This window comes from Budorcas taxicolor, chromosome 2 (assembly GCF_023091745.1).
Source record: "Budorcas taxicolor isolate Tak-1 chromosome 2, Takin1.1, whole genome shotgun sequence".
Classification (NCBI taxonomy): Eukaryota; Metazoa; Chordata; class Mammalia; order Artiodactyla; family Bovidae; genus Budorcas; species Budorcas taxicolor.
In genome coordinates, this window is record NC_068911.1 from 4,885,059 (window position 1) to 4,943,700 (window position 58,642).

At 46.1% G+C, this 58,642-nt stretch overlaps 4 protein-coding genes across 5 annotated transcripts; 2 read left to right on the top strand and 2 right to left on the bottom strand.

Moving 5' to 3' along the window:
• Nucleotides 1-779: 779 nt before the first annotated feature.
• On the top strand, nucleotides 780-26,319 carry EIF2AK1 (eukaryotic translation initiation factor 2 alpha kinase 1). 2 transcript variants are annotated; one of them, XM_052658924.1, is made up of 15 exons: nucleotides 780-975; nucleotides 7,571-7,729; nucleotides 8,403-8,536; nucleotides 9,223-9,260; nucleotides 9,930-10,029; nucleotides 10,599-10,679; nucleotides 11,313-11,412; nucleotides 11,944-12,004; nucleotides 12,303-12,633; nucleotides 13,838-13,949; nucleotides 16,098-16,198; nucleotides 21,883-21,997; nucleotides 22,235-22,317; nucleotides 22,771-23,004; nucleotides 25,389-26,319. In XM_052658924.1, exons 1-15 carry the CDS (start codon nucleotides 858-860, stop codon nucleotides 25,518-25,520), a joined length of 1,899 nt encoding a protein of 632 aa, XP_052514884.1. In that variant the 5' UTR covers nucleotides 780-857; the 3' UTR covers nucleotides 25,521-26,319. The 2 variants fall into 2 exon arrangements, with proteins under 2 accessions (XP_052514884.1, XP_052514892.1); XM_052658932.1 differs by having other exon boundaries at nucleotides 11,947-12,004.
• On the bottom strand, nucleotides 17,257-20,769 carry ANKRD61 (ankyrin repeat domain 61). Its single transcript, XM_052658935.1, has 3 exons — nucleotides 20,539-20,769; nucleotides 19,657-19,754; nucleotides 17,257-18,202 (listed from the first exon to the last, which is right to left on the bottom strand). The coding sequence occupies exons 1-3, from the start codon at nucleotides 20,767-20,769 to the stop codon at nucleotides 17,257-17,259; spliced, it is 1,275 nt and encodes a 424-aa protein (XP_052514895.1).
• Nucleotides 26,320-26,328: 9 nt separating the features above from the next.
• On the bottom strand, nucleotides 26,329-34,200 carry AIMP2 (aminoacyl tRNA synthetase complex interacting multifunctional protein 2). The gene is made up of 4 exons (XM_052658937.1): nucleotides 33,948-34,200; nucleotides 29,550-29,756; nucleotides 27,518-27,749; nucleotides 26,329-26,858 (listed from the first exon to the last, which is right to left on the bottom strand). Exons 1-4 carry the CDS (start codon nucleotides 34,080-34,082, stop codon nucleotides 26,470-26,472), a joined length of 963 nt encoding a protein of 320 aa, XP_052514897.1. The 5' UTR covers nucleotides 34,083-34,200; the 3' UTR covers nucleotides 26,329-26,469.
• Nucleotides 34,201-34,319: 119 nt separating this feature from the next.
• Nucleotides 34,320-58,046, top strand: PMS2 (PMS1 homolog 2, mismatch repair system component). The gene is made up of 16 exons (XM_052654725.1): nucleotides 34,320-34,435; nucleotides 36,557-36,696; nucleotides 37,392-37,478; nucleotides 37,661-37,763; nucleotides 38,846-39,029; nucleotides 41,250-41,417; nucleotides 42,131-42,228; nucleotides 43,513-43,612; nucleotides 45,557-45,641; nucleotides 48,319-48,474; nucleotides 49,436-50,303; nucleotides 51,952-52,119; nucleotides 54,580-54,680; nucleotides 54,891-55,060; nucleotides 56,988-57,171; nucleotides 57,662-58,046. The coding sequence occupies exons 1-15, from the start codon at nucleotides 34,344-34,346 to the stop codon at nucleotides 57,129-57,131; spliced, it is 2,664 nt and encodes an 887-aa protein (XP_052510685.1). The 5' UTR covers nucleotides 34,320-34,343; the 3' UTR covers nucleotides 57,132-57,171; nucleotides 57,662-58,046.
• The last annotated feature ends 596 nt before the right edge of the window (nucleotides 58,047-58,642 follow it).

Here is a 58,642-nt window from a genome sequence, read left to right on the forward strand (position 1 = left end):
ACTTTTTATTCCAGCTATGCTATCTGATCTGCGGTCTAAGAATTAACCTCCAACAGCATTGCGTTGGCGACCAAGTCATCAGAGGCATCGGAGAGCAAAGAGGATTTTTGCAGCCAGTGGCTTCAAACTACCGTTGATCCGGTGTGGCCATGGGATCACTTCGAAAAGGCTGTCTAGGTTTGAAATCACCTCAGTTGAAAGTTGTCTCAAAACCAGCGGAAGTTTTATGAGACTGATTCACTCTGGAATCTAGCTGGCATTTCCCGTTTTGTGGTGACCTAACGGTTCGCCCAAACAGGTTCAGTTCTCGTTGAGACGAATCCTGTAGATGCTTTTGATTTTTCTAAAATAAATAAATAAATAAATAACAACAACAAATGACAAAGTCACCGAAGTGTCCGCAAAAAGTAAACATTTGGATCAGGGTCCCTGCAGACGCCGGATTCTTAAGACTAGCACCGGAGTCCTGGCGGGAGATGTGAGAGTGCTGACTAGCTGGGTTTTCAGGTCCCGAGGGCAGTGAAGCCGGACCGCGGGGAGGGGCAGGCCCGGGTCAACTCCGGTGTAGCAGGGGGCGGATCTCGCCACCGCCGCCGCGGCGAGAGGACCAGCCCACCGGGCGCCAAGGATGCGCCGGCGCGGGATCCAGCCCATCCTTCTCTCCACGACAGGGGGGCATGGCCCCGATACGGGGCGTGGCCTGCGACAGCGTCGCTCGGAGCGGGGGCGAGACAGGTTCCGCCTTCCGCGGGGCTACTTCCGGATCCGGTGGCGACCGCTGGACGGGCAGAGTGCGGCGGCGCCAAGCTGGCTGGCGGGAGGGCTGGCTGACTGGCGTCTCTCGCGCGCGCCCGGCGATGCTGGGGGGCGTCTCTGGGGCCGCGGAGCGCGAGGCGGAGGGCAACGCGGCGGGGGCTGTGCCCGCGCCGCCCGCCATCGACTTCCCCGCCGAGGGCTCGGACCCCAAGTATGATGGTGAGGAACACGGAATGCGGCGGCCTTCCCCGCCCCCGTCCGCCTTCATCCTCGGGGCCGCAGGTGGCTGCGAGGTTTGGGCCAGGACCTGGACAAGTTCGGCTGGATCCTGGCCGGAACGGGGCCCAGCGGTGCAGTGTCGAGGGCGGGCGGGCTGTCTGGATTAGGAGAGCTCGTATTGAAACAGTTGTCTACAGCCCCCTGGATCGTTTCCCTTTCTGCTCCGCGGTTTTCCTCTGTGGCCTCGGGGCTACCGACGCGCCAGGCTGTTTTCCCTCTGGCTGTTTTCCAGCTCCTGAGCGCCGGGGCTCAGATGATGCGCTTCAGCGTTGCAAACTAGTCGACTGCAACTTGGCAGACCCTATGCGCTGAGCAGTTTGGGTTGAGTTTTCATGGTAGCTTCTCTTTGTCTTTTGCTTTACTTTCGCGTAGCTGAAGAGTTCTCATAGTGAAGCAGTAAGGACATCATCCTTTTCTGTTAAGGAAGAAACCCAAGTTTTCTTGAAGCTTTTGGTTACTAGGAGATAGGATGTAAGTTCGTCAGGTGGTTCATAAAGCGAGGGGTGCTTATAACACTGAGTCTAACCAGTTCAGAATATCTCATATATTAATGAAAGGCTCTTCAGTGGTAACCAGTTGTTTGGGCAGGTTTTTTTTTTTTTCTTCTTCTTTTTTCTTGAACATCAGGGTGATACCAGGAACTTTTCCAGAATTGCAGTTGGTGTCAGAAGGGAGGGTGGTTTGGTGTGGACTGTTTACCTTGTAACATTTGTAATTGCCTGAGCCCTTGCAGACATCAACATAAGGATTTGTAGTGATCATGACAGCGGTATAATTTTCCGGGAGTTGGTGATGGACAGGGAGGCGTGGCGTGCTGCGATTCGTGGGGTCGCAGAGTCGGACACGACTGACACTGAACTGAACTGAAGATTAAATAGGGGCCCAAATGGAGCGTATGATAGGTAGTATTTGTTTGCTCTACTTAGTATTGGATAACTATAAAAACAGTTTAAAAATACTTTAAAAGTTTCATTTCCTCAGTAAATATATTGATGGTGATAGTATAGGTATCGCTATTCTGTAATCCAATAGCAAAAAATATCCCAAGTGCCTAGAATGTATTTTTTTAGTGGATGAACTCATTGAAGAAAATTGAGATATAGTTAATTTACAGTGTTGTGTTAATTTCAAATGTATAGCAAAGTAGCTCAGCAATATATATATATACACACACACATATATGTATATATATTCTTTTCCATTATAGGTTGTTACAAGATACTGAGTATAATTTTCCATGCTGTAAAGTAGGTCCTTGTTTATATATAGTAGGGTTTATGGCCATTTAAAAAATAAAATTGTGCCATAAATGAATGAATCATTGATTCAGAAAGGTTTTTACTTTGTGGTAGTTCAAATAGAGTGATTATAGAGAATATACGTTAAGTTGAAGCCTGAAACAAATATTAACATGTTGCAGGGGATTTAAAGGTGGAAGCTGAGTTGAAAAGGTCTTAATTTATTCCATAAATTCTTCAATTTTCACCCTTATTACTACCTACAATTCTTGATAAAGAGAAACAAATGGAGACTGTGATAGTGATTTAGGTAGGTTCTTAGCATAGGATGGTTGTAAGATAACTATTTTTTAAAGGAAAAACTGATTTTTTCCCCACATGTATCATATTCTAGTAGCTGGTAATATGTAGTGTTATGTCAAAGTCCCTGCTGTAAACAGGCAAGTCTGTTCTGTAACACTGTGATAAGGTTTTCTGCACACTGAAGATTATTCTTGAAGGGAGTGATCTTCGATAAGCTTCTAAAAATTTCCTTCTCTTTTGGTTACTCATGATACTGCTGTGTTTACATTGGTTACTCATGATACTGCTGTGTTTACATATTGCCTTTTCTTTCACAGAGAGAAAAAGAGAAGCCCAGAATGGCCAGACATACACTGTCTTTTTAATATGAAAGGTTAGATCTGTGAGAAATCCTAGTTTAATTTCTTGATGTAAAAACAGAATAGGTAGATGACTTCTCAGCAGGTGTCTGTGTTGATGTGAGGAGGTCACTGTGCCCAACAGTGGTAGTGTTAGAAAAGTCACAGTCTGGACGTAACCGGCGCCTGTGTCCTTCAGCAGCTCGAGTAGGGATTCTGCTCAAACCAGCATCATCAGTCTTTGATCAAAGTTCTTGCATGTCTTTTTTCCTGCCCCTGTGGAAAAGCTCGCATTAGAAGGAGGCCCGACAGGAAACCTGTTGTCAGGCTCATTAATTTTTCTTCTCTCATCGGACACAGGTATTTCCAAATTTTTACCTCTGATTAATCCTTCAGATTCTTTAATTTGGATCATACTTTCCTCAGGAGGTTGAATCACATGATTCCCTTCCTATTTGTCTTACTCCCCCCTTACTTGGCAGAATTCTAGAGCTCTAATTCACACTGGGCCTGGATCTTGTTTCTTCCTCTTTTATGGGAGAACTTGACCTCACCTTTCCTTTCAGCCCCTTACCTCTTCCTTTTCTCTGGACCATAATTGTGAAGTGAGAGGCTTTCAGCCTCCACCTTCATTTCCCGTCAGTTTTACTCCTTCCTGTGTTTGGGTGTCTGTCCATCATCTTTTTAAAGTTGTCACTTTCTTATTAGGTTCAGTTGACTCTGCTGAGCAACCGTTTTTATTTTTTGTTTTTTATTAAAAAGTAGAATTTTCTTATCATAGAGGATAGGGATAAGGGTATATACAAGCAGAAAACACTCCTTAAAAAAAAAATCTCACCACTGTTGGCAATTCAGTACTTAAAAAAAATTTTTTTTCACATTATAGAATATATTGAAAAGGTAGAGAAGTCTGAAGAAGAAACTAAAAAAGCCATGATCTCATCCCCCTGAGGTTACTGTTTGTAAATGGAAATTACAAGCAGTATGTTTTGGTTTAGCTAGGGACAACTTTTGGGTGAATTTTGTATTTAAAATATTTGTCAAAGAAAGGTATTCCGAATAGATTAAACGTTTCTATCAGAGTATGATAGAAACATTGTCTGAATAGGATAAAAATTTAGAGAAAGCATCAGAAAATTTAAAGGCATAAAGGAAGGAGGGGGGAAGGTCCCGTTTACTCATGTCTCTGAGGAGACCTCACTGCTAAAAATTTGCTGTTTTTATTTGTAGTATTTCCTGAGAGGTGCTGTATACCAGGTGGATGCCTAGACACTAGTGGTCAAACAGGCAGACTATAAAACTGCTGCTCACTGTAATTTCACTCTTGGGAGCTTCTGTCGTTGTGTCATTGAAAATACAGGGGGCAGAGACTTTTGTCTGTTTTGATCTTTCTGTTCTTAGCTGTAAAATAAATATATTTTAAAATCGTGATCATAATAGTTTGATAAGCAGGTTACTTTTTAAGTGTGAACTTATATTAGCATTTTCTTGTGATAAGTTAGCCTTTAAGAACATTATTTTAAGATGATCACATTCTGTACTATCATTTATTTAATCTTTGCTGTGTTGTTAGAAAACAGGATTATCTTTTTTTTTTTTAACCATTAGAAATAATATAGGGTTTGACCTCTATTTGATATCTATATTCATAAATCTTTGTTAATACATGTTTATCTCTTTGGAATAGATCCATGGAAGTAGGGTTTGTTTGGTCAAAGAAAACATTTTTTTAAAAAGTTTTGATATGTTTTATTAAAATGGTGACCAGAAAGGTTGTGTTGGTTTCTATGAAACTGTCTTGCTCACCTTTGTTTGCGTTACTAATTTATGTCCTGCTGCTTTTTGTTTTTTAAAAACTTTAATTTTATTAGCGTATAGTTGATTTACCAGGTTGTTTTAGTTTCAGGTGTACCACAAAGGGATTCAGTTATACATGTACAGATATTCATTCTTTTTCAGATTCTTGAGTTCCCTGTGCTGTACCAGAGGTCCTTGTTGCTTGGCCTACTTCTTTGACTTGCTACATTATTATTTATGATTATCTTTCTGTATAGGGTCATTTATTGATACAACAGCTACATAGTATTCTATGTATGCTGCTGCTAAGTCGCTTCAGTCCTTTCTGACTCTACCTGACCCCATAGACGGCAGCCCACCAGGCTCCCCCGTCCCTGGGATTCTCCAGGCAAGAACACTGGAGTGGGTTGCCATTTCCTTCTCCAATGCATGAAAGTGAAAAGTGAAAGTGAAGTCGCTCAGTCGTGTCCGACTCTTCACAACCCCATGGACCGCAGCCCACCAGGCTCCTCCGCCCATGGGATTTTCCAGGCAAGAGTACTGGATATAACTTAACAAAGTTTCAGTATTTTAAGGTGTTGCCCTGATCACCTTGGACATACATATTTGCTGTGTTTTCTTTATTTCCTTGGTTTATCTTTCCAAAAGTAGAAGTGTTGGGTTAAGGTTTGCACGTTTGAAATTCTACAGTGTATTGCCAAAGGTTGTAGACACTTACCCCTTGGGTTTGAAAGTGTCTAGTTTTCTGTGCTCTTAACCATACCAAGGATTCCAGACTTTAATTACCAATCTGTGGTTGCCAAGGGGAAGGGTTTGTGGGAGGAATGACGTGGTAGGTTGGGGTTAGCAGATAAGCTTTTATATATGGAATGAATAAACAAGGTCCTTCTGTATCACACAAAAGAACTGTATTCAATATCCTAGAATAAACCATAATGGAAAAGGATGTTAAAAAATATATATGTATGTATGTATAACTAAATCATTTTGCTGTATAGCAGTAATTAACCCAACATTGTAAATCAACTATACTTCAATAAAAATAAATTTTTAAAAAGTTGCCAATCTGGTGGCACTGTTTCCAAACTCTGGTACTGTGGTTATTTTACTGTGTATCTGTTACACATAATCTAAGGTCCTCCGTTTCATAATATATATGTATTACTAGCTGTATTAAGCCTGTTTGAATTTTAACTGTGCTTCATTTTCTTACTAGCGTGTAAGAGCTCTGTATAAATGTTGTCGCCTTTTCTTTCTTGACACATACAGTACAGATTACTGTATCTGATTTTGTGATTCGTGTTTTAACTTGAAGATACCTTTATATAGAGACGTTTTTACATGGCACATTTTCCATTCTTTTTCTTTCTCATACTCAGATAATAATTATTCATTTAAAATGAATAGCACATCGCCATTCATGCAGGTCTTTTTTGAGCCCACCTACAGGTCAGAGAGGAAATTGGTGAATGAACTCTCAATTTGAAAAACATTGGCTCTTCAGGACCTTCAGTGGTTTATAGAGAAGCTCGGAGCAGAGTGTTTGGGACGGGGACGATTTTGTTAATAGAAGGTGTAGGGTACAATGGGCCCCGTTCTGCAGAGTATTTCCAGCCAATTGGGTCAGCAGCTTTTGAGAGTTTGAAGTGCCTCATCTTTCCTCCAACAGCTCCTTTTACCAGGTTTCACTCGCATTAACCTCTCCTTCCCATTCCTAGTATTTGAATCCTGGCTAGTCCATTTCTTTCTTACTATCTCTGGAACTTGTTCTTTCCTCCAAGTTTCTTCACTTAATTCCTCTGCTAGGCTCATCCTGACTTGGCGTTGGTGGTTGCGTGCCTCCTTCCAGGCTCCCCGTCACATGTCCAGAACAGTTTCCTCACTGTTTTCCTGCATTGTGTTTTTGGCCTATTAAATGATGTGTTTAATAAACGGTGCATGAGAACTTATGACCTTCTGCTTTAAGTGCCAACTCAGCTGCCGGCTTGATCTTGTTTAGTAGAACGAGGATAGGCTTGGGAGTCTGCCTGAGATGCCTGCTCACTTGTTCCTCAACCTCTCAATGAGGTCAGCGTCTGCATCTGTAAAATGGGAATGGTCACATAGAGTTTCGTGAGGACTAAATGAGATCATGCAAATAAAACACCTGGTCCAAACGTATGTAGCACACACTCAGCATAAAGGTTCCATCCTTCCTCCCTTTTCTCCACGGCCAGACTTCTGGTACCTCTGGCCAGAAGGAAGCCTGTTCCTGCTTGTTTGCTTGCTGAAATATTTATTTTCCATTTATTCATTTCTGCCTTTGCACACATCATTAACCAAAACGTCCTCCTTGCCTGCAGTGGCATCTTTCTGCTAGTGCTTCCAGACTTGCAGATTTCAACTCAAAGCTCAATTCCAGACACTCTGTCTTGATTAACTCCAGTCACCTAAACTAATGTTTTGCTCTTTATTTCCTTAAATTTAAGTAGAGTCTTTTACTAATTAGCATATGCTTTTTTTTTCATTGTGAGACATGCTTGTTGTTGTTCAGTTGGTAAGTTGTGTCTGACTCTGTGTGACCCCATGGACTGCATCATGCCAGGCTTCACTGTCTTCTGGAGTTTGTTCAAACTCGTGTCCATTGAGTCCATGATGCCATCCAACCATCTCATCCTCTGTCCCCCCCTTCTCCTGCCCTCAATATTTCCCAACTTCAGGATCTTTTCCAGTGAGTTGGCATTGGGTGGTCTTTCCATCAGGTGGGCAAAATATTGGAGCTTCAGTATCAGTCCTTGCAATGACTATTCAGAGTTGATTTCCATTAAGATTGGCCGGTTTACCATTTCTTAAATTTTTTTTTCCCGTTTTCACTTGCAGAATCTGATGTTCCCGCGGAACTCCAGGTGCTGAAAGGACCCCTGCAGCAGCCCACCTTCCCTTTTGCAGTTGCCAACCAACTGTTGCTGGTTTCGCTGCTGGAGCACCTGAGCCATGTCCATGAGCCAAACCCACTTCGTTCCAGACAGGTGTTTAAATGTCAGTAAGAATGAATTAACTTTGCTAAGTAAAACTTGTACAAATTCTATGTTGTTTAATGCCATCAGTTTGAGAGGCAACCTGTGTCTAAAAATTTGAAATAAACCTTAATAATACATCTTGTAAATTTATTTTGTATTTTCCTTTGGGTAATTCCTTATGAATGTCATCGCTGTGAACACCTAAAAAGATTAATCACCATAAAATTGTGTGTATCTGAATAAATAAAAGGTAGGTCTTTTTGATTTATAACGTGATAATTCATGGAGTTTTTGAAGATCTGTTATGGTTTAGTTGGTGAGCAGATGCATGAAAATCCCAGGTACTGATTCTGAATCTGTTCTCGACCAAAACCCTGAAACAGTTGTGACCAGTTGTCTTGACCCTCCAGCTGGGTGTCTCACAGTTCACGCCTGGCACTGTTTCCCTGAAGTTCGAGTCAGCTCCCGCAATTGAAGGGCTTAGTCCCCAAGACTGCCCACATTTCAGATGCCAGTTGCAAGCAGGAGGTCCCTGGGTGCTTGGGTTACCCATGCTTGTGGCTGACTTGGTTCCAAATTGGGGGTTCCCGTTGCCCCTCAGGTTTGAGAATTTGCTGTGGCAGCTCACAGCGCCCAGGGAGACATTTTATCGCCAGGCTTTCTAATGATTGTTTTCCCTGCTCTCCTTACAGTGCTTTGTCAGACCTTTATCAAAATGGGGCTGCTGTCGTCCTTCACCTGCAGCGATGAGTTCAGCTCATTGCGGCTACATCACAACAGAGCCATTACGCATTTGATGAGGTCAGCTAAGGAGAGAGTTCGCCAGGTAAGCACGGAGAAATAAATGTACTCGATGTGTGACAAAAAAAATCCTGATTTTAAGAGAACTCTATTTTAAAGCATTATGAGAACCTGATAACGTGGTTTGTTTTTTTTTTATATAACAGGTTTAATATTAACTTTGTTTATTCAACAGATATTTATCGAATGGCTGTTGTGTGTTAGGCTATCTTGTAGGAGTTGGGGTTCAAGTAGTGCACAAAATAAAAGTCCCTGCCCTCAGGGAGCTTATGTTCCTTGAGGAGGAGGCAGTGAACAATAGAAAAAGAAAAATACATGGGGTGTTAGTTGGTGGTGTTAAGAAGAAACATCAAGGAGTAGAGGGCTTAGAAGATGTTGGGAGGTGTGGCGTGAACTCTGCATAGCGTGTCAGAGTGGGCCTTGCTGAGAGGAGAGGCAGGAGCTGCAGCTGAGCACTGAGCCATGCAGAGGGGTCTCAGCCTGGCCTTTGGGTGGCGAGAATATAGCTTTTCCGTGAGTGCTCTTTCAGGGAGAAACATCTTTAATTGCAAACTCTTAGGTGATATTGAAAAAGCCATTGGATGGGTGGGTATATTTTTTTAAATGTTAATATGAGCATTTGGGAGTAGTCATATAACATTGAATTTGGGTAGATTCCTTATTCCATGGAATTTTCAAAATGTTTTTTAAAAAATAATTTTTTGATTTTAGGGTCCTTGTGAGGATAATTCTCACATCCAGAAGATCAGGTATGTGTTGAATAGTTTTATGACTATATAGGAAGTAAACTGATTCAAAAAGAAATCAGTATGGAGAAGTAATCCTGAATTAATCAGAAATTAGTATGGGGATTAAAAATAATGTAGTTAGGGTAGTTCATGAAAGTTAAAAGCTTTGTAAGATTTCTCATTCTCTTGACCGCTCCCCCCCCCAATTCCTTAGGGATTCTATAAGCCCCGCCCTTAATTCAGAGCACTGACATCCAGTCCCTGTCAGGGGAATACCACTGAATTTCAACTTCACGGAGGAAATGGTAGTTTAAAACCTGTAACCGTTCTGAACCATTAAGAAATTTAAGTAAATTTGTCACTAAACTCAACTAGTCAGCTGCTGCCTGTTAGTCATCTTTAGAATTCCTGTTTTAAAACAATAATAATTTCTAATTGGAATACTAGTTGCTGGTAAAATACTTAAAATTAGGTTAAAGTTGTCTCTGCTTTCTCTGCTATGCTATTGATTTGCTCATTAGCAGAGGCTTTCTTCATAGAGAATGGAGAGTTTCATTTTAGCGCATCCTTTCCAAACCATTCCAGCTTAGAGGATTCCCAGGGCAGTAATACAGTGAGCATGACCTATCTTGGAATGTCGTGGTTCTCTCATGTTTTGGTATTGACTGATTGCTTATGTTTAACTTTCAGAGCAAGGGAAGTAGCCTTTGAAGCACAGACTTCACGTTACTTAAACGAATTTGAAGAGCTAGCCGTCTTAGGAAAAGGTGGATACGGAAGAGTATACAAGGTGGTTTTCTACGTATTCATTCTGACTTCTACTCTAAACAACGTATTGTATTTGAAGATGTTTTCATTGCCATTTAAAGTGCTCAAAGGAAATTTCCAGAAATCGTATATTTTCTTTTATTAAGATTTGTCATTTGTTAGGGACGTGGACAGGTTTTAAGTTTTTCCTGACCACGTTGGTGATTTAGGGGGAGCCTGGAAACCTTTTGAGTTTTGTTCTATGGTTAATTTTTATTTAAAAATGTATTACTTGAAACAGTTATTTATGCTGCTGTGTTTTTCACAGAGCTTTTTTGTGAACATCCCCATTCTTCAAACATAGAGCTTCTAGGAGCTGGACTCAGTCCAGCTCTCAGAACCACGACATTCTCAGTACTTGAAAAAACTTTTAGCCTGGCTGACTACGGCTGACTTCCCTAAAGGTAGTTAAGAGGACTCAAAATTACTTTGTAGTGTAATTTTATCTCTTTGTCTAGTTTGGCTTATCTAAGGTCAAGTTGAAAAGAACTGTCTGTATTCAGCTGGAATTTAATGGTATAGTTTACTTTGTCTTCTCATCTACTTTTTTAGGTCAGGAATAAATTAGATGGTCAGTACTATGCAATTAAAAAAATCCTGATTAAGGGTGCAACTAAAACAGATTGCATGAAGGTATGATTTTAAACATTTACTTATTTTGAATAATTGAGTATTTATGTCCTTTTGAAAGAGTTTGTGTGTGTGTGTGTATTTGGCAAATAGGTGGTATGGATTAACAATTTACTAAGATTGTGTTACAGTAAAATAAACATCAAGACTTAATTTTTTTATAGGCACTTCAGATTGACCACGTTTCTGGGTCATTGCTGGGGAAGTTAATTTTTTAAGTAAACTGTTCATATATAATATGTAACGGGCTTCTTAGGAAAAACACAGATGCTCAATTCAGGTCCAGCTCCTCCCTGACATGCTGGGTGGTCCTGAGCAAATGACCTAGTCCTCTAAGCCACTTCTGTCTCTTGCCCTTGAAATAGCGGTGACAAATATGGTTTATTTACCTTGGAGGGCTGGACTTGAAGGAATGAAATGAGAGAATGATTATGTATGAACCATGAGAAGTGTAAAGTACCATATGCATGTAAGGTTTTTAGTTGCTAAGCAACTGCATTTTTCTCCCACAGAAGTATCCCCATCATTTTAAGATAGTTTAGATTCCTCGTACAGAGGAAACAAGTCATATTTGACACCAGACACATGTAACAGATTTGTCAGTAGAAGTCAGCTCTGAGTATATTTCTTCTCCAGGTCCTGCGGGAAGTTAAGGTGCTGGCCGGTCTTCAGCATCCTAATATTGTTGGCTATCACACGGCCTGGATAGAACATGTTCACGTGGCCCACAGGCAAGGTGAGCGGCTTTAGGAGACACAGTTGAAGGGCTGATGAATTTTGGCCCACGGGCCACATCTGGCCTGCCTCTCTTGCGCATCCCACAAGCTGATATACATTTTTTTAAAGAGTTAAAAGGAATCAAAGGAAGCATATTTTGTAAAGATTATGTGAAATTAAAATTTCATTGCCAGTAAGTAAAGTGTGTAGAAGCCAGGCTCACAGGAGTGCGTCCTCTGCCGCCGCTTTGGCACTACAGAGCAGAGTGGCATAGTGGCAGCTGAGCCCCCAGGGCCCACAGAGCTTTAAATGCTTACTGTTGGGTCCTGCCCACTGAGTTCACTGAGCCCTTGTATAGGTGAACAGCTCTGTTTATCTTTCCTAAAATCCACCAGTCATTTGACTAAGCTCGCTGTATTTGCATTTTGCCAGAAGGTCATGACATTTTTTATCTTGTATTCTCATTTGGTATTAGTTATATATCTTAGGACTGCTTTCGACTATAAATTAGAAAACTGAGCAGCTTTGAAGACTCTTCTTTTCTCTTCAGCAGATAGACTTTCTCTTCAGTTGCCGTCCCTGGAAGTGATCTCCGACCATAAAGACCCCAGGTACTTGGGCTGCTGTGTCCTTTCACGTAGTAGATGTTAACTTCCTGTTACCTCCTTGGGTTGTGTTTTAGACTTTCTTCTTGCTTAGTTTCATTACAAAATGTTAAACTGTTTTCTTTTTCCTCTCAAGTGTTTCCTGTCAGTATTTTTAAGTAATTACTACTGCTAGACAGAGAGGCTGTCTTTTTTGTTAGTTTACCAGTAAGATATACATGCAGCCTGGAAGGAACAGTTGAGGTGGTACTCTTGACCTTTTTTTACACTGATTTTTATCTTTACTTCTTTTTTCTCCCTGCAGCGCTCAATATGATGTTAAAAGTGACGAAAGTAACAGCTCATCCATTATTTTTGCCGAATTCACCTCAGAAAAAGAACAGTCCTTACCAAAACCTGGTGTTGAAGACAATCAGAATAACGAATTGGTGAACTACAGCTCCAATGTAGTCTCCAGAGATGCTGGTGACTTCGAATCATCACTTGAGCTCCGCGAAAGTGACGTGGTTGATGGGTCTTCCAGACCCATTGTTGGGCGTCGGCTGCCGCTTCAGCATAACTCTGACCCAGAGGAGAACTTCGCATCCACTGAGGAGTCTTCTGAAGAAAACCTCAACTTGTTGGGGCAGACAGAGGTCGGTGCCTCTCCCAGGACCTGCCGATCTGCCGTTTCCCGGTGGTGATGGCGCGGAGCCCTGTGGCTGGATCCGGGCGCCCCCTTCCCAGGCTGGCTCCCTCCCCGGCTTCTCCTCCCCGTCTCTCCCATAGCCCTCCTGACCTCGTGGTCTGTCTCTTTTCTCGTGTCCCTCCTAACCTGTGGCCCTTGTGTTTGGTCTCCCCTTTTTCCCTCAGTTCACGCTCACCCTTTCCTGACCTCCTTCCCTGGGCCCTTTCCTTCTCTAGACATTTCATATGTATACCTCGGGATAGAAATTATCTCTCACGCTCTGTTTCTGTGGTATGTTAGCTTCATACTGTCAAAATGTATTTATGGAGAAAGATGTTCTGTCTTTTGGAACCTGACTTTAGAAGACCATCCTAGTGGGGTCACCTGGTCATCTTTCAGGGTCTTATTACACTAATTAGGATTCCACTGATAATGCTCGTGAAACTCCCACATGCTCGAGTAACATTAACAGGGTCTACACATAATCTGTCATGTTGGGATCATAAAACTTTAGACACCATCCATATATTCACATAGAATTAATTCTGCCTGTCCAGGAACACGAGGCTCTGTGCATGTATTCTCGATGCACAAAATTTTGAGTAGGTCCCCCTGAATTTTACAGGAGTTGAGTGTGAGAGACTTTTCATCAGAAATCCTTTCATTGCTCTGTAATACATTTGAAAATCTTCCTGAATGGGCTGCAGTGAGCTTAATTGTTGCTTACTTTTTTCTTAGACAAATGGTTAATTTCTGTTCCGCTGAAGTCAAACAAAGCGTGTGTACACTCTGGGGTATCCATAGAGTAGTGGAGTGCCATACAGTCAGTCCAGTACTCTATCTTAGCTTTAAAAACTGTATCTTGAGAGCCGACTAAACAGTTTTGGGCCCATGGCCTCTGTTACATTTGAGAGCTTCTTCCATTTGCCACCTGCCTAAGCCCAGCTGGGCCTGCCCTCCGCCCACTCAGTGATGACACCCCGTCTCCAGTGTTGCTCCATTCCCCCCGTCTCCTTCACTAGCCTCTGGGCTTCTTGGGTAGGCCTGTCTGTCCGAGTGCCTCTGCCCACAGCCCATAGCCCACTGCTTGGCCTAGAGCAGGCGGGGAGCCTTGGTCCTCTCGAGGCCGCTGCGAGTGAGCCTGCGACAGGAGCCCGCTCGTGTCCCCCCAGGTGCCGTACCGCCTGATGCTGCACATCCAGATGCAGCTGTGCGGGCTCTCGCTGTGGGACTGGATCGTGGAGCGAGACGGCCGGGCCCGGCGCAGTGTGGACGAGGCCGCCTGTGAGTACCCAGGCCGTGGCCCAGGGCCTGGCCGGCGGGGGGAGGCAGGTCGTCTTCTGCCTCTGGATGCTTGAGACTGGGGGGCAAAGGAAAATCACAGTTTTAAAAACAAGTAGGTTGCTTGGAAGTTACTCAGACGATAATCTGCCTGCAATGTGGGAGACCCGGGTTCGATCCCTGGGTCAGGAGGATCCCCTGGAGAAGGAAATGGCGACCCACTCCAGTTTTCTCGCCTGGAGAATTCCATGGACAGATTAGCCTGGCGGGCTACAGTCCACGGGGTCGCAAAGAGTTGGACACGATTGAGTGAGTAATATTCACTGTCATAGATACATAGTTTGCTAATATTTAAGAGTAATATGGTGGCTCAGATGGTAAAGAATCTGCTCACAGTGCGGGAGGCCTGGGTTTGATCCCTTAGTTGGGTAGATCCCCTGGAGAAGGGCATGGCAAACCACTTCAGTATTCTTACCTGAACAGTCCCCATTGGCAGAGGAGCCTGGTGGGCTGTAGTCCGTGGGGCCACAAAGAGTCGGACACTATTGAGGAACTGAGCACCCAGCACAGGAGTAATATGCTAGACTTCAGGTTAGGGATTTTAGATAGGGAAGGTCTTTAACATGTTTTTAAGGGAAAAAATTTAAGTATTTTATTTTAGCTTTTTAGCCTGAAACTGTGACACTTTTACAAAAAGAGACCTTGAAAGAAACCCTTACAGAAGGGTATGTAGTCAGGAGTTTGTCTCCCTCAGGAGCCAGAGTACCCCCACCCCTCCCCGCCCCACGGTTCTAGCATATCCTCTAGAAATAACTGTTACGTTAACGTTTGTAAAATATTACCACACTGGTTCTCAACTTAGGCTGCACATTGAAATTACCTGGGGGAACTTTTCAAAAACATGTCGATAAAAAAGAATGACTCTACAGTGGGAGAAACCTGGCAGACACCCCCTAAGCTAGTGGTCAAGGTCAATATCAACAGTGATAACTCATGTTGCTAGTATGTGCACTTGAGAAGAGCTGATGAGAGGGGCAGGGTATCTCTGTGGTCTTCCTCCCCAGAGCCCATAACCCCAGTCTAATCACGAGATAAACACAGACACATCCCAGCTGAAGGATGTTCTACCAACCACCTGACCAGTCCTTCTCAAAACTGTCAAGGTCATCATAAACAGGAAAAGTCTGAGACCAGAGGACCCTCAAGAGGCATGACAAGTAAATGTAATGTGGTGTCCTGGATGGAGTCCTGGAACAGAAAAAGGACATTAGGTAAAAACTAGGGAAGTCTGAATAACCCATGGACTCTTAGCAGGATCGGTGCATTAATTGCGACAAATGTACCAGACTGATGTAGGTGTTGACGACAGGGAGCCTGGGTGTGGGGTAAGTGGGCACTGCCTCAGTTTGTCTGTCAGTCTAAGACTGTTTTTTCTAAAAAATGAAATCCTTTTCAAAAAGGATGTTGTCTGGGCCCACAGCAATAACTTTTATATAGTTGGTCTTGGTTAGGGCTTGGCCTTTGGTCTGTTTTGTGAAAGTTCTCTTGTTGGTTCTGATGTGTGTCCAAAGTTGAGATTCACTGTATCATAATAGATTATCAAAATAGGGGATGCGAACGACTTGATTTTAGGCCAAGACTCAACTAAGTATAATTAGTCATTTGCTATTCACTCCTAATGACACTGGGCCCCTCTATTTGGACTAAAACACAGGTTAGTTGGCCTACTCAGAATCTTAAGGCTGGCTTCCAGCAGAGAGGAGGAGATGTAACGTCTCTCCAGTAGCTCCTCAGTGTCCCTGTCTCCCATGAACCTAGAGCGTTCCAGATGTTGCTCAGCGCAGTCACGGGCGGTGGCGCCTGGGGTCTAGGGCCCCCAGGAGCTGTATGTGTCCTCGTCCTCCTCGTGTACGTTGTAGTGCTGTGGACTCGTCTTTGTGGGAGGAGCGTGGTTCACCCCAGCCCTGTGAGCAGTTGGTTTCACAGCTTCTGCTTGGGAAATGAGTCCTTAGGGAAGTGCTGAAAATCTGAATGTTGTATCGGTGTCACATGTTAATGTATTTGTAACTGCATTCATTACATTTTGATATTAATTAATGAGTGAAAAACTATTAGAAAAGTGAAACTTTTTTTTTTTTTTTTAACTTCTAGGTCCTTATGTTATGGCCAGTGTTGCAACAAAGATTTTTCAGGAGTTGGTGGAAGGTGTGTTTTACATACATAACATGGGGATTGTACACAGAGATCTGAAGGTAAGTGGGGGAGATTCAGCCACTGACAGCTGCTTACTGGGATGCCTTGGGTATCGGTTCATTAAATTAAATGAGGTTGTGTACCTTTGTTCATTTACCTCGGAGGTTATCCTTACGTCTGTGTTACATAAGTCATCGTTCCATAGGTCTGGAACATGAAAACTTGAAGGGAAATTTAAAAGGAATAATCTTTGGGTATTCAAAAATTCTAGCTCATTTCAGGTGTTAATACTGAGGGTGCTCTGAGTACTAATATAACTCATTTTGCTAAAGATATTTCATGCTGACAAAAATGCTCATTTTTTTCCTGCCTTGGAGGTAAAATCTGTTTCTATAATTATTCCTCTTAAAGGAAATTTAACATGGGAATTTTTTTTTCTGCTGTTTTAAAAAACTGCAGTAACTATTCCAATTTTTGATAAAAGACTGTCAAGAGAGAAAATGGAATTCACTGGTGGTACAATGGTTAGGACTCCATGCTTTCACTGCCAAGGGCAAAGGTTCAGTTCCTGGTTGGGGAACTAAAATCTCACAAGCTACTTGGCGCGGCCAAAAAAAGAGAAAAATATATATTTACTGCTTTGGTGTGCTTAGTTGCTCAGTCATGTCTGACTCTTTTGCGACCCCTTGGACTAAATATAGCCCACCAGGCTCTCCTCTGTCCGTGGGGTTCCAGGCAGGAATACTGGAGTGGGTAGCCATGTCCTCTACCAGGGGATCTTCCCGACCCAGGGATTGAACCCTTGTCTCCTATGTTTCCTGCATTGCAGGCAGATTCTTTACCTGTTGAGCCATTGGAGAAGCCCTCCTTTTTTGGCAGAGAGTTTTAAATTAATTTACTTACCTTTTGGGGGCAAAAGTTAAATCCTGGAAAATGCTCTTAAAAGACTGTTTAGGAAGGAAAAGTTACTGTGCAGATCACTTTATTTTTTGAAAAGGTTTAAGAACCAGTAGTTTGTACATTTGTATAAGGTGACGGTGTAGGTATTTGGGGCTCACGTCTAGCCAGAAAGGGCAGGGAGTCACTGGAGCCTGTGGCCCTGTGCAGCCTGGAGGGCTTATTTCAGGAGCTGAGCTAAGTCGTGATGGCCATAGACAGAGCTCCACATCTCCCCCGGGAGAAGCCGCCTCAAGAGCTGTTTGTGCTTCTCCCCATAAATATTTCTGACATTTCTTTTACAGATGTCTTCCAGGGATAAGGGCTTCTGAGATAGCTTTAGGAGGGTTTCCCTTAGGAGGTGGAATTCCGGGAGCAGGATCCCCGCAGGTAGGTTTCCTTGGTTGTTGGTCAGCCTCAGAGGGTAAGAGCGGAAGAGCAGCCTGGCGAGAAGGGCCGTGTCTCGTATGTTGGAGCCACGCTGGAGGTACATGTGTATCGGAGACTCCCCGTTTCTTGTTAAGATGTTCACGTTGGCTTCAAATTCGAGCAGGAGGTTGATGATCACCTCCCTGCCTCCGAAACACGCCTCGTGGATGGCGGCCTGACCGTCATGGTCCCGGGCGTTGACCTGGGCCCCGTGGACCAGGAGTAGGCGAATGCAGCCGAGGCCCGCCGCCAGCAGCCGGCCGGCCTTGCTCGACGCGGTGCACACCGCCAGCTTCAGGGCCGTGTTGCCTGTGGAGGAGATGGCGCAGTTGACGTTGGCCCCCCAGGCAATCAGAGTTTCCATCATCTCCTTGTTGAGTATGTCGGCAGCCATGTGCAGGGGCGTCATGCTGGACCCATTCTGGGCATTGACCTGGGCCCCGTTCTGCACCAGGATGGACAGGACCAAGTGGGTCCCGTAGATGGTGGCCAGGTGCAGCGGGCAGTGCCTGTGGCCGCTGTCCACCCGCGCATTCACCTGGGCCCCGTGCGCGCACAGGATGCGGAGGCACAGGACGGCGTTGCTCTGGATGTCCGTCAGCATCATTTGGATCTTGTTCCTCGGCTTCGTCCCCGTGGTCGAGGTGATGGGCCAGTTCAGCAGCATCAGGTGCAGGGTGGTGAAGCCTTGTGTGTCCCTGGAATAGGCGTTCAGGGCAGGTTACACTCAGCTCACAGTGGGGATGGCGAGCTATGGCTTACGAGGGAAACGATTACAATAGTCCCCCGTGATTACCCGGAAGATGGGCCTGACACTCTGCATTGCTCTTTACTTTCTTGGGGTATTGCAGCATTCTGAGGGGACAGGGTGGTATGCCTCACAGCACAGAGGGGCCCAGCTTCCTGTTATAGCTTGTGTCAGCTGCAAGTCCTGCTAGATTCGTGGCCTCCTCCAGGCTGCATCTCAGTTACCTCTGTGTCCCAGCGCCTCCCCAGGGGAGTGTGCAGAGTTAGCAGCCATTCAGTAAAACCGCCCGGACTCCTGCATGATCCAGGGGTTCCCACTGAAGTGAGCCGTGAAGGGCCAGGGCGCCTGCTGACTCCGTCCCTGGTGGCCCCGCGCCTGCTCCTCTAACCTGGCTTTTTCACCCACGTGCGGATGGCGGGGGCTGCCTCTCGAGTTCACTCTCAGAACCTGCTCCACCCCAGGCCAAGCAAAGGTTTGACAAATCAGCCCTCGTCTTCGTTACTGAAGTCTCTCACAATTGCCTTCAGAACTCCGTGATTTTGGCAGGGAAAGGGGAAGGTCTCTTAGGAACATCTGACCGCTCCCCTGGAACTGGATAACTCTGAGTTCACCTGTGTGGATTTAACGTAAGCCCTGCGACAGGGAAGTGGAGAAATAGCAGCATCCCCACCTGGCAGAGCTTCCAGTCGAATGTGGAAGGATTAAGCCGACAGAGCTACTAAACAGGCTGGTGGGCAGAGTTCTCCAGAGGTCTGCGCCCCACCCAAGGCGAGGAAGGTGTACCGAGGAGTCCTGGTGGAGGGGTGGGGGAGCTGCCGCTCCAGTCCTGGGAGGCCTGTAAGTGGGTCTGCAGACCCCGGTGGGGCTCATGGGGGAGGGTGAGGGCACGATGGGTTGGGGGCCTTTCCGGAGCACGGTCAGGATTTGGGGCTTTACTTTTGTTTATACCGTGTACTTCTTCCATTCATTCAGATGGTATTTATAGGACACTTAGGAAGTATCAGCCTTGGTTTAGGTGGTGAAGATATATCGGGAAGCAGGATAAACTTCTTTCCAAGAAAATCTCTGCCTATTTCTATTTTCTTGTCTCTCCTATCTAACTTAGGTCATTAAACTCCCTGAGGGCTGTGACCAGGGACTTCATTTTGCACAAACCATTGCTGAGCACTTAATACTCACGCTGCATTAAGAGGGCTGACTGACTTGTGTTCTCGCATTATTTCCAGTTTTTCAGAGGATCTCTAGTCAGTAAAGAAACTGGTTTGTTCAAAACGTGGTAGGTAACCTGTAGTCTGTCCCTGGTGGAATGGACGAGTCCAGACAGGACCGGGAAGAGGACACTGAGATCTTATGTGTCCTCATTTATTCATATTTTCAAAACGGTGGCCCGTCGCGGTAACTTACCGGACTTCCGGGTCAGCCCCGCGCTCCAGCAGGCAAAGCAGACTCTGCGCCTTGAGGTATTTGGCTGCCAGGTGGATGGGGGGGAAGGACAGCGTCTCCTTGGGGGGAGAAGTACGTTACAAGTAGCCCAGTGTAGTTGGAAATAACAGTTGTGTTAATCCCCCTCAAAGGGATTAATTATGTCTAGAATATCTTTAATTCAGTATTTTTCTGCTATCTGCACTGAAAGTATCCTTTTCTTTTGCTTGTTTTAAATGACCCCACGCTAGTCAATTCTGTATTATAAAAAATCTGTATTTTACATTAATGCAGATTTACCAGGGGAGCAGATACAATTTACTTAAAGCTTTGAAAGTCGTTTCTTGTGATGAGCTCATTGTGTAGAATTAATGGTAATTGCTGTCAAGTCCCTTCGAATTTAAATGAACCCAGAGGGTCATTGCCAAGTAGGTTCTGTGTAGTTTACAGCTTTGCCAAAGTCATTGGTATCATTAGTAAATTCTGCATTTTCAGGGTTTCCAAGTTAATGTCACTTATGTTGTCGATGACTAGCAGAGCTGTTTACCGAAGTTCTTAAAAAAGATGTATGTAGTGGCCTTACAGCATGACTGCAAGATTAAGGCAGAGGGTGGCTTAAAAAAAATTGTAGAGGCACTACTCACTGTATAAAAATTCAGACAATGAAAAAAGTATGTGTAAGAAAGGGAGAAGTGATTCCAGCACAGAGATGTAGCCTTGGCACATTTGAGAGGATGACATGAAGGCTCTCCCAGCCGGGCGAGCCCCGCCTCTGCTCACACTCGGCAGGACACGGCTCGGGGCACACTGCCTGGCCCGGGGCATGCTGAGGGCGCTGAGTGAGCGGGCAGGGGAGGCGAGTACCTGGCTGAGGAACTGCCTGGAGTTGGCCAGGCTATAGCCCGTGGAGCTGGCCGGGACGGTCATGGGCTGGTTTACGGGGTGGCTCCTCAGCAGGGCCCGGAGCGCGGCGCAGTCCTGTCGCATGATGGCCTCGCAGAGCTGGACGTGCAGCGTGGCCGCTGTGCCGCCCTCCAGGGCCCTGGGCCCATCGGCTGCCCGCCCCTCGTTGCCTCTCTTGGTTATGTTTCCCATGAGCACAGCTTCCAGTGGGGAACCTAGGGATTCAGGGAAGGTGCAGTACAGAATCGGTCAGTCCCACTCTCTGGGGTTCTTCCAGCTCAGTTCTAGAACTGACCTAGAACTGCTGAGAATCGTATCCATGAACACGACGCATTTTTACCTCAGAGTCCAGCTTTTTCACCTGTTCTGTATCTGTTGAGTCAATAGAAGCGCTGTTTCCAGGACTTTCTCCTCAGTCATAAAAACTTATTCAGAGTGTCATCTTGTACATAAGATTTTTTTTTTTATGTTTTCTCTTCCCATTCAGCCACTGTTAAAACTGATGAAGCTAAAATAGGGGAATTTACACATTCAAATAAAACTTTTTGGTCCAGGCCATGAGGCCTGTGGGATCTTTGTTTCCCAGTCAGGGATTGAACCTCCGTCCCTTTCGTTGGAAGCTCGGAGTCCTAACCACTGAACCATCAGGGAAGCCTCCAAACAAATGACTATGTTGAAATTAAGAAAACCTGACTTTTAACCTGAGCATTTTTTAGTTTTCAGAGGAATTCCTCCCGCCTCCAGCAGAGGGGTATTTTCGCACTGGTCTAGGGGTAGCTCCAAGGGAAACGTGTTGGGCCTGCAGCGGTTGCTTCGACAGAGCAAAATGTATACGTTCAGAGTGTGGCCTGGTCGTTCCCAGCCCTGGCTGACACAGAGGAGACATCTAGGAGCTTTAAAAAACAAAGACCAGTTTTCTTTATTTTTTTTCATTAAGAAAAGAAAAATCAACAGCTTTGACTTGTTGAAAGGATAATAGTTTTTTAAAAGCTTCAGTGATTCTGAGGTCTCAGCAGGGCTAAGGTGCGCTTGTGTACAAGCATGCTCTATGTTAGAAGCTGGGGACTTGAAACCAATGTCAGTGCCCGTGTCCACCCCCTGGAATTCTGTTAGTCCAGGGAGTGGCTTGGACACTGAGATTTGTTTCCGGTTCCGCGGTGAAGTGCGGCCGAGTTTGAGAGCCACTGTTCTCATTGCTGATTCATGAAGGGCTGCTGACTCCTGAGTTGAGAAGTCGCAACATCTACTCATTTTCACTGTTCGTTTTAGAATACCAGGGAATTGACGTATTGTGTTTGTTTACAGCCCAGAAATATTTTCCTTCATGGCCCTGATCAGCAAGTAAAAATAGGAGACTTTGGCCTGGCCTGTGCAGACATCATCCAGAAAAACACAGACTGGGGCAGTGCAAATGGGGAGAGTAAGTTTGTTTTGGTGATGGTTTTTGTTGGTTTGTTTTTACATTAAAAAGAGAGAGAGAGACACGGTTGGACACTGTCAGTATTTAAAGAGAATCATAAAGAGTTAATAGCAAAGGTGTGATTTTTGAGAAGCAGCACCATTCCCTTGGGAGCTGCAGTGTCTGCTCAGGGTCAGGGGTCTTCACGTGGACGGTGCTAACCCTGCCAGGCTTCATCTTTGACTTTTCAAATCACAGGGGCGCCAACGCACACCTCCAGAGTGGGTACGTGTCTGTACGCTTCCCCCGAACAGCTGGAGGGATCCGAGTATGACGCCAAGGTAGGACTGGTTCCCCTTTACCCAGTTTGTGGGTTTACCTGTAGTCGGAAGTAACAGGAAGTACAGTAAATGCAGGGGAAGCTCTGACATCCACGTGATTCTGGAGATGGTGGAGCGAGGTAGGCAGATTCTCTCTCAGATCAAACGGCCATAGTGGGCAAGCCTCACTTTCTAACTGCATCGTTGGGAAAGACCCTGATGCTGAGAAGAGGGAGGGCAGGAGGAAAAGGGGGGGACAGGGTGCGATGGTTGGACGGCATCATCGACTCAATGGACGTGAGTCTGAGCAAACTCCGGGAGACAGTGAAGGACAGGGAGCCTGGCGTGCTGCAGTTCACGGGGTCGCAAGGAGTTGGACATGACTTAGGGAGTCAACAACGGTTTTCAAATTCACGGGTGTCACAGATGTCACTGTGTATCCCACTACTCAATGACTGTCTCCCCTGTTTCCAGTCAGATATGTATAGCTTGGGCGTGATCCTGCTGGAGCTCTTTCAGCCATTTGGGACAGAAATGGAGCGAGCACACGTTTTAACAGGTTTGAGGACCGGACAGATCCCTGAGGCCCTCAGTAAAAGGTGTCCCGTCCAAGCCAAGTACATCCAGCACTTAACCAGAAAGAACTCAGCCCAGAGGCCATCTGCCATCCAGCTGCTGCAGAGTGAGCTCTTCCAAAATTCTGGAAATGTATGTATGACTTATTTAATACTGGGGAAAACAGGAGGTCCAACATGGAGCTGATCGTTTTGTTTTTCCCATGGCAAAAACAAGTTTATTGAAAGAAGAGAAAGCACCTCAAGGAAGAGGTGGGCCAAGCCAAGAGAGGCAGTGGCCAGACATGGTTTAAATTGTGAATCCCATCTCATGAAGAGCAGTTGAGCTTAGAATAAGGGTTACAGAAACGAAATATCTCAACACATTCTCAGAGCTTCCAGTGGCGCACTTGTCAGGCAAGCCAGGTGACCGCTGCCAGCTGTCCACACTGAAGGTGGTCACCTCGGGCTCCAGTTTCGAGCCTCATCCTGCTGTCAGGTTTTGGTTTTCCTTCCCAGCCGTGGTATGTGGCCTTTTATGAACTGTTATAAAGTGTGTAGTGGTAGAAGGGCTTCCCAGGTGGCATAGTGGTAGAGTCCACCTGCAGTGCAGGAGACAGTGGTTCGATCCCTGGGTCAGGAAGATCCCCCGGAGGAACCCATTTTAGCAGTCTTGCCTGGGGAACCCCATGGACAGAGGAGCCTGGTGGGCTGCAAAGAAACGGGCATGACTGAGCACACATCAGAAAGGCACACGCACCGGGGGATCCAGGACAGCAGGGATGCCCAGGGGAGCCGGCCTGTCTGGCTAGGCCCTGCTTAACCAGCCTGAGAGCTCAGTTCTCGGGCGCGGGAGTCTGACCTTCTCTCCCGTGAGCAGGCGCTGCCCCAGGCAGCCCCTCCCCGCCCTCCTTCCCAACTTGGTGTTTTCACTCACGGGTATGAACAGAAACTTTCCAAGACTTAAAAAGTCTGGATTCAGAGAGAAACTCACAGGTTCTCTGGTGCTTTGCTACTCAGAGTGGGTCCTCCGGCCAGCAGCACCAGCCTCACCTGGGAGCTCATTAGAAACACGGGCTCCGGGGCTCTGCGCCCCTGACCTGCTTCGTAACAAGGTCTCCGAGGGCCTTCCCCCCAGCATGTGGGCAGCAGTGTGTGAACGTGCTGCTTCCGGGGAGCAGACTCCGCACCAGCGGGTAAAATCGCCACCAACTTGATAGAATTCTCGGAGCCCCCTGCCTCCCCCACCAGCCTGTTAAAAACAAAAGCTGCGGGAGAACGGGCTGCCATGAGTGCTTCCACAGGCCCTCCAAGGGGTTCTGAGGCTCACGAGTTGGGGACCCACTGGCAGCTGGTTAGTTGGTTTGTCTCCTGTTTAAGGCTTATTCATTTTTGAGTCAAAGCAGGGAATTTTACTAGATGGAACAGTAAGCAGACAGGTGCAGTGGCTTTCTCTGAGCCTCTGAAAGGAGCAGATGTGGTGGTTAGTGTGATCTCCTCGTGTGGAGGGGATTTTCTAACTCCCCGTGAGGATGGTGAGTGGAGACCATCGTTATTTGGTACTAATGGTAAGGATTTCTCCTGGTAGAACTGTTTTGCACACCTCCACACAGATACATCTGTTTATACCCGTGGCCCTCACTTTGCACTCTGTGTAGTGCAGGGCTGTGAAAATGACCACACGGAGCTCACAGCATAATCACTGATGGGAAAAAGCCAACAGTTACTCCTTGACCTTTAAAAATGTTTGTCAAAATGTTTAAAACTCTCTCATTATCTAGTTAGAGATGTATACAGACATGAAAAATTATAAAACTACAATGGAGCATTAATGTGTTCCAGTAGTTTGAGCAGTGCCCGCCTTCATCTCATCCCGTGATTAGGATACAGAGTGAGCACCTTTCCTCTGGTGACTTGTCACCCTGCTTGCCAAGTTTGCATCAGCTTCTGGCATTTTGTCTTGGGCACTTTCGATGCTGGGATCTGTCCCCAGGGGTTCTTTCCTGGGGACGTCTGCGTCCTCTTCCTGTTTGATAAGCCGCCCTCACTCGGCGCTGGATGGTGGCGTGATCTGCCGCCCCAGCATCAGCTGTCCTGTCTGGGATGCCGCGTGTTTGATTTTCACTTCCAGCACCGTCCCTTCTCATTGCTCGGCTGCACCTTCGTATCTGTTGGCCGATTCCCTCTTTCAAAACCGTCAGTGGGTGTATCAGTGGGAAACAGGAGGCAGTGTGGCTGCGCCACTGTGTGAACCGACTCACTCACTCGGCGACCAGCCACCAGGGCTTCCTAGAGAAGTGAGCACTGTCCCCGATCAGGAGACGCATGGTGGGTCACATAGCGTGCTGTGGACTTGAAGTGCTCGGGCAGTCAGTCACTGTACCTGGGTAACTGACGCTCACCACATGGCTGGGTGATGCGTAGTAAGCCGTGGGAACTGGAATCCATGTGGGTCAGCACTGTGCAGAGGCAGCCTGTATGTTTCAAAGTAAAGGAAGAACCTGAGGCAGTGGAGCTTAAAATTTTCTCTCTTCACAGGTTAATCTCACCTTACAGATGAAGATAGTCGAGCAAGAGAAAGAAATTCAGGAACTAAGGAAGCAGCTAAGTCTCCTTTCTCAGGACAGAGGGGTAAAGGGTGACATGAGAGACGGGGGCGTGCCCGTCTAGCCGCAAGGGCTCTATGAACAGGAAAGTGGACTTAAAACTCTTCAACCGAAACAGTCAACTGGAGTGTGAATTTTCAACCTTTACTAGGGTGTAGCTGGTGTAACTTTTTTCTTTTTTGGTGTAACTCTTAACTGTATGTAGGAATCCTCTATAGGACTCATCAAAGTGAGGTTCTGACAGTGCCTTTTAAGGCTGGCATTTTGCACGTGAGACAACTGGAAACGAACCTGCTCTCGTCTTTCCCTTCTGCCCCGTGCACTCCTTCTCCTGGATTTCTTACCTTAATATCACCATCCCTCCAACCCGACCGTGAAATGCAGGCCGCTTCCTCAGCACTTCTGAGCGCAGCCGTGACCACATCCTCCTCTCGAATGTTCTGCCACAGGGACACGGTGTGCTCTGAACCTCTCTCTGCCGGAGCCCAGGCCTTGCTGGGCTGTTGAGTCGACAGCTGCCGGCCCCCCGGCCCTCCACACTACGAGACGTCAGCCAGTGGCATGGCGCACGTCACCCAGCCTGTTCCTGTTCTCTTCACTTTCACCTGGGCATCACCCCAAAACCCACACCCCCTCAAAGCTTTGCGCCTCTCTGCCCCCAAACCATCGATGGGCAGCTGCGCGCTCAGCAGCCCTGCCTTTGCCCTGCGTGGTTCCCGTGGGCTTCCTCCTCACAGACCCGCGTCCCCCAAACCTACATTCCTCAAGGCAGCAACGTGACATTCCTGTTTGTACCCCAATGCATTGCCGGCAGCTGTCATGGTATATCGCACACAGTGTCCATGGATTTTAAATAAAATGAAAACCACAAGTTAAGTATGTGATGCTTTTATTGATACTTGACCCTTGGCCTAAATAAAGGCTTTGATTTTAGTACGAGTCCCTTTACCAATGATAGGCACGAAACAGCACCATACTTAAAATCAAAACCTGTGAAGATGAGCGGCCGAGCTTCACTGAAGGAGCTTAAGGGCCGTGTGGAAAGGGGCCAGGTTTTCACAGGCCCGCATCCACTTCTGCACGTTGGCTGGTGCCGTCCCCCCGCAGCCCCCCGTCTGCCGGAGCACGGACCACAGCACCACATCGGCCACAGTGAGCTCATCCCCCACGAGCCAGGGGGTCTTCCCGAGGGCAGAGTTCATGGAGCGGAACACGGCGGCCTTCTCTTTACTGTGGCCCTCTTTCAGCTGAAAAATAGCTACATCCACCCAGCTGTCTATGAGGGTTAAGTTCACAGCATCCTGCTTCTGGCCAAAGAGCGAGAACAGGAAGCGGGCGATGTTGCCTTCCCCTTCGATGGGACACATCGTCTGGACACTGAACTTCATCTGCGTCTTCGGCACTGAAAGGAATAAACACGAGATGTCAGAAAGGGCGGCATCACCAGAGACGTGTTCCTGCGGTGTGGCGTGGGGGTGGGGGGGTGGAGTGGGGGGGCCCTGCCAGTCATGCACCCAGTGGTACTTAAAAGATTGCTAATATTCAAGAAAGTTTAGGTTAAAAGAGTGCCAACTATATTATCAAGTAACCATTTCTGGTATTTGGTGATGACAGCATTCAAGCTGGAAGGACCTCCAACCGTCTGTTCCCGGCCCTGTACCCCAGGATCTGGCGATGGGGACTGGGAACCAGGGGTCTCATGTACCAGCGAGACCTCCTGCCGCCCTGGCCCTGACTCTCGGGCCTCGCGGGACGGACATGGGCTCATGTCCCTCTGGGAAGCCTGACTGGAGAGGCGCCTTGCCGTCCTGTATCAGGTCACGTCTGTTAGGAGAGAATGCCAGTGTCCCCCCGCCCCCGACATCATGACAGGCTTTGGAACGTGCCAGCGGCAGCCCCCTGAGGATGGAGCGCATCTCTGGGTAAGGACGCCTCTGCTCCTGCAGAGCCCTCAGGGGTTTCCCAGACTCAGAGAGGATCAGACCTGAGGGCGGACGGCCGAGGAGCACCCCCAGCCCCTTCCTGTTCACGTGGTGGGCGTCAGCCCGTCCCGCCGCTCACCATCCTTCCAGATCAGGGTGAAGCCCAGCTGGTACTCGTGGCGGGGCTGCTGCCTTGTCTGCTCGCCGAAGCACTGGAGGAGGTTGGCTGGCACGCTCCGCACGGCCGAGTGCGTGTGCACTGAGGACAGGACCTTGTAGTGGCCACACAGCAGCCGGTGCAGCACGAGCAGGGAGAGGGGCGGCGAGGCGGGGTTGGCGTTGATCACGATGTCCTTCAGCGCCCCGTGGTCCTGGGGAGCGGCAGACCGCCACGGGGCAGCGACCCGCCCCACGACGGGAGTCAGAACCCGGCCAGGCTAGCTCGAGCAGGTGTCACCTCCCGGGGGACGCCACCGACACCCCAGCCGCAGCCGAGGTGGGAGGGGGCCCCTGTGGCTCTCAGCTTGGTGAGAACCGGGGACGGCAGAGACTCTAGTCCCTCCAGCCCTGCATGGACGCTCCCACAAACAAGTGACTTTACCCTCAAGTCAGTACATCAGGACACTTCTGTTTTTCCCCAAGTTAAAAAGACAGTTACACATGCAATTACTCCTTTTACTAAATTGAACGCTCAACAGTATATAGTTTCTATAGCAATTTGGTTTATGTGCCAATGAGGAGTCCCTTGGGGCTTCTCAGGTGGCTTAGCAGTAAAGAATCCACCTGCCAACACAGGAGACTCAAGAGACATGGGTTTGACCCCTGGGTTGGAAAGATCCCTCTGAGTCGGAAATGGCAAACCGCTCCAGTATTCTTGCCTGGGAAACTTCATGGACAGAGGAGCCTGGTGGGCTACAGTCCATGAGCCGCAGACTTGGACATGACTGAGTGACTGAGCACAGAAGAGCCCTGAGGAAAAGGGTCTTGGCTAAGGGAGACTGTGAATTAGAGTGCTGAAATGCACTGCCTTTTTGTTTTCTGAATTTAATTACAGGTGATTTACTACGACATGCACTGCCCTTTTAGATGCAGACTGTCTTATTTCTGTACTTCCGCGCTTCGTAACGAATGAACTCATCCGATACAGCAGAGGCCAAACGGCTCGGCTTTCTGTCCACAGCCCTGCCACAATCTGGCCTCTGGTCTGGCCAGGTCACTCCTGACTGACGTTCTTCACGTGGACCTAGGCTGGATGCTCTCCATTTCTCCAAACGTATCGTGTTACCTGACCCTGCCTTCTGCAGTATCAAAATTCATCTGAAGCACCGTGAGCTCGGGGAGGCCCCTCCGGCCCTGGGACACCCGACACGGTTGTGCTCACCGATTTATCCCCTACGCAGACTGGCTCTCGGGGGACTAGCTGGGTGGAGTCTCATGCAAAAGTGACCTGGGTGATGAAGGGACACTGACTGCAGAGGGACGCATGTTTTCAAAAACAGCTCTGGGCCAGACACTGCAGCGTGGCCTCACCTGTTAGGCTTTCAAGCAGGACCATTTCTACCGTCAATTCTAGGGGTGGTGCTAGCGGGGATTCTTGGGGCGAACTCTTCTGTACCCAGTTGTTAACAAGATGTTCTTTCTCTGTGTATCGAATTGTTCCCTATATCAGCTGCAGCAATTGAATTTTAATAGAGCAAATGGATTTAAGCAAAATATGTCTGAGGTATGAGACAGTGACTTGCTTGCGGCAACAAACTACAGAAGGTTTGGTGAAATATCTGTGCCTGGGCAGCCAACGCTCTGAAATTCAGGCCCTTCCCGAGGAACAAAGGTTGACTTGGGGGAAACTTAGAGAAGCACGGCAAGCCACCCAACAGCTGCTTCCCCAGGGCTCGGAGGCTGCTCGGAGCTGCCACGGGTGGCAGGAAGAAGGGACGCCTGGGCCCCTCCTCTGCATCCAGAACGGCAGAGCTGCATTAGCGCTTGCCTAGCTTCACTCACAGCTCACGCATCTGTTCCGTGCAGGTACAATCAGAAGAGGAAAAAAGAATGTGCTTTGTGTACCGTCTTTGAAAACGTGGAAACTGGGGCTTCAGTCACACTAGCACGATCTTCCAGCACCCACCACCACCCAGCACTGTGATGTTCTTCAGCTTGCTGAATGAACTTACCTGTCCGAGCATGGCGTTTAAGTCCACGGTGCTGGTTGACAGAGCAGCCAGCTCGTCAGCCTGGATTATGTTGGTTACATCCAAGTCCGCATCTGGTGTCTGAATCATCTTGGATAGACCATCGACCGCAGCTTTCAACTCATACAGACGTTTTAAAATATCATCTTGGCGGGACTCAAGAGCTTGAAGAGACGGGTCTGAGGCTTCCTAAACAGACCAACATCAGAACATTCACTTCCTCTCATGGCAAAGCACTCTGTTTAAACTTGGCCACTTGCCTTCTACTTAGTTCCATGAATTCATCAAACTTCCTGCCTTTCAAAAGACATCAAAATGAAGTAGCAGGATCATCTCATTTTCCGCAGTCCCATAGGTCCTGAAATCAATCCCCAAATGCTATAAAACAAACCACGCTGCGACTGAAAACCACTTTGAAATTGTAAGGCTCCTATTTCAGGCACTTAAGTCTTTAAAAACAGCGAATGAGAAACAAACAAACACACACAGATTGTTCCTTCTATCAAACTAGTTTAAAATACTTTACGTAAATGAACAGAATAAAGACAGGGGGGTGGCAATAAGAATGTGATCAATAATTTATACTAATGGAAGGAAAGCTGGGGCACACACAACTTAAACAAAGTGTCTTTAGGTTTGGAAGTATATCCGGGGTGGGCAGGGTGGTGGTGGTAGTGTGTGTGTGTCAGTGTGTGTGTGATCCGTGCCCCGAATCATTTTTGCGGCGGTACTGGCACTCCCTTACCTTAGAATTATCTAGAACTTCTTCGCTGCTGAAATGTATAACTTCATAAACAGGGAATACTCACATCCTTCCTTCACTGAATCTCTGCATCTTTCTTGCCTGTTGGTGGACTGGTATACCTTAAGTAACTAGTAATATTTGCTGAGGTCTTCCCTGGTAGCTCAGATGGTAAAGAATCGGCCTGCAATGCAGGAGACCTGGGTTCAACCCCTAGGTTGGGAAGATCCCCTGGAGAAGGGAATGGAAACCCACTCCAGTATTCTTGCCTGGAGAATCGCCATGGACAGAGCCTGGCGGGCTACGGTCCGTGGGGTTGCAAAGAGTTAGACTAACACAATGTTTGCTGGGAATAAATCTCTACATACTTATTTAAAAAGCAATAGTGAGAAGCCTCCCAGTAGTAACAATATGCAGCCTATTTCTAGTCTAGATTCTCAAGCTCTCACAAAAGATAATTCATTTGAATCAAGAGAAGAAAGGACCCCTTAAGCATGAGTTAAGATGCTCGTAAGTAGACAGAAGGCTCATCAAGGCCATGACCTTGAGTCTACAGAAATATGGGCTCACCGTACAACGTGAGGGTGGGAAGAGCGCCTGCTCACATTTGTGTGCTGGTGACTTTAAGGAACACTGTGTTCCTCCCCTCGCTGCTCATAACTGCCCTCCTCAAATATCCAATTCATCACCAGCTGCTGTCCATTTTCCGGAATCTAGTGGCTCATAAGCTGCCTCCATAGTCACCGCCTGAGTCCGAGACACCACTTTCCACCTGGCCTCCTTCCACCTGGCACCCTTCTGATCCATCCCTCCTGCCCATCCCCAGGATAGTGGCCAGAAAGCAAAACAACCTCTTAGGCTAAAAAGCAGAGTCCAGCGGTTGGTCCTCTGGCTACCTCCTCTCCCTTCATTCTCCCCCTCTCTTTGCAAACAGGCCACACTGTCCTTTGGGTCTTAAAACGCACAGGCCCCCACCTGCCCCAGGGCTTTTCCTCATGGAGTTCCCTCTGTAACACCCCTCCCCCAGCTCTCAGCAGGTTAATGCCTATTTACCCTGCGGCTGGATCTCCACGCTCTCAGCTCCCTCGCCTGCTGCTCTTGTTTAAGATCACACAGCAGAGAAATGCAAGATGACAGTGGTCTCGGTGGAATAAAGAAGAATAAAGAGTTCAGTGTGCCAAGTACATAATGGGGCGCTGACCGGAAATGTCTGTAGGCAAAGTATGTGACCGGTGAGGCCACCACCTGTGTGACATCCTCAGGTTACTCAGTATTAGTCCTCCTGAGTAGTATTTCCAGGCCTGTAATCCAGCCTGTGTGTGCGCATCGTCTGTGCTCAGCTTTGCTCATTTCTACATATGGCAATAGCGCCCCTGCCCGACCAGGGGCGGAATACCTACTGTATTCAAAACCCATCGATACTCACTGAAGACTAGACCCAGTACTACATGTGGAACGTGATCTGTGATCAAGAGTCCAACATAGCTTCATCTGAGGAACCTGAGATCTGCCTCACTGTTTTTTTTTTTTTAAAGCCTTGCCGTGTGGCATTTGGGACCTCAGTTTCCCAACCAGGGACTGCACCTGTATACCCACCGCATTAGGAGGGCAGTGTCTTAACCAGTGGACCCCCAGAAGTCTCAAACCTACCACTCTTTCCAGCGCTGGCCTGTTGTTTTGCTTGCTCGGGCTAGACTGTGACTTGGCGTGTTGTGTTTATCCATGTGTGTTATCTACATGTATTTAGAAGTCATTTATTCTTTGTGTTGCTCTCATTTCCCCTGGAGATGCTAGGTTTCTAATTATCTATCCGCATTGCTATCATCTGCTAGGTTATTATCTTCTAGGTTGCAAGTTCACAGTTAAATGCCCAAAGGAACTCAGGCAGCAGACTTTAAAAAAGAAAAAAAAAGGACTTGGTCTCAAAAGAGCTGTGATGCTCCCCACTCTGGGGTTTCCTTTTCAGTTCCATGAGTCTGTCCAGTCGAGAGGCACTGGACCGTATGTCTCCATGGGGACCTCCAGGTAAAGAGACACTGGACCATACCTGCATCACTGCCTCAGCTCTGCAGTGAGACAACACTTGTGTTATTTGCTTTCAAACTAAACTAACCACCTCCCTTACAGTCGAGGCAGAAAACTCTTGGGACAAAGGATGACAGGGAAAACGAATCACAAAAGTTCTTTATTCACTCATCTGAGTCAGAATGGACTACAAGTTTCTCCTGCAGGGAAATTAAGATGTGTTTGCAATTTATAAAAAGAGTCAAAGCTGAGCAGTTACTTTACAAAGGAGGCAAAATCAAAATGCCCAATAAACATGAAAAGGTGCTGAACTGATCTGGAGGTCTCGGAGATCTAAACTAAACTATATGAAGATGTCACTGTACTCCCAACCAGCTTTGGGAAGGGTGCCAGCACCAGAAATTCACATACCTCCAAAATTAAAAAACAAATATAACAGACTTCCCTGCCAGGCCAGTGATTAAGACTCTGCACTCCGACTTCAGGGGGCAAAGGTTCGAATCTGGTCGGGGAACTAAGAACCCCTGTGCTGCAGCAGCGGCCAAATAGTTCTTAAAAACAATTTAAAACTCAATAGATAAAATGAATCTCTTTAAAAAAAAAAAAGTTCACCTACACTGCATAAACTGGGATGACCGCTTTGAAAAGCAACTGAATATGGACCAGCCCACTGAGCCGGCAATCCCATGTCCGTGGTATGTACTCTATGTCTGCTCTTGTCCAAGAATATTCACTGCAGAACTGTTCATAATGGCCTAAAATAGAAAACCAGCAGACGCCCGTGGGCAGTGGGATGGATAAAGACGTGGCGGCACAGTTGCGCCAAGGAGCAGTAAACTACAGAGGATGAAAGCGAAGCTTTCTCATGCAGCAAAGCGATTCTTCCAATTACGTTCAGAAGGGGCAGCCAGACACCGCAGGGCACGCACTGCAGGCTCCCACTGACACCAAGACCCCACTGTCCAGGGACGCACACCCAGGGGACAAAGTAAGAGAGAAACGTAGGACACAATGACCGCGCAAGTTTTAAGTGGTGGCGCTGACTTGTTGCCCTGAATGGGTGACCCTGGGATTCGCTTTACGATTCCTCAGAAGTCGCCACTGATGTATTCCTCACTTTTCTGTGGGTAGAATTTGGTTTAAAAAAAAAAAAAAAGTCTAAGCAGTCTTAAGCGGAGGGGAAAAAAAAAGATGGGATAGATCTTCCAATGGGTAAAAGTTATGGTCACTCGGAGGCCGGCGGGCGCGTGAGGCTGGGGTGGGGATAGGCGATCGAGTCTAGTCGCCACGGTTTTGTTCGACACAGTTCAGGTCGCACGGTCCCGACCTGGGGCGACCCCGCGGACCCTAGACCCAGAACTCCGCCGACCAGCGCGGCAGCGCCTGCGCATTGAACAAGAGGGCGGCGGCTCAGCGCCTCGGAGGAGCTAGGGCGCCTGAGCCCTGGACAGGCAAGGCGGTGGGGCCGAAGCCTTGACGCCTGCGCACTGCACCGGCAGGCGGTGGGACGGGGCCTTGGCGCCTGCGCACTGCACCGGCAGGCGGTGGGACGGGGCCTTGGCGCCTGCGCACCGAAATGGTGGGGGGGCGGGGCAAGGGCCGCGCGTTCCTACCTGCACGTGGTCAGCGGACGGCGCCGGGCTGCCGGTCCTGCCGTGCACGTTGGGGAGCCGGTACATGCAGGTGGGAAGCTCTACGCGGAGAGATCCGCTGCCCTCGTGATAGGGCTTTACCTGGTACATCGGCATCCTGGGAAGCAAAGGAGGGAAGGTGGCAGGTGAGAGACACGAACGCTCACAAACCGTCCAAGTCTACGACAGTCTGCTGCCACCTCCTTTCCGACCGGGCTGCGGGCTTTCGGGAAAGCGCAGTTTCTGTGCTCTAATTGGCCCCTGCTATCTCGACGTCACGGACTCGACCTTTGACACCGCCAATCAGCGAGAAGAAGCTGTGGGAAGCGTTCGCGGCCTTACCCGGAAGTGGGCAGGGCACTGTGTGGGAAGCAGCCAATGGGCGTCCGGGCGTCCGCGGGAGCGGCGGCGCGAAGAGCCCCGAGTCCCGCCTCAGGCTCTGCATCCATGGAGCGAGCTGACGGGCCGAGGTGAGCCGAGCTTGCTGGGTTCTCTCGCGGTCGCCCTGGCTAAGGCCCACGGCGTTCCAGGCCTCTGGAACGGAGGGGAAAGTGACTGAGGCGCAGAACGAGCTGGCGACACGGAGACCCCGGAGCGGGCTCCTCAGTGCGCCCCACACCCGCCGCCCTGTGGGTTCACTTTGAGGTCGGGGTCCGCGGGGAATTCGGCCCCCTCTCCGGACGCTGCCACTCATCCGCGGACCTGAACCCGGAGCTTGAAATCCCAGTAGACGGAATTATTTTCCTTGTTAACTGGTTGCGCGCGCTCTCTCTCTTTCTAAATTGAGGGTTGTTTTAGGGGCGGCTTCAAGACATGCGAATTTGCATAGCCGCACAGTTTTAAAGGACGCAGTGCTTCCGTATCTCCTCGAGTACACGGTTACCCGCAGAGACACCGAATTCGGGGTTAGCAGATCTTCGGGTAGCGTTGCTGCATAGTTGTCAGATTCGTGATCCCAGATTCTCTGTGTTTGTTTAAATGTTGTATCTCCCCCAAATGTCAAGGTTGCGCCCGTATAGGATGTCCTGCCAAATCAACTTATTTTTAGAGGTACTTTTTTCCATTTTATGTGGTCTCGTCCGCAGTTTTTACATTTAAGACAAACTTGAGTAGAATTTTTTGCAAGGTAAAATGAAGAGGAAGGATTTTTTTTTTTTTTTTTGACAAGGATTTACCGCGGATATGGGCTTCCCTGATGGCTCAATTGCTAAAGAAGCTGCCTGCAATGCAGGAGACCCGGGTTTGATTCCTGGATCCGGGAGATCCCCCCTGGAGAAGGGATAGGCTACCCACTCCCGTATTCTTGGGCTTCCTTGGTGGCTCAGCGGTTAAAGAACCCGCCCGCAATGCGGGAAACCTGGGTTCGATTCCTGGGTCAGGAAGATCCCCTGGCGAAGGGAAAGGCTACCCCCTCCAGTATTCTGGCTTGGAGAATGCCATGGACTGTGTAGTCCATGGGGTTGCAAAGAGTCGGACACGACTGAGTGACTTTCAGTTTATCACCGAGGATATACTGTGTCCAGGTGACAAGTAGTGGTAAAAAAAAATCTACCTGCCAGTGTAGGAGGCCTAAGAGATGTGGGTTTGATCCCTGGGTGAGGAGGATGCCCCGTGGGAGGAAATGGCAACCCAATATTTGTGCCTGGATAATTCCTGGAGAGAGGAGCCTGGCGGGCTACAGCCCATGGGGTCGCAAAGAGTGAGACATGACAGTACACACACGTAGCACACAGTGTGGTGCTAGCGAGTTCTTGAAAAAGTAAAATTATTTGACCAGTTTTGTGGTTTCTAAAGTAACTGGTGGTATCATGGGGGATTAATTGAAGTAGAGAGAAAACAGACAAACCCTTTGGAAAATTCTGAAAGGAGGTACAGTCATGACTCTGAGGGGCTTTTCCAAGACAAGAGCTGGCAGCCTGGATTCAGAGTGGGGATTTTTTTTTTTTTGGCTCCCTTTGGTCTTCATTGTGGCAGGCAGGATCTTCTGTTGAGCATACAGACTCTCTAGTTATAGCTCTCAGGCTTAGTTGCTCTGTGGGATGTGGGATCTTAGTTCCTCAACCAGGAATTGAACCTATGTCCCCTATTGCAAGGTGGATACTTAACTGCTGGACCACCAGGGAAGCCCCTGGAGTGGGTATTTGAAGGTAACGTTAGGAATAGTTATCCAGCTGGTACCTGATTTCTGGGATGGTTTTGATTTTGACATGAACACTGGATTTCCCAGCAAACTTTTGGTTTTTCAAATTGTGGGGCAATGTTGCTTTCAGTTTTCAAGAAAGAAGGTCCTATTATAAGTGTTTATTGACCCATAGCTTGAGGGGGACATGTGTCTTCCCCATCTAGATCCCAGTATAATTTGATTTTAAATATCTATTTTACTTGACGTATCCATTCAGAAAATTTTTGACATGTTTTAAGGATTGTAGACCAACGTTTATATTTATGAATATAATTATTGGATATATTAATCTAATGGATGGATTAGACCAGTTAACTGTTAACAGAGATGAATTGTTTCCCACAGTTCAAACCAGGATGAAAATATATAATTGCCTACTTGCTTTGTCTCTTGTAACTGGTTTCTTTAGTTCAGAACTTGCTAAGGCCATCAGACCTATCGATCGGAAGTCAGTCCATCAGATTTGTTCTGGGCAAGTGGTACTTGGTCTAAGCACTGCTGTGAAGGAGTTGGTAGAAAATAGTGTGGATGCCGGTGCAACTAGTATTGGTAAGTTTGGGAGAGTTTTAAGCCACAAGAAATAATCAGCTTATGCTATTTTATTCAAGAAACAGTAAGATGCTCATTGATATGCTGTGAAGTTATTATTTAAGCATAAAAAATAAGACTGTAGCAAGACAATCATTGATATGCTGAGAAATTGTTATTTTTTTAAACATAAATTTAGCACCTATTATGTGCCTAGTACTTGGCTAGGTAGTAATCATAATAATAGTTAACTTTTATTGTCTTCTTACTATGTGCCAGGCAGCCATTGTGCTAAGAACTGTGTAGGTAACATTTAGTCTGCAGAGTAATCTTATGAGATTGGGGATTACTATTGCAATAATTATCTCCATTTTACAAAAGAGGTAATTAAGGCATAAGGAATTTGCCTTTTTTGAGCTTTAGCTAGTAAATCTGACCCCCGGGAGTCTGATTCCAGAACCTGTTCTCTTGAAGGCTGTGTTAAAATTATCGTCTTGAAGGAAAGAGGAAAAAAAAAAAAAAAGAAACTACTTTATCTGGGCTAGTAAACAGCCAAGAAGGACTTTAAAGAATAAAATACCCAAGAAGACAGTAGTGTATTTAAATAAATACAGTTAGGACTCAGAGTTGCATTTTGTAAGTTGTAACTATTGTCTTTCACTCTAAAGTCTCTTCATGTCGATCAATTTAAGAAGTCAGTACTTTAACCTTTTTAGATCTCAGGCTTAAAGACTATGGAGTGGAGCTCATCGAAGTTTCAGACAACGGATGTGGGGTAGAAGAAGCAAATTTTGAAGGCTTAAGTAAGTGGTACTTTGCTAATCCTATTTTAAAATATTTGGGCCCAATATTTGTGAACTTGGGGTAACACTGTCTTAGGAAACACAAAAACAGCTTTTAAAACCAGTCACTTGGGTGGGTACTCTGTGTTCATTGCTCTGTCATTTGTAATATCTTGGACTTAGACTCTTCACCTCTTTCTCAGCTCTGAAACATCACACTTCGAAGATTCAGGAGTTTGCTGACCTCACTCAGGTTGAAACTTTTGGCTTTCGAGGGGAAGCTCTGAGCTCACTCTGTGCACTGAGGTGATGCAATGTTTTTATCCTCTAACTTTACCCCTTCTAAAAATCTCTCTGAAAATTGAGAAGTCTGATTAGAATCATTTTTTTTTTCACTTTTCCATAGGAATATTCTCAACTTCTAGCTTCTCTGTTCTGTTTTATCATACTGTCAACCTAAGTGGTAATATTTCTGAAATGTAAGCAATGAATGAATGAAATGAAGCCAATAGTATATAATATTATAAAACAGTTGCTATCCTTGTTAAAGCAGAAACTTCTCAATTTAAAAGTAACATAGCTAGGCTTCCCTGATAGTTCAGTTGGTAAAGAATCCTGCCTGCAATGCAGGAGACCCCGGTTCAATTCCTGGGTGGGGAAGATCCGTTGGAGAAGGGATAGGCTACCCACTCCAGTATTCTGGCCTGGAGAATTCCACGGACTGTATAGTCCATGGGGTCACAAAGAGTCGGACACGACCGAGCGGCTGTCACATAGGGACTTCCTTGGTGGTCCAGTGGTTGAGACTGGGTTCCATTTCTGTTCAGGGAACTAGACCTCACATCACTCAACTAAATATCCCACCTGCTGCAATGAAAGATCAAAGATCCCGAATGCTGCAACTATGACCTGGTGCCGCCAAATAAATAAATAAATTTAAAAAAAAGTAACATATAGATAAATATAGATGCCATGTACTATTGATTTTAATTTATTTTGATGTTGAGGAAAAGATTTGCTAAACACTTATTTAGCTGCACAGCATCTTCTAAGATTTTATTAGAGTAGTAGTATGATAGCTAAACAGAGAAATGAATCTTTATTGGTGAATTCAGAAGTTTTAAGATCTTTTATTTTGCAGTTTAACCAAAGCAAGTATCAAGGCTTTTATCAAAACAAAATAGTTACAGAACTCTCTCACTATCTACTGGGGCCCAAGCTTTAGATTTTATGACGAGTCCTCACTGCTTTAATCTCTCTTGATGATCTCGGAAGGATCAGCATCTTTTTAGGAGAGTTTTGAGAGAATGGAAGTGAGAAAACGAGCACGTGGTGTCCAGCACCTGGGCATCTGTAGCTGACCGTGCTGTGCTGCCTTTTTCTTATAGCGACGTGACTATTTCTACCTGCCACACGTCTGTGAAGGTTGGAACTCGATTGGTGTTTGATCACAATGGAAAAATCCTCCAGAAAACCCCCTACCCACGACCCAGGGGGACGACGGTCACCGTGCAGCAGCTGTTTTATACGCTTCCTGTGCGCCATAAGGAGTTTCAAAGGAATATTAAGAAGGTACGGTAAGGGACTTCCCTGGTGGTCCAGGGGCTGGGACGCCATGCCCCCAGTGCCTGGGGAGGGGGGGCGCCCAGGCTTGATCCCTGGTCAGGGAACTAGATCCCGCATGCTGCAGCTAAAAGATCACGCACTGCAGCTAAAAGCGCCTGCATGCTGTAACTGAGACCCAGAGCAGCCAAAAAAAAATACAATAAATCTAATCCTGACTCGCCAGAGTCTGGAGCGGGTGGCGACCAGACGCAGTTCACAATCAATCAGGCTGGTTTGCACGACTGTTCATTCTCTTCCTTTAATTTTTTAATATTTGGAGAGGTCCTTAGCTCATCTCTTTCCCTAAAAGACCCAACTTTCGGATGATTTATCCTTTTTTTTTTTTTTTTTGCCAGACCCTATCCTTTTCTTTTTTTGGAATGAATCATCAAATTGTGTTTAGAAGGTTTTCTAGTATGGGAAATTAGTCCATTTCTTGATCCTCTCTGTATTTTTCAAGAAGATAATTTTTCTTGGTTCCCTGAAAAGTGAATCAGTATAACTTTTATGAATTGGAATGAAAATGAAATAGCTGCATATTATATAACTGTTGTGTTTAAAAAGCAGTTGGAGATTGTCTATATATGTATATATGTATATGTGTAAATATGTATGTATGTAATCACATGTATGTAAGTTGCTGTTTAGTTGCTAAGTTGTGTCTGACTCTTTTGTGACCCCATGGACTGTAGCCTGCCGGGCTTCTCTGTCCATGGAATTTCCCAGGCGAGAATACTGGAGTGGGTTGCCATTTCCTTTTCCATGGATGTGTATGTATGTGTGTGTGTATATATATATGTATATATATGATTACAGTTTTGTAAAAACAAAGCAACTGCCTAAATCAGCATAGAAAAAAAGACTGGGAGAGTAGACGCATGAATGCTACCAGTGGTTTTTCTTGGATCTGCTATCATTTTTGCTGTCTTCCTTGAGCCTTTCTGTTTTGTATCTATGTTTTTTATAATCCAAAAAATTACTTAAACATATGCTGCTTAAAACTTTCTTTACCTCTAAAGCAATTTGTGCTAGTTAAAACTTTTATAAATTTTGCAAAGCATAGAAGAACTTAAAAAATGTTTTCTTTTTTAATTTAAAAATTAAACTTTTTTTATACAGAGAAGACTTTGATTATTATTTTGTATTGTATGGTAAACACATCTGTGCCTCAAAAACATAGGCATAAGAGAACTCGTACTTGCCAGAGACGACCATGGTTAACAGTTTGCTTTGCCTTTCCAGTCTCCTCCTAGTTTCATGTATTCATAAATCTTAGAAAAGTTTTCAAGATAAATATTAATATTAGGAAATCAAGTGATACAGAATATGAAATGTTTAAATCACATGGAATTGTGTGTGGCAGAAAGTTCGTGGTGTTTCTGCTTGTCTCCCAGACTTTGGTTTGTATTCCTTAGACTTTTAATGCATTTGTGTATATACAACCTTTCTACATATGTTTCTTTCTTTTTTTTTTTTTTTAACAACTAGGATCATATTATATACACTGTTCAATACCTTGAATGTTTATATAGTATATTGTAGATATCTTTTTTGGTCGACTGGTACTATATTATTCTATATCATGGTACCATTGTATGGATATACTGTAATTAATTAGCCGCTGCTTAGATTGTTTTTAATTTCTCACAACTACAGATTGTCTCAGTAAACATTTTCATAATACATTTTTGATTGTTTAGGCCACTGTTTTTTTTGCAAGGATAAATTTCCAGAGTGAGGATTCTGACGTCAAAGGGAACATACGTCTCAATTTTTATAGCAGAAAACTTGGACATTTTCGAAAGGAGCCAAATGTCATTAAGAACCTTATCCTCTGGAGAAGGAAATGGCAACCCAGTCTAGTATTCTTGCCTGGGAAATCCCAGGAACAGAAGAGCCTGGCAGGCTCCAGCCCACAGGGTCACAAAAAGTCAGATATGACTTAGTGACTCCACAACAACAAGAGTGCCCATAAGGGTATTACTTCATTGGCTGGCATTGCATACACACACACAAAAGAACCTTATCCTCTGATTTCTCTTGAATACCATGTTGGGAGATTCAGCTCATAAATTGTTTTGTCTTATTGGAAGATGATATGAGAACCTTGAGTTGGCTGTGTAACATCATACGATTCTTGTAAAACTGAAGTAACCTTGAGTCCTTGGGTTTGTGTATTTTCAACAGGAGTTCACCAAGATGGTTCAGGTGTTACAGGCATACTGCATCATTTCAGCGGGCATCCGTATAAGTTGCACCAATCAGGTTGGGCAGGGCAAGCGGCAGCCTGTGGTGTGCACCAGCGGAAGCTCCAGCATGAAGGAAAACATCGGATTGGTGTTTGGGCAGAAGCAGGTAGTGGTGGCTGGTTGTATAAAACCATTTTCTCCCTCTTGTGATTATGGCAAGTTTCTTTTGTTCCTTTTCAATAGAATAGAGCATTGGAAAAGACCCCGATGCTGAGAACGTTTGAAGGCAAGAGGAGAAGGGGGTGGCAGAAGATGAGATGGTTAGATAGCATCACTGACTCGAGGGACACGAATTTGAGCAAACTCTGGGAGACAGTGAAGGACAGGAGAACCTGGTGTGCTGCTGTCCATGGGGTCGGCATATAATTTTTTAACATTTATTTGACTGTGTCAGGTCTCTGTGGCATGTGGGGTCTCCCTTGTGTGGCCCACAGACTCTCCACTTGTAGCGTTCTGGCTCAGTAAGTGTGGCTTGAGTGCTTAGTTGCTCTGAGGCACGTGGGATACTAGTTCCCCGACCAGCGCTCGAACCCACATCCCCTGCATTGCAGGGCAGATTCTTAACCAGTCCCCCACCAGGGAAGTCCTTGTGGGCAATGTATTGATAATGGATGAGTAGGAGCCCCAAGTGTTTCACTTCGCTAATCAAAATTACTCTAAAACTGCAGAAAGCCACTGTTGATATTCTTTGTTCTCTTAATATGGATAGCTTGGCTATGAAGGAAAACACAGAACTCTCGTTATAGCTTCCTTTCTGAAGTTGGGAAGTTGAAGTTCTCACTTGGTCATGAAATCACCATGAACCTTGACTTCTTTCAGTTGCAAAGCCTCATCCCCTTTGTGCAGCTGCCCCCTAGTGACTCCATCTGCGAAGAATATGGGCTGAGCTGTTCCCAGGCTCTGCATAACCTGTTTTGGTAAGTAGATTGCTGCCCAGAAAATTACCATCATTTTTTTTTGAGATTTTTTTTTTCTTGGTTTTGTTTTTAAAAGATCATGCTTTTAAAGTTTATAGTTTCTTATGTCCATCGTGAAACTGTAGGCAGTATGATTGCTGAGGAAGCAGGTTTATATGAAGGAGTCAGGTCCTAAATGCAAACAGTGTTCTGGGTAACTGGTACATTTTAGGGGGTTTCCTGTTGAGTTAGCCCTTGTAGAAGAGGGTCTGTCTAGTGAACAAGTAGGGTAACTGTTAAATTATGTATATGTTTTGTTTTATTGGGATCTGGCAGAGAGGGGTAGAGGCTGAGTTTATTTTCACTGGTGCCTTACTCAGAGTCCAATCCATCATCGTCGTCATCATTTTTTAAATAATGATTTACCCGCTTGGCTGTACTGGGGTCTTAGTTGCGGCACGCAGGATCTTTAATTGTGGCTTGCAGGCTCCTTCATTTATTTATTCTCAGTTGCAGCATGCGAACTCTTAGTTGTGGCATGTGGGATCTAATTCCCCAACCAGGGATTGAGCCCGGGCCTCTTCCAGTGGTCCAGTGGCTGAGACCCCACACTCTGGATCTTAGGGAAGTCCCCCAGCATCCTTACTTTTAGTGTAAGAAAAATACAGACACTTTTCCATAAATACGGTTGGCCTTGTGACAGCCCATGTTGTTTACCATCCGTCCACTTGCCTTTGGCTTATGCCTGAAATTAAAGATGAAGATTCACCTTTTTATGTTACAGTATCAGTCTTACAGAAACTCAGATATCCCAGGGGTAGATCTCAGGTGAAATAAGCCCGTAACCAGTGCGTTAGTTGATAGAAGTTTGCTGACTGAGAACAGATTTTAAAAGGAAGGAGAATGTGGGCAAAGAGCCTGGATTCAGGTCCCTGGGCTCTGTGGACAGCTCGTTGGGGACTGCACGAAGGTTCTAGAATGTGAATATGGGGTGAGACCTGCTCCTTATGTGGAGGCCGAGGACTTAGTAGGGAAAGTGAGAGCCGAAATGAATCTGTTTTGAAACCGCTGAGTTAACCATGGTGGATTTGTCAGTAATGGGACCTTGGGACATTCCAGAGGGTCTGTGTTCCTTTCATGATTCACCAGAATAGAGCACAGACACACATTACCTGAAATGTTAATACCTGTCAGCTTGTCGCCGGGGATTATGTTTTTAGTCTTTACTTTGAGAATGTGCTGAGTGATATGTGTCTGATCCTTTCCACTCTGAAATCTTGTCCTAATGGTGTTAACATTGAACAGTATCTCAGGTTTTATTTCGCACTGTGCTCATGGCGTGGGAAGAAGTTCAACGGACAGACAGTTTTTCTTTATCAATCGGCGACCTTGTGACCCAGCAAAGGTATTTCAAGATTTGGGACGATTAGGTTTTTTTTTCTTTTAGCTTTCACTTTTAATTTTATTTTTAATTAAATAACATTTTCTGACACAGGCAATTTATGTGGAACTTGAGACTCTGACTCAAAAACATGAGTAAATTGTCTTTTCTTTCATTCTTCTAATTGGTGTTATTGTAAAAACATGTTTTAATGCAGATATATTATTTAAACCAGCAATGCTATATCATTGTCATTTAAAAAATATTTTTAGAATGTCTCGCTATTAGTTTCTTTCTTTTAAAAAAGATTTTTATTTTACATTGGAGTGTAGTGTTGTATTTTAGGTGTACAGCAGAGTGGTTCAGCTATACACATAACATATATCTATTCTTTTTCAAATTCTTTTCCCATTTAGATTATTACAGAATATTGAGTAGAGTTCCCTGTGCTATATAGTAGGTCCTTGTTGGTTATGTATAAATTATCTTATTTTCAGTTCAGTTCAGTCGCTCAGTCGTGTCCAACTCTTTGTGACCCCATGAACCGCAGCATGCCAGGCCTCCCTGTCCATCACCAACTCCCGGAGTCCACCCAAACCCATGTCCATTGAGTCAGTGATGCCATCCAGCCATCTCATCCTCTGTTGCCCCTGTCTCCTCCTGCCCTCAATCTTTCCCAGCATCAGGGTCTTTTCAAATGAATCAGCTGTTCATATCAGGTGACCAAAGTATTGGAGTTTCAGCTTCAACATCAGTCCTTCCAGTGAACACCCAGGACTGATCTCCTTTAGGATGGACTGGTTGGATCTCCTTGCAGTCCAAGGGACTCTCAAGAGTCTTCTCCAACACCACAGTTCTTTAAAAGCATCAATTTTTCAGCGCTCAGCTTTCTTTATAGTCCAACTCTCACATCCATACACGACCACTGGAAAAACCATAGCCTTGACTAGACGGACCTTTGTTGGCATACCTGTAAAAATATGTACCATACACTGGTTTTAATTATATATGTGGGTGTGTGTGCATACATATGGACATATACTAATAACCAATATATTTATTGTCATAAAAATTAGCACTGTTAGAAGACAGTAAGCATTTTAAAACATTCACTATTATCTAGGCTCTTTGGTGTAGGACAGTACACCTGCATGTGCCTCTGTATTTTCTCTTTGTTTTATCCATTTTCCAGGAAAATAAGGCCCAGATTGCTTCTGCTTCAAACTAAAACTGATCATCTTGATATGATTATAGCATTTGTTAATGGTCAGTTTTGACTTTTTATCTTCAGCAACATTATCCCTCAGTAATAGTTTCTGTTTTCCAGTGATCGTTCAAAATTACTTCTTGGTTTGTTTTTTGTTGTGCCGCGTGGCTGCTGGGATCGTTGTTCCTCAACCAGGGACTGAACCTACACCCTCAGCAATGAAAGGATGGTCTTAACCACTAGGCAGAGAATTCCTCCAGATTACTACTATCAACCAGATATGATTCAGCTTCTAAATTTTTAAACTGTATTATAATGAGTGTGATTTTTATGGCCTATCTGTAATGCCATTTGATAGTCTCATTATAAAATCGTATAAATACACTTTTATGTACATGTGAATGTATTTTATGAGCATTTAAACTACATCACATTTTACTGACCATCTCTTTAAGAGCATCTTCATATTGGAAAAAAGATTCAGTTTTATGAATCTGTGCTTAAAAATACCCCTTGGAGGGGCAAGAGGAAACCTTTTTGAGGTGATTGGTATCTTCATTAGCTTGATTGTGGGGATGCATTGGAATATGTATGTATATGTCAGAACTTACCAAGTTGTACACTTTAAGTTCAATTTGTTGTAGGCCAACTCTACCTCAAGAGAGCTGTTAAAAATGTATCCTTTTAATAGTTGGTTAGAGTGTTGTTAGAACACTGGGGAAAGAAACATTTTCTTTTCTAATCTTTGTTTTTTTGTGTAGGTTTCCAGACTTGTGAACGAGGTCTATCACATGTATAATCGACATCAGTACCCATTTGTTGTTCTTAATATTTCTGTTGATTCTGGTAAGTTCTGCTGAGGTTTCAGTAAAATTGGTGACTTACTCCTGAAAGAATAAAATGAAATTATAAAGCTCAGATATGACTGAAAAATTTTTATAGAACAGTTAATGGCTATATACATTTTTGTAAACTAAAAAAATTTAAAAATTTAAAAAGTACTTTATTTTAGACGTTTTTTTATACAGGCTTTCCTGCTTGTTTCTTGGAACTTTGTTGATTGTGTTATTAGGAAAATGAGACTTTTTCATGTCAGCCAAGGGAGAAAGGCGACTAAATGTTTTCCCTGATTTTGAAAATAATTCATTTCACCTAGGTATTTTTCTTCTGATAGCTGTTATTATGGTTTATTGTTACCCAGTGTTTTTTCTAGATGCTTCAGTTCAGTTGAGTTCAGTGGCTCAGTTGTGTCCGACTCTTTGCGACCCCATGAATCGCAGCACACCAGGCCTCCCTGTCCATCACCAACTCCCAGAGTTCACTCAGACTCATGTCCATCGAGTCAGTGATGCCATCCAGCCATCTCATCCTCTGTCGTCCCTTTCTCCTCCTGCCCCCAATCCCTCCCAGCATCAGAGTCTTTTCCAATGAGTCAACTCTTCGCATGAGGTGGCCAAAGTACTGGAGTTTCAGCTTTAGCATCATTCCTTCCAAAGAAATCCCCGGGCCGATCTCCTTCAGAATGGACTGGTTGGATCTCCTTGCAGTCCAAGGGACTCTCAAGAGTCTTCTGCAACACCACTGTTCAAAAGCATCAATTCTTTGGCGCTCAGCGTTCTTCACAGTCCAGCTCTCACATCCATACATGACCACAGGAAAAACCATAGCCTTGACTAGGCGGACCTTAGTCGGCAAAGTAATGTCTCTGCTTTTCAATATGCTATCTAGGTTGGTCATAACTTTTCTTCCAAGGAGTAAGTGTCTTTTAATTTCATGGCTGCAATCACCATCTGCAGTGATTTTGGAGCCCCCCAAAATAAAGTCTGACACTGTTTCCACTGTTTCCCCATCTATTTCCCATGAAGTGATGGGACCGGATGCCATGATCTTAGTTTTCTAAATGGTGAGCTTTAAGCCAACTTTTTCACTCTCCTCTTTCACTTTCATCAAGAGGCTTTCTTCACTTTCTGCCATAAGGGTGGTGTCATCTGTATATCTGAGGTTATTGATATTTCTCCCGGCAATCTTGATTCCAGCTTGTGCTTCTTCCAGCCCAGAGTTTCTCATGATATACTCTGCATATAAGTGAAATAAGCAGGGTGACAATATACAGCCTTGACGTACTCCTTATCCTATTTGAAACCAGTCTGTTTTTCCACGTCCAGTTCTAACTGTTGCTTCCTGACCTGCATACAGATTTCTCAAAAGGCAGGTCAGGTGGTCTGGTATTCCCATCTCTTTCAGAATTTCCACAGTTTCTTGTGATCCACACAGTCAAAGGCTTTGGCATAGTCAATAAAGCAGAAATAGATGTTTTTTTGGAACTCTTTTGCTTTTTCCATGATCCAGCAGACGTTGGCAATTTGATCTCTGGTTCCTCTGCCTTTTCTAAAACCAGCTTGAACATCAGGAAGTTCACGGTTCACGTATTGCTGAAGCCTGGCTTGGAGAATTTTGAACATTACTTTACTAGCATGTGAGATGAGTACAATTGTGCGGGTAGTTTGAGCATTCTTTGGCATTGCCTTTCTTTGGGATTGGAATGAAAACTGACCTTTTCTAGTCCTGTGGCCACTGCTGAGTTTTCCAAATTTGCTGGCATATTGAGTGCAGCAGTTTCACAGCATCATCTTTAAGGATTTGAAATAGCTCAATAGGAATTCCATCACCTCCACTAGCTTTGTTCGTAGTGATTCTTTCTAAGGCCCACTTGACTTCACATTCCAGGATGTCTAGATGCTTAGAAATATATAAGTGCACACCTCAAAAATATATATACCTAGTGGTGAAAGTGAAGTGAAGTCAGTCGTTTGTCCGACTCTGTGACCCCTTGGACTGTAGCCCACCAGGCTCCTCCATCCATGGGATTTTCCAGGCAAGAATATTGGAGTGGGTTGCCATTTCCTTCTCTAGGAGATCTTCCTGACCCAGGGATTGAACCTGGGTCTCCCACATTGTAGGCAGACGCTTTACCATCTGAGCCACCAGGGAAGCCTAGTATATATATATATCCATATTTTTTGGAATGGGAAAATAATTTTGGATAATTTTGTATTGTGCTCTTTAACCTTAGAGGTAAACATTTCTTTTCAGAAACGCAATTCTAATATTAATAGCTGTATTGTATTTCGGTGTGTGGATGTATCTTGATTTGTGAACTTTTATGTCTGTACTTATTTTAGTTGCTTTCAGCTTTGGGGAATTTAAATTCTTTTTTTACAGATAAATCATTATCTATATCTTTAATTGTTTCTTTAAGATAAATTCCTAAAAGTAGAATCACTGGGTCAGTGAATGTGATCCTGTTATACCAGTTTATACATCTATCAACAACGTACTAGGGATAAGTTTTAAGCAGATTCAGTAGGTGATAAAAATGACATTTTAGTTAGCAGTTTTAACCTATCTTTTCATGGGTTTATGTGCTTTTTTTTCCTTTTGTAATTTCCCTACTCAAGTGCTTGCGTAGTTCATCTGTTTGCTTAAGGTGGACTTAATCAGCATCTTTTCTGTTTTGCTTTAGAATGTGTTGACATTAACGTTACTCCAGATAAAAGGCAAATTTTACTGCAAGAGGAGAAGCTTTTGTTGGCAGTTTTAAAGACATCTTTGATAGGAATGTTCGAGAGTGATGTTAACAAACTCCAGGTCAGCCAGCAGCCGCTGCTGGATGTGGAAGGTAAGAAAAACACCAACGTGTAAATGGCTTCTACAGCCTGCAGCTGTCCTGGTACTGTCCTCAGTTTTTTTGGAGGTGAAGTGTGTTTTTGGCATGAAAGAAAATCTCCTTTTTTAGACAGAGAGGATGTGTCACCCTAGAAAGCATGTTGCTGCAGATTTTAAGGTAATCTGGGTAAAAGGAGACACAGCTGCCTCTGTCACCACACAGGGGTCCATTCTTACCAAGACTCACCCCTTCTCTTTCAGTAAACGTGCCCTGATTTTGGCAAGTCTTTGGTCCATTTCCAGAGTTCTGAACAAGTTGATTCTGATAATTTTTGCCATTTTCTCCTATTTCTTATGGAGGAGGGAATTTGGGGGGAGGTTCTTACTTTGCCATTTGCCTTTACATCCCCTGTGTGTTCATCACTGAGTGGCACGTCGAGATGAGACTTGTCCTAGAGAGTTTTACAAAGTGGTTGTACCAATGTCCCCACCACCAGCAGTATTTAAGCATCCCATTGGATCCTCAACCTTGTAAGCATTTTTTTTTTAATTTAGCTGTTCTGAAGAGTATATAGCCGTATCACATTGTGGTTTTAATTCGCGTCTCCTTCCTGGTTCATGTAGCACTGCTTTCATACCTTGGATCAGCCGTACAGAGCTCCTCTTGTGCAAAGTTCATGTTCATGTAAAAATATCCCCTTATTCCACTTCTGCATGGGCTTCCCTGCTGGCTCAGCATTAAAGAATCCGCCTGCCCATGCAGAAGACGGTTCAGTGCCTAGGTTGGGAAGATCTCCTGGAGGAGGGCTTGGCAACCTACTCTAGTGTTCTTGTCTGGAGAATCCCATGGACAGAAGAGCCTTGGGATTCAGTCCATGGGGTTGCAAAAGAGTCGGACACAACTTAGCGACTGAGCAACAATAATTCCATTTCTGCACAGCCTCTGATTCCCTTCTCTGTTTGCATCTACTTAGGTCACTTAATAAAGAGGCCTTCAGCAGAGATGGAGAAGCCTGAGCCAGAAAAGGATAATCCTGCCCCATTAAGGACTCCTGGAGAAGAGAAAAGGGTAGTGACCATTTCCAGGCTGAGAGAAGCCTTTTCCCTTCGTCACTCGACTGAGAACAAGTCCCAGGGTCCGAAGGCCACCGATCCGAGGCGGGTTTCTCTGAGACAGAAAAGCAGTGCCCAGTTTCCTAGAGCTTTGGGGCCCCCCTGCTCCCGGAAGCGCATCTCTGAACCTGGGGAGGAAGGGAGGACTTCTGCTCAGGGGCCCCATGACTTGATGGGCAGAGTGGAGATGGAGGAGGACTCGGGGCATGGCGGCGCATCTGCCGGCTCCGAGGAGGCATCCAGCACCCCCGAGACGAGCGGCCACCCCAGCACTGACCGGGTGGCAAGCTCCCCCGAAGACAGATTTTCCCAAGAAAATGTGGAGTCTCAGGAAAAGTTACCTGAAACTGACCATCATCTTTCAGGCCCAAAGTGCCATGTAAACCAAGAAGAAAGCGGCTCTGCATCTGGAGTCTTGCCGCAGCCCGCGAAGCTCTCATCCCCAAACGCAAAGCGTTTTAAAAACGAAGGGACTCCTTTAAATCCCAATGTCCTTCCAGAGTCGGTGAAAACCCAGAGTGCGGCAGCGTCCGAGGTGGATGTAGCTGTGAAAATTAACAAGAAAATAGTGCCCCTTGATTTTTCCATGAGTTCTTTAGCCAAACGAATAAAGCAGTTGTGTCAGCAAGAACAGCAACAAGAAAGTCAGCAGAATTATAGGAAGTTTCGGGCAAAGATTTGCCCTGGAGAAAATCAAGCAGCAGAAGACGAACTAAGAAAAGAGATCAGGTAACAATTTTCTTTAAAGAACTCCTATCATGCAGTTCTGCAACCTGAAACCTTGCAAGAATTTTTTTCCTTATATTTCAAGCAGATTTGGTCCAAATCAAAGCCTTCTTGACCTCCATTTCATTCCCCTTCCTGGAGGTTTTCAGCCCATGGTGACTTATCCCTGATTGAATTCAGGGCACCTTTGGGGAACATTATTGGTATTTTCCATCGTTCCATTTAATATGTATGAGGGAGAATTACCAAAGCTATGACTTCAAGAAGATGGTATCAGATAAGGTTAAGTAAGAGCAGTTTAAAGTAAAATATCCGTAATACAGATTAAAAAAAACCACTAGTCACTGCTACTTTCTTGACAATAATCATGTCTAACCTTGTGATTCTTAAAAAATGATGAATTCTCTTGAAATATTTAATTTATTTATTTTTGGCTGTGCTGGGTCTCCGTTGCCCTGTAGACTTTCTCTCGTGGCAAGCAGGGGCTGCTCTAGTTGGAGTCTGCGGGCTTCTCTCTGCAGTGGCTTCTTGTCGCAGAGCACGGGCTCTGGGGCGAGCAGGGTTCAGTAGTTGCAGCTCCCGGGCCCTGGAGCACAGACTCAGTTGTGCCGAGGTATGTGCGATCTTCCCGGATCAGGGATCAAACCTGTGTCTCCTATATTGCCAGGAGGATTCTTCACCACTGAGCCAGGGAAGGCCAAAATATTTAACTTGTACTTTTCTTATAATTTGTTTTAAAAATATTTGGACAGAGAAAATTCTAGGGACAGAGGAGCCTGGCTGGCTGCAGTCCATGGAGTCGCAAGGATTTGGACACAACTGAGCACACACCAAGCTGTAAAGCTTTGTTTCTTGAACCCAGATGCTAGGTTATAGTTCTGGTTTATGTTGGGAGATAACACCTGCCAAAGACATGAAGAGACCAGGGTCTTCAGGCTGGCACAGGTTTTTCCTGTGGGGAATCTGCCTGGGGAACCAGAGCTGACTCAGACAGTTCCTGAAAGAGCAGTTAGATCCAGGGAATTGGTATTTCTGCAAATTATACCAGTTTGTTGCCTCTCTGCTCCAAATCCCCGCTTAGCCCGGCTTTTGCGATCCTGATTGGTGTTCAGTTGCAGTCCTGGAGGCTGGATCATAATAGCCTTTCTCTTGGTGCACTGTTATACATAATCAGCAGGGGGCGCTGGAGGGACTCTGCAAGACCAAGTGGGAGCAGCGGCTTCCCCCTTGCTTTCTGTCATGCCCTGTCTTCCTACAATGTCTGAGATGCACTGTTAAGTGCTTGGAGTATGAAGAATTGATTCCATTTATTTTAAACAATGTACAGACAAAGGTCTGGAAGCATATGCACCAAATCATTAATAATTTAGTAACTAAGTCACAGGGCAGTTAGATGAAAGCCTGAATAAGTAATGTTATCTTTAGAAAGTGTGATTATTAGGGACTTTGTGTTTTTGTATTTTTTTTTTTTTAATTAGAGAAAGAATCTTTTAAAATCTCTTCTAAAATGAGAATTCCCTAGCAGTCCAGGAGTTAGGACTCGGCCCTGGTTTAATCACTGGTGGGAGAACTAAGATCCCACAGGCTTTGCAGTGTGCCCTCCCCCCCAAAAAAAACCCAAACTTTTCTAATTGATACTTTCTACACACAGCAAAACGATGTTTGCAGAAATGGAAATCATTGGCCAGTTTAACTTGGGGTTTATCATCACCAAGCTGAATGCAGATATCTTCATAGTGGACCAGCATGCCACGGACGAGAAATACAACTTTGAGATGCTTCAACAGCACACTGTTCTCCAGGGTCAAAGGCTTATAGCGTAAGTGCATATCAGTGCTCAGAATTCAGTGTCAGTTCACATCCCAGACTTAGCTTATAGGTGTGTCTTCTGTCTTTATCTCTGGCTTGCCTGGTGGCTTGGTGGTAAAGAATCTGCCTGCGAAGGCAGGAGACTCTGGTTTGGTCCCCGGTCTGAGACTATCCCCTGGAGGAGGAAATGGCAGCCCACTCCAGTGTTCTTGCCTGGAGAACCCCATGGACAGAGGAGCCTGGCAGGCTGCAGTCTGTGAGGGGAGGTCATAGAGAGTCAGATACTCCTTGGCAAACAACAAATCTTTATTTATCTATATTTTGGGGTCCTAAATATCCTTAAAGCAGATTTCACAACGTTTTGCATGTTAATAGTCATACCTGCCCTTTATGCAGTGCTTTTTTTGTGCCAGGCACTGTTGAAAATTTTGCATTTAATCCTCACAACCCTTTGAAATAGTTACTGTGTAGTACCACCGTCTCACAGGTGATAACACTGAAGATGCACACAGGTTAAATCACTTGCCCGAGGTTACACAGCTGATAGGTTCTTTAACAATCACGCCTTTTGAGCTATTCAAAAATGCCCATCACTGGTTGGCTTGGAAATCCTTTTGATGAAGGACAGTTTATAGTATGTCTATTTAGAGTATGTGGGTCCCCTGGAGAAGGAAATGGCTACCCACTCCAGTACTCTTGCCTGGAAAATGGCATGGACAGAGGAGCCTGAGGGGCTGCAGTCCATGGAGTCACAAAGCGTCGGGCATGACTGAGCAACTTAACACTTCACTTCATGTCACGTGTTCAGGTCAGTGGTGGCTGTGTGTCTGTCCTCAGCTACTAGAGCAATTCCAGTAATTAGTCACTACAGAATTTGGTATTTCTCTCTATTTAGCCAAATTGAATGTTTTACACTGACCACTTTACAAGGCGGTTTGGTTGTGTAGCACGTAAACCAGAAGTCTTTAGTAGAGTCGTAAGGAGAGGTCATGGGTTTTCATTTGGGAAATTAAACTATGTAATCAGCTCAGATCCCAGCAGCAGCAGATCCCAGCATGAAGAAGTTACTGCTGAAGCCGTCTCTGAGCTGGAGCCCTTACCCACTTTACCTGCTGAGTACTCTTTCCTCCGTCTCCCGCAGAATGGTCTAATTACCTTTATTCTCAGTAGGAGCAGTAAAGACAGTGAATGAGCCACTTTAGAATACTGAGTTACTCCTATCCCTCTCACAGAGGCCATTTAGTTTTTAGCCATTTTGCATAATTACAGTCTGGTTTGTGGCATTTCAAGTTGACCTGGATAATCCCAGGCCACGGTGGGTTCCCGGTGGACCACACTTCGGGATGAAAGGGTAAAGAGCATAGCTGCCTCCTTTCCTACCACGCCCTGCCTCGCTTGGCCCTCACGACCTCTCAGCTGTCCTAAGCCCTCTTCCCCTCTTCTCTATGCTTGAGCCACCCTGGCCATCCTTTGTGTTCCCTCAACAGGCCTGATGAATTCCTCCCTGGCCATCAAGCGGAAGGAATCAGATCTGTGTGTGTGGCTCTGGGAACACCGTGGTCCATCCTAGGGCCTTTGCACAGACTGTTGCCTAGAGCACTTGTTACCCCCATCACTTGGTAACTGCTTCTCACCCCCAGATCTCAGCCCAAAGGTCACTTCCTCAGAGAAGCCCTCTGTGACCAACCCCGCCGCCACTCTCCAGGCCAAGTCTCACTTGCTCCGTGCTCCTAAGTCTCTGAGTGTCTCTTCTTTCTGATCCTCTGTGTGGTTTGTGATCATAGTGTGTGTGACTGTTCCATCCGTGTCTTTTTCCCCACTAGAGAGCAGAGAACAGGTCTGTGTTTGCTCACCTCCACAGCTCCTGCCTCTTAGTGGTTTCTATAAACCCAGGCGGAGACACGGGTGGGTCGCTGGAAGGAGAGATGGCTGGATGAAGGATGCAGGCAGAGGAAGGAGCAGGACAGTGGAAGAGATGTCATTTCCTCTGTTTTCAAATGTCTATCATGACCGAAGCCAAGTTTTCAAACTCTCTTTATTATGAGGAAGAAAAATAGCCTTTTTAGATTATTGTTATTGTTTAAAAAAAAAAGTCATTGGGGTGGGATGGCAGATTGAGGAAACAAACTACTTTTGCAGTTAACTCTGACTTCTAAGAAGATCTTAAAAAAAAAAAACAAAGTAGGAATTAAAAGGAAATGCTTAGGACTTCCCCAGCGGTCCAGTGGTTAGAACTCTGCACTTCCACTGCAAGGGGGACAGGTTCAGTCCTTTACTGGGGAGCTAAGATCCCACATGCCATGAGGCGTGGCCAAAAGAATAATTTTTTTAAAAAAGGAAATGGAACTTTGTGACAGGAGAGGTTCACAGCTGAAAGCATGTTATTTATGTTTGAATAAACCACAAAATTGTCTTAATTTCATTTCTGTCTTAGAGCCTTCAAGATCTAGTTTGGGTCTCTGTTTTTCAGACCTCAGACTCTCAGCCTAACGGCTGTCAATGAAGCAATTCTAATAGAAAATCTGGAAATATTCAGGAAGAATGGCTTTGACTTTGTTATTGACGAACACGGTAAGTTACTACTTAGAAGGTAGGATTGTGTCCTTGTAGAGCCGAGAACGATCTCTGAGGCCCTGCACAGTGTGTTTTTTTTAGAGATGGACGGGCTTCCTCCCAGAGCGCTTTGCATGCACCCTGTCTTTCAGATGTTCCTGACAAGTAGCACCCAATTGAAACGCATTTTTCAAATGATGGCTTTTCCCCCGAATTCTCTTCTTTCAGCACCAGTCACTGAAAGAGCCAAGTTGATTTCCTTGCCAACCAGTAAGAACTGGACCTTTGGACCCCAGGACATAGACGAGCTGCTCTTCATGCTGAGCGACAGCCCCGGGGTCATGTGCCGGCCCTCCCGCGTCCGGCAGATGTTCGCCTCCAGAGCCTGTCGCAAGTCTGTAAGGAATGCTCGCCTGCAGCGCCCCCAGCGGTCTGCTCCAGCTCAGGAGTCCTCGGTTCAGCCGCATACAGCCCCGTTAAGTGTGGGCGATGGTCACCCTGGGCCGTGTGCCTAGAGGGTCCTGTTGTCCTCAGCCAGCATAACCCTGAGCCCTGCACGGCCGCCCTGACCCACAATTACTGCCTCCCCCAGGCAGCGTCCTCCCAGCACCTCCAGCAATCCCGCGTAGTCAGCCGTTTGTCCTCGTTGTTCATCTGTGGACCTGAGGGGTATTAATGATCCTGGTGGAGAAGGAGTAGGTGCTGCCAGTTCTTGACCCTGTGAGAGGTTGTCTGGAGGCCCTGCGGTCAGCATGTGTTTTGCAGGGACCCCCAGGGCCCGCAGTGTGTGTTTTCCGGCTGCCACCCCCCGACACTGGCAGGGCCCCGCTGCTGTCCCCACACAGCGCAGACTGGGGGCTGTCTCCTCTGCACCCAGGGGCCCATGTCCTGCCCTTGGCTCTAGGCATGCCAGCTTCATCTGCTTCTTGCCACAAGCCCTCTATCTGTATGCCCTGTTCCACACGCCTTCTTCACCTGCCTGGTGCCTTCCTGCCCTCCCTGACCACCCAACTGAAGTTGCCTCCCCATGGCGCTGCAGAGGACAGACGGGCGAGCTGTCCCACTGAGGGCAGGCAGGGACATTTGAGCGGTAGCCTGAGGGAGAGGGGCCCTGAGACACACAAATGCCTGTGGGAAGCGTGTGCCGGGTAGAGGGCGCAGCCAGTGCCAAAGGCCTGAGGCAGGTACTTGCTTTATGGGCTTGTGCAAGAGAGCAGGGGTGTCTGTGAGGCTGGAGTCAGGGAGGAAGGGCTGCTTGCTCGCAGATGTGGGTGCAAAGGCCAGTGAGGGCCACGTCATGTGGTGCACTCAGTCTTTTATAAGGGTTGGGGGTGGCTTCGGGGTTTTGGTCTTTTGGTTGAGCTGGGTTGTCATTGCTGTGTGCCAGCTTTGTCTGGTTGCGGAGAGCGGGGCCTCCTCACTGCAGCGGCTTACCCTGTCGTGGAGCACGGGCTGTCGACACCCAGGCTTCGGTGCTTGCGGCACGCCGGTGCCGTGGTTTCAGCTCGCTGGCTCTGGGCACGCAGGCTTCAGCAGTTGTGGCTCCCAGGCTCTAGAGCTCAGGGCCAGTCATGGCGCAGGGGCTGAGAGGCCCTGTGGTGTGTGGGATCTTCCAGGCCCAGGGATCGCACCCACGGCCCCTGCTTTGGCAGACGGACTCTTATCTACTGCGACACGGGGGAAGCTCCTGACAGACTTTTAAGAGGAATCACCGGCCCTGAGTGGAGGATGGGTTGAAGGGATGATGGGGTTGGGGGTGCAGGGAGACCTGTTAGACCGCTGCGGTCGCCAGGGTGGGAGGTCATGGCAGCGGGGCTATGGGTGCTGGTGAAACTGGTGAGACTGGTTGGTCCTGGATGGGAGTGGGCCACAGCTCTCTCAAGGATGTGCCACCAGGAAGGAGCCACGGAGGGGCTGGATTTCACAAAGGGGCCCGAGGGCTGGGCCCCTAGAGGGCAGGGTTCTTCCAGACAGGACTTTTGCAGGAACACAAGACAAAGTCTTGTCCAGGCTCTGTAGAGAACACTGCTTCTGAAGAATGGCTGTGCTGTGCTTAGTCGCTCAGTTGTGTCCAACTCTTTGTGATTCCATGGACTGTATGTAGCCCACCAGGCTCCTCTGCCCATGGGGGATTCTCCAGCAAGAATACTGGCGTGGGTTGTCATGCCCTCCTCCAGGGGATCTTCCCCACCAAGGGATTGAACCCAGGTCTCCCACCTGGCAGGCGGATTCTTTACCGTCTGAGCTGCTAGGGATGTCTGAAGTGTGGCTGTTCTAACCCAGACCAGTAAAGCTTTAACTGAAGCCATCATGTCTCACACGCAGGTGATGATTGGAACCCCTCTTAACACAAGTGAGATGAAGAAGCTCATCACACACATGGGGGAGATGGACCATCCCTGGAACTGTCCCCACGGAAGGCCCACCATGAGACACATCGCCAACCTGGATGTCATTTCTCAGAGCTGACGGCGCTTCTCGTTTTAGAGAACTGTTGATCGTATTACAGGTGTTTTGCAAGGCAGGGCTTTAACGAGCCGTTTTGGGGGTTTGTTTCTAAAGGCAGCTGCTCCTTCCGAAGGCATCAGATCCAATTAGAAATGATCTCGACTTTTTGATCCACCTGGAGCATTGCTTGCAATACTGGTTTTGTTTTGCATGTAAACGCGAGCCTGTGTGTGTAGAGAGGCAAGAGTCTATTTTACAGAAATAGAGCACTTTAGAAGTCACTGGGACCTCTGCTGTGGCCTGATGTATTTTGGTCTGTAACTTTCAGCCCTTAACGATGATTGATTTCCTAATGGTTTCACTTCATAAAGTTAACGTTACGGTTCTTTGGAGCTAGTCATTCTGAACCCTGCTGCATATTAAATTTAGAAAAGAATCCTAGAAAACCCAAGGGGATTCTCTGTCCAGCTGGAAGAAGTCGAGCTGGTGGATCGGGGTCTCTCTTTCTGTTTGTTTGTTTGTTGTTGTAATTTTTGTTTTGTTCTTGGCAGTGTCGCGAGGTTTTCGGGGATTAAACCTGGACCACCGCGGTGAAAGCCCAGGATCCTAACCACTGAACCGACAGGGAGCTCCTGGATCTCTCTTTTTAAATGTTCCCTGCTGCAGCCAGAGTGGCAAAGACTGTTGTGCGTGCTCAGTTGCTCGGTCGTGTCCAACTCTTTGTGACCCCACGGATTGTGGCCTGCCAGGCTCCTCTGTCCAAGAATACTGGAGTGGGTTGCCATATCCTTCTCTAGGGGATCTTCCAGACCCAGGGATCAAATCTAAGACTCCTGCATCTCCTGCTTGGCAGGTGGATTCTTTACCACTGAGCCGCCTGGGAAACCCAAAGACTTTGTAAGCAAGGGGGAATAAAAGATTCTGATTTTTCTGTAACTCTGATGCTGTGATTTGATTTCTTTGGCGTGTGGACTGCAAGATGCTCTAGTTACTGACTGTACTGGAGGGAGAGTCCCTAGTCTGTTGTCAGTTTTTCACAGAATCTCGTCCTGTTTGAACTCTGCCCGAAATGGAAGTAAGCATGCCCTCTGCTGGGTCCAAATGGCGGTTGGTGGACCTTCCACCCTAACCCTGCTCTTCACTTTTCTGCCCAGACAGTGGGCTTCCGTCCATTTACAGACTTAGAAGTCCTTAGGTGTGAGGAGACAGTCAAGTAATAATTATTGTCACTCATATAAGCACTATGCTGGTGGACCTGAAAGATCTCATTTAATATTTGCAAGAACTCTGCAAATTGGGGTTCGAGAGGGAGGGAGGCCTTCCCCAGAAGCCCCCTGTACTAATCCTAGAACCCCTGAATACTTGCTCTAGGTGGCCAAAGGGGCTCTGCCAGTGTAAGGGTGGTGGGATGAGGGTGGTGGGATGGGGGCGGCGTGCCCTGTGTTGGTTCTGTGGCCCAGTCTAGCCCACGTCTTCTAAAAAATGGAGAATTTTCCCCAGCTGTGCCAGAGAGAGAAATGATGCTGATTTCG

What these genes read in the sequence shown, in the direction of transcription:
- EIF2AK1 (XM_052658924.1), top strand. Translation starts at nt 858, where the DNA reads ATGCTGGGGGGCGTCTCTGGGGCCGCGGAGCGCGAGGCGGAGGGCAAC. An exon ending in CTCGGACCCCAAGTATGATG is followed by an intron (nt 976 to 7,570) that starts GTGAGGAACACG and finishes TTTCACTTGCAG; the next exon opens with AATCTGATGTTCCCGCGGAA. An exon ending in TCCGACCATAAAGACCCCAG is followed by an intron (nt 12,005 to 12,302) that starts GTACTTGGGCTG and finishes TTCTCCCTGCAG; the next exon opens with CGCTCAATATGATGTTAAAA.
- ANKRD61 (XM_052658935.1), bottom strand. Translation starts at nt 20,769, where the DNA reads ATGGGAAACATAACCAAGAGAGGCAACGAGGGGCGGGCAGCCGATGGG. An exon ending in CCAGGCAGTTCCTCAGCCAG is followed by an intron (nt 19,755 to 20,538) that starts GTACTCGCCTCC and finishes TCTCCCCCCAAG; the next exon opens with GAGACGCTGTCCTTCCCCCC. An exon ending in GGGGCTGACCCGGAAGTCCG is followed by an intron (nt 18,203 to 19,656) that starts GTAAGTTACCGC and finishes CGCCTATTCCAG; the next exon opens with GGACACACAAGGCTTCACCA.
- AIMP2 (XM_052658937.1), bottom strand. Translation starts at nt 34,082, where the DNA reads ATGCCGATGTACCAGGTAAAGCCCTATCACGAGGGCAGCGGATCTCTC. An exon ending in CGTCCGCTGACCACGTGCAG is followed by an intron (nt 29,757 to 33,947) that starts GTAGGAACGCGC and finishes TGGTCTGTTTAG; the next exon opens with GAAGCCTCAGACCCGTCTCT. An exon ending in TAAACGCCATGCTCGGACAG is followed by an intron (nt 27,750 to 29,549) that starts GTAAGTTCATTC and finishes GCCGCTCCCCAG; the next exon opens with GACCACGGGGCGCTGAAGGA.
- PMS2 (XM_052654725.1), top strand. Translation starts at nt 34,344, where the DNA reads ATGGGCGTCCGGGCGTCCGCGGGAGCGGCGGCGCGAAGAGCCCCGAGT. An exon ending in GAGCGAGCTGACGGGCCGAG is followed by an intron (nt 34,436 to 36,556) that starts GTGAGCCGAGCT and finishes TGGTTTCTTTAG; the next exon opens with TTCAGAACTTGCTAAGGCCA. An exon ending in GCTCTGCATAACCTGTTTTG is followed by an intron (nt 42,229 to 43,512) that starts GTAAGTAGATTG and finishes AACATTGAACAG; the next exon opens with TATCTCAGGTTTTATTTCGC.